This window comes from Rattus norvegicus, chromosome 9 (assembly GCF_021556685.1).
Source record: "Rattus norvegicus strain SHRSP/BbbUtx chromosome 9, alternate assembly SHRSP_T2T, whole genome shotgun sequence".
Lineage (NCBI taxonomy): Eukaryota > Metazoa > Chordata > Mammalia > Rodentia > Muridae > Rattus > Rattus norvegicus.
Genome location: NC_141542.1, coordinates 20,333,765 through 20,404,906, shown reverse-complemented (window position 1 = coordinate 20,404,906; position 71,142 = coordinate 20,333,765). Strand labels below are relative to the sequence as shown.

The following is a 71,142-nucleotide window of genomic DNA, read 5'->3' as shown; positions in this document are numbered from 1 at the left end:
ATACAACAAAGATAGAGTAATTCAGACCTATTTGATTTATGAATATTGATGCAAAAATGCTCAATAAAATTCTTGCAAACTGAATCCAAGAACACATCCAAACAATCATCCATCATGATCAAGTAGGATTCATGGCAAGGATGCAGGGATGGTTTAATATACAGAAATCCATCAACGAAATTCACCATATAAACAAACTCAAAGGAAAAAAAAACATGATCACTTCATTAGATGCTGAGAAATCATTTGACAAAATTCAACACCATTTCATTAATAAAGTCCTGGAAATATCAGGAATTCAAGGCCCATATCTAAATATAGGAAAATGCAAAATACATCAAACCAGTAGCTAACATCAAACTAAACTGAGAAAATTGAAGGAATCCCACTAAAATCAGGGACTAGACAAGGATGCCCACTCTTTCCCTACTTTTTCAATATGGTACTTAAGGTCCTAGCCATAGCAATCAAACAATGAAAGTAGGTCAAAGGGATAAAAATTAGAAGGGATGAAGTCAAAATAGTAATATTGGAAGATGATATGATAGTCTACTTAAGCAACACCAAAATTCCACCAGAGAACTACTTAACCTGATCAACAACTTCAGCAAACTGGCCGAGTATAAAATTAACTGAAACAATTCAGTAGCCTTCCTCTACTCAAAGGGTAAACAGGCTGAGAAAGAAATTTAGGAAATGACACCCTTCACAACAGTCCCAAATAATATAAAAATAACTTGCTGTTACTTGAACCAAGCAGGTAAAAAGTCTGTATGACAAGAACTTCAAATCTCTGAAGAAATTGAAGATCTCAGAAGATGGAAAGATCTCCCATGCTCATAGATTAGCAGGATGAATATGGTAAAAAATGGACATTTTGCAAAAAGCAATCTACAGATTCAATGCCATCACCATCAGTATTCCTACTCAATTCTTTATAAAGGTAGTGAGTGCAATTTGCCGTCATTTGGTATAACATGAATCCCAGGATAGCAAAAACTATACTCAACAATAAAAGAACTTCTGGGGGAATCACCATCTCTGACCTCAAGCAGTATTACAGAGCAATAGTTTGTATGGTATTGGCATACACACAGGCAGATCAGTGGAACTTAATTGAAGACACAGAAATGAACACACACCCCTATGTTCATTTGATCTTTGACAAAGGAGTTAAAACATCCAATGGAAGAAAGATAGCAGTTTTAACAAATAGTTCAACTGGAGGTCAACAGGTAGAAGCATGCAAGTTGACCCATTCTTATTACCCTGTACAAAGCTTAAGTCCAAGTGGATCAAGGGCCTCCACATCAAACCAGATACACTAAAATTAATAGAAAAAAAGTAGGGAAGAGTCTTGAAGACATGAGGACTAAGGAAAATTTCCTAAACAAAACACCAATGGCTTATGCTTTAAGATCAAGAATTGACAAATGGGACCTCATAAAACTGAAAAGCTTCTGTAAGGCAAAGGAGAGTGTCATTCAGACAAAAAGGCAACCAACAGATTGGGAAAGAATCTTTACCATTCCTGCATCTGATGGAGGGCTAATATCCAAAGTATACACAAAACACAAGAAGTTAGAGTACAGTGGGCCAAACAACCCTGTTAATAAATGGGGTACGGAGCTAAAGAAAACATTCTCAGCTGAGGAATATAGAATAGCTGAAAAGCACCTAAAGAAATGCTCAACATCCTTAGTCATCAGGGAAATGAAATCAAAACAACCCTAAGAATCCACCTCACACCAGTCAGGATGGCTAAGATCAAAAACTCAGGTGACAACAGAGGCTGGGAAGGACGTGGAGAAAGAGAAACACTCGTCCATTGTTGCTGGGATTGCAAACTGGTACAAGCACTCTGGAAATCAGTCTGAAGGTTCCTCAGAAAATTGGACATTGCACTACCTGAGCACACAGCTATACCTGTCCTGGGCATATACCCAAAAGATTCTCCAACATACAACAAACACACATGCTCCACTATGTTCATAGCAGCCTTATTCATAATAGCCAGAAGCTGGAATGAACCCAGATGCCCTTCAACAGAGGAATGGATTCGAAAATTGTGGTACATCTACACAATGGAGTACCACTCAGCTATCAAAAACAATGACTACATTCAATTCATAGGCAAATGGAAAGAACTAGAACATATCATCCACAGTGAGGCAATCCAATCACAGAAAAACACACTTGGTATGTTCTTGGGAGCGATGGCCTTGAACCCCTCCATTATTGATGTTATTATTATGGTTAGCATTAAGTATGACTGGGTTCATGGAAAATCCCCAGCCAGCTGCAGAAGACTTATACAAATATGGTGGTCAAGATGAATAATCATATGATAACGTGTGACGTTAAGATACACAATGTCATGACCTGTAACCTTTCTGAAAAACCAACATCCTGCTGACTAATAGATATGACAAACCTGTGACCTTTCTGACAACCTGTCAACATCAGCCAATTCCCTGACCACATGAATATTGTGTCCTTGGCGTGGGTAAATGTTTCTTACTTCTCTCTTCTCTCTGTTACTCATTTTATGGTACAAATTCAGCCTTGGGAAAAATAAAATTGTCGCCTTGATCAGACTCTTGTCTTGGAGTCCTTCTTCACATCTCTTGTCCCCCTTTCTCTTCCAGGTACTCAGCACCCCTCATTGACAGTATGCACTCATTGATAAGTGGATATTGACCAAAACCTCAAATTACCCAAGATGCAATCTACAGATCTCAGGAAACTCAAGAAGAAGGATGACCAAAGTGCAGATGCTCCCACTCCTTCTTAAAATGGGGAACAAAAATATCCATAGGAGGGGATATGGAGGCCAAATCTAAAGCAGAGACTGAAGGAACAGCCATTCAGAGCCTGCCCCACATGTGGCCCATATATATACATCCACCAAAACTAGGTAAGATTGATGAAGCTAAAAAGTGCTTACTGAAAGGGACCGGATAGACATCTCCCCTGAGAGACACATCCAGAGCATGTCAAATAAAGAGGTCATTGCTAGCAGTAAACTACTGAACTGAGAACAGGACGCCGTTTATGGGAATTAGTGGAAGGATTCAAAGAGCTGAAGGGCTTGCAACTCCATAAGAACAGCAATGCCAACCAAATAAACCACTAGCAAAAGACTATACATGGACTGTCCCAGGGGTCCAACTGCATATGTAGGAGAGAATAGCCTTGTTGGGGCACCTGTGGATGGGAAAGCCCTTTTTTTAACAAAGTTGGAACCTCAGTGCAGGGGAATGTCCAGGAAGGGGTTTCTAAGTGGCGTGGATTGGGGGACCATACCTATGGGAGAGGGCAAGGCAGGGTGGCTTATGGACCAAAAGCTGTGAAAGGGAATAACGTTCGAATAAAAAATATATATCTAGGAAAAAAACTAAAATTTTAAAAAATGATAATAATACTAAGAAATAATCAAAAAAGCAAATGTGAATAAGAAAGAAATTTTAGGATTTGGAAAAAGATGAATGCCAGGTATTTGAAAAACTGTATGACCGTGGTAAATACAGCAAATACAGAGGCGAATGCCAGCAGCAAACCACTGAACTGAGAATAGGACCCCCGTTGAAGGAATCAGAGAAAGAACTGGAAGAGCTTGAAGGGGCTCGAGACCCCATATGTACAACAATGCCAACCAACCAGAGTTTCCAGGGACTAAGCCACTACCTAAAACTATACATGGACTGACCGTGGACTCTGACCTCATAGGTAGCAATGAATATCCTAGTAAGAGCACCAGTGGAAGGGGAAGCCCTGGGTCCTGCTATGACTGAACCCCCAGTGAACTAGATTGTTGGGGGGAGGGGGGCCATGGGGGGAAGATGGGGAGGGGAACACTCATAAAGAAGGGGAGGGGGAGGGGATTGTTTGCCAGGAAACCGGGAAAGGGAATAACACTCGAAATGTATATAAGAAATACTCAAGTTAATAATTAAAAAAAAAAGAAATAGCCATTGTAAAAATTTACAAAAAGCAAAGCAGTGATGCAGAGTGGACGCTGTATGTCAAGTCCCTCTGCTGTCCATCTCTAGGACCAAGTATGCATCAGATCAGTGACAGGAATGGGGTGCTGAGAGCCTGGAGCAAAGGGATGCTGGCTGCATGGCCACATTTGAACAGCAGTAAAGCAGGACTAAATGCTAAGAAAAAAAGCCATATGCAAACCATGTAAATTTTAATGTCCTCCAGAAAGGCAAAACCACAATAATGTTTCTGTTTGTCAAGCTGCTTGTGTCACCAAACTTCTAATATTGGTAAGGATGTGAAAAACTCTTCTGATGCAAACCAGTTGCCAATAAGAAGAGCAACCAGTGTCCTAACCAAGGTGACCTGGATGCTGTCAAATAGGCCGAGGCAGCCTGGACAGCCATCAGAGTATGTTTAACACACAGATATCTGTCATTTCAAAAGGGGGAAAATGAAGCCTGACTTTTCCTCCCACTTTATGCAAAACCAAGAATACTCCAGCATTGAGGCTTACAAATAAAAATATACCAAGAAATTTCATAGAATATACATTTCTCTTGTGTGTGCTCCTGAGTGTGTGTGTTTGTATGTTTTGTGTATGTGTATGTGTGAGAGTGTGTGTGCTTGTGTGTGTGAGTGTGTGTATATGTGTGTGAGTGTTTGTGTGAGTGTGTGAGTGTGTGTTTTGTGTGTGTTTTCTGTGTGTGAGTGTGTGTTTTGTGTGTGTTTTCTGTGTGTGAGTGTGTTTTGTGTGTGTTTTGTGTGTGTGAGTGTGTTTTGTGTGTGTGTGTGTGTGTGTGTGTGTGTGTGTCTGTGTGTACTTATGCTTCAATTATCTGCTATGGTGAATACTGTCCCCAACTCAATTATGGAGGTTAGTAATAAGCTGTGAGTAGTAAGTGGAGAGTGGTCACAAAGAATAATTAGGAGTGCTCTTCTGTTAAGTTGTCTGAGACTCCCAAATGCTGCATGCTGTGAGTGGGCCTCACATCTCAGCACACTAACTCCATTAAGTACAATTCCCGTGTGTTTTTCTTAAACAATTTTCTATGAAAACCTTTAATAATTTTTTCTCCCATTCATTTTTAGGGGGGTCAAGGGTATTTGGGGTTTTTTTTCCTTGCTTATTTTAGGTCCACAGGATTTTCTGTAGTCTTTGAGGAAGTCCTAGTTAGGACACTGGATCTATATAGTTTCGGGAATTAACCAGTTCACTGAGCACATTTTTTGTTTGTTTGGTTTCTGTTTTTCTTTTGAGATCTCACTGTGGGAGCAGAGGAAGCCCTGAGGAAGTGCAGCCGTAAGTGGATGTGTGCTATAAACCTGATATGACTATGCCATGGACCCAAAGCCATTTATCCATGGGGAAAAGGCAAAGGCCCCCATGCCCCTTGAGGCTCAGAGACATGACAAAGCCTTCTCAGTATGGCATTGATAGTGTGTGCAGAAAAAGTCTACTCTACCTTTCTCCCTGGCCCCATCTGTATATTTACAGCCTGAAGACTGCTCCCTGCAGAGACTGCTCCTACTGAGATTAGCTAAATCTGCCCCTTGTCAGTTACATATGTGTAGTCCTCCCCTCCTTGTTTATCTGCATGTAATCCCCACCTCCTTGCTTCCCTGTGCAGAAACCCTGCTTCCTGGCCAGCTCTATATAATAAACCTGCTGAGCTTCTGGGATGCTGCATTTTCTCCAGCCCACGGACCCAGCCTTCCCCATGTATGTATGTCCAATGTCATTCTTCATTTCCTCCTCACCCAAGGTCAGGCCCAAGTCCCTGGAGCCACACAAAGGACTTGGCAATCTCAGTCTGCTCCACTTTGAAGGAAGTGCTTTCTACACTGAAATCTAAAGCACACAGTGGGTTCAGCTCCCTCTCAAGTGTCTTTGGTGAGGGTTGGGGTGGGTGTGAGACCAGTTGCATTAGGACTATTGCAGAAGAGTAAAGGATTCACAGTTTGCTTTTGGTGAAGGTGAGCTCCCCCAGAGGCTATCATTGCCAACGTTTTCCCAAGTCACCTTCTAGGAGGTCAACTGACTCCTAGGTGAGTCTTTGGTTACACTGCTTCAGTTTTCTGTGGCTACACTGTCCAAATGGCACCCACTGGTCTCACATGGCTATTTGAGATGAACAAAACTTAGAACTAAAATCTGCCTCTTTAGTCACAGCAGGCAAACCAGGAGGCAAACAGCCAGCCAGAATCCATAGCCAGAAACACAGCAGATATAGAATATTTCTATCATCTAGAAATTTCTCCTGGACAGCAGTGGTCTAGGTTCTTGGTGTCTGGTTTTTCCTTCAGGGAGAATTACTTGCCATACTAATATCCAACGGTTTATTTTTAAAGCAACTTTACCAAAATATGACTTACTCACCCCCAAATTATCCAGTTTAAGTCTACAATGTAATGGTTCCCCATAAATCTACCTGAGTTCGTCGCTAGTAAAATGTTATGCAATAGTATTGACCACTGCATAATTATACTGCATTACTTTTTAATTCTTCAAAATTCAGGCCTTTTATTGATAGTTGTAAAAAAATACATTATCCTAGAGTTGAGAAAATATTACACAGTATTTCATCTGGGCTTTATATTTCATTGAGTCTTTAATATTTTTGCCTCTTTTGCTAGTATCATTAGATTCTTTATAAGATTTTTACTTTGTGGAGTTTTTTGGTTTTTTTTTGTTTGTTTTTTTTTTTTTTTGTTTTGTTTTTTTTTTTTTTGCCAATCTGGTCAGTATTTGATGCCATTTCAATGTTCTCAGGATTTTGAGGAAAATAATACCACAATGATAAAGTGATATTCATTTTCTTGAGCCATTTACATATGTATATACACACATATGGGAAGTTATGTATACATATTTCTATGCTATACTGTTTAGAATACAATTCTATTATACGTCAACATATACAGTTTACTCAATATGATTTCTGTGAATGTTATCAGTCATGGGGAAATATTAAGAGCCTGAATAAACATGGACAATATTTGCAGAATGCACATAAAAGTGAAGATGGTATATAAGCAAAAATGTGAAGTATCACTTACAGTTTTCATATCGAATGCACTTTAAAATTTTAATAGATTAAAAAATTTAAATCATCTTTACCCAATTTCATGTTTTTTTTTCACAATGTGTCTCCTGGATGATTTGAATTATAATTATATATGCTGCTAAAGCTCCTTTTAAGAACAGTAACCTAATGCCTTAAATGTGTTTCTGATATTTCTATTCACTTGATCACTGTTCAATAATTGTACCAAGTTGATAGCTGTAATTTTTTATCATTTTAAGAATGTAAATTTCACGTGTGTGTATATACACTTTTGATCCTAACTCTCTGGAGGCATAGGCAGGTGGATCTCTTTTTGAGGTCAACTTGGTCTACATAGGAAAACCGTATCTTAAAAAATCAATCAATAGGGGGTTGGGGATTTAGCTCAGTGGTAGAGCGCTTGCCTAGGAAGCACAAAGCCCTGGGTTCAGTCCCCAGCTCTGAAAAAAAGAACCAAAAAAAAAATCAATAAATAAATAAGCAAATAAATAAAAAGAATTTAAAACACTTGAAATTAATATGAACATAATCATATCTTTAATAACAATTGATTTTTTATTGCAGATAATTCATATAATCCATTTACAAAATGTTATATAGTGTCATATGGGAACTCAATTTCATCATAAAATAAACCTGCTTTTCTCTTTTCATTGGTTGCTGTTAGTTAACATTTTCATACACATATATAATTTATTCTGATTATTCTCTCCCCCACATCGTCTCATCCCTTCCCCTATGACTTAAACTTATACAGTTTTCTTAATTTAGGCTTTCCAAATTAAGGATTTCTCTTTTATTTACTATAAATGTATATTCCTTTACTTTTCCATCTACATTTTATTATATCTTAATAAGAAACCCATTCTGTCATTCGCATTATCTCAGTGTTTGGTAGGAGACATTCACATTCTTCAGTAGCTTGTCATCAGTGCAAGAAAGGACCTCGAGCTCTCTCTCTCTCTCTCTCTCTCTCTCTCTCTCTCTCTCTCTCTCTCTCTCTCTCTCTCTCTTTCTGTCTCCGTCTCTCTCTGCCTCTGGCTCTCTGTCTCTTTCTTCCTCTCTGTCTCTCTCTGTCTCTCTGTCTCTCTGTCTCTCTCTCCATCCCCTCCCAAATTGTTCTGTTTTCTAATACAAGGTCTCACACTTTAGTCTAGCCTTGAACTCAAGGCAATCCACCTACCTCAGCCATGTGAGTGTTGGGATTCCAGGCATACACCATCTTGCCCAGTGAATTTTGTGACTCTCGTACATCCCTTTACCATTTCTGAATTATTTTTAATATTGCTGTGACCCTTTTCTAGCTTCTAGATGTAGATACATTAACTGATTAGAAGGCTTTATTTTTAAAGATTTATTTATTTATGTACATGAGCACTCTGTTTGCCAGTGTGCCTGCATGTCTGAAGAGAGCTTCAGACAGAAGAGGGCATTGGATCCCACTACAGATAGTTGTAGGTCACCATGTGGTTGCTGGGAATTGTACTTGGGAGCAATGGAGAAGCAGCGCTCTTAATCACCAAGCCATCTCTCCAGCCTGATAAAAAAGATTTTAAATTTCATTCTTTTTGTGTTTGTTTACAATCTTTCTTCTTGAGAACACTGTGATGGAATGTCCAAATGGTAATTAGTGGCGGTTGGTAGAAGGAGCCATATGTGTGATGCTGCCATATGTGTGTGGGGCTGGCAACAAGGTGCAGAGCCAAGACCATGGCCCCGTGCCCTGAGGCTCGCCTGCTGGACCTGGGCTCTGAAGCCCCATCAGGATGCCTTCAGGTGAGGAAAGGTGGTGGTGGCTTGCGCCCTGCTGAGCCAGCCTAGGAGAGTGGCAACCACAATCACAATGTCCAAGCCAGGAGCCTGGGGCAGCGAGAAGCTCCGGAGGCAATGGCCTCGGGTAGGTCACGGTGGTCCCAGGGCCCGCAGAAGCCGCCCTGGGCCACCGCAGAGCCCTGAGGGGGGACTGACGGGCCTGGGCGGAGCCCGGAGCCCCACACCACACGCCTCCCGGTGTCCTGCCTCCCGGTGTTGCCTGCACCGCGGAGTGGGCACACGTGTCCTTCCCACCCCGCCGCTCGACCGCGCCCGAGCCCGGCCTCAGGGCACGCGGAGCTCGTGGGTGAGCGCGAGGCCTGAGGGGGCGGGGCGGGCGCGTTATATTTGGCGCCGGCAGCAGCGCGTGTGCCTGGGCGAGTTTTCCTTCCGCAGGTGCCGGCAGCCGGGGCGCCGCCGCCCAAGCTGACTCCTCTCTCTCCCTCTCCGACCCCGGCAGGGCCCAGAGGTGATTCTGCCTGCACGATGTCCTCCTTGCTGGAGGCGAGCTCTTCGCAGGCGCCACAACGCGAACAAAAAGAGAAAAGAAAAAAAGAAAAGAAAAAGCAGAAGAAGCGGCCAGGGAAGGGGGCGGTAAAGGCGTTGGGGGTCACCTCGGCCACGGGAGGGCGGGCTATGACAGCGGCGGGGTTTCCAACGGAGACTGAAGCCTTGCAGTGTCCAGGAACGAAGCCCAGGCAAGCCCTGCCGGGGGACCTCGAGGCGTGGTGCTCGTGCGGACCCCTAGCCCGACCTCTGGTCTGGTCCCCAGGGACAGCAAGCAGCAAGCAGGGCCGGCTGCACCACCAGAGCAGCAGACACAAGGTAGGTAGGAGACCCGCTTCCCTCCTTAGGCTCGTTCTGCCCCCCCCCCCCCCCCCCCCCCCCCATCCCCCTGTCCTGGAAAAGCAGTGGCAGAAGGAGGCAATGCAAAGTGAGCCCATTGGGTAGGGGAAGGGAGGGTTCAGGGATGTATGGAGAGCTGAAGCAGGAATTGGAAAGCCCATGGCATTGGGAAAGAATGGAGAGGTCATCTGGAGTGTGCATGAGAGCTGTGCTCTGACATCCCCAGAGCATTTTGGGGCTGTCACCTCTCTCCAGATTGACTTAGAATTAAATGACCTGTACCTGCCAGGGCAGGACAGGCTTTTCAGAGGCAGCTTATCCTGGTGGCACACTCCCTGTAATGTTTTGTAGAACTAGAGTTTCATAAAGGTTACTCATTGTCAGAGCCCGAATGTGCAGAACTAGAGTTTCATAAAGGTTGCTCATTGTCAGAGTCCGGATGTGCAGGGTCGGACGTGCCTGAGGGAGAGCCAGAGACAGGACTTGCCAAACCAGCTATCAGCCCCAAGGACATTGACCATCCGTAGCCACCCCCTCCCCTTCCTTCACCCCCCTGAGTGAGATGAGCCACCCTACCTGCCTGCCGAGCTGCTAGATAACACATACTCCTTGCTGATGTCATTTCGAGCCGAAAGTAACCGTGCACCTTTTGAATTGACCAATCATGTGTAACCGCGCGAATGCCCCTATATAAACCCCCGAGTTTGGAAGCTCGGGGTCGATTCCTCTGTCTCCTGTGTGAGATACGTGTCGACCCAGGATCCCGCTAAGAACCGAGATCTCGTTAACAAAAGCTACCTCTTGCTGTTACATCAAGAATGGCTACTCGTGATTTCTGGGGGCACCCCACCCCGCGATTGGAGCGAGAGAGGCGGCTCCCCGTTTAGGGGTACGCTCTTTCAGTTTCAATTGTATGTTAAAGGATGGGGATCGTGGGAAAATATTTTCTAAAAACCTCAGGCAATGAATGTATTATTTAATAGATTTCTTCTGATCTACTTTGTAATTGGTTGCCCCTTGCAAGAGATTGTATTTTGAGGATGTAAAATACCCTCCTTCAATTACTCGGAGAAAGGGAACATAAACAGAGATTTCCTCTTTTTTAGCCTCCAAAGCTCTGAGAGATTACAGTTCTCCATGATTTAATTCTTTCCTGCCTGCTATGAGCAGACCTCCAGATCAGCAAGTTCCTTTGGAATGGTTTTGCTTGTTTTTGTTTATTTTCCATGGTGCTGATTAGAAAGCCATGAATTGTTTTGTGAATTTTAAATTTCAAGAGGTGACACCCAGAGTTTATGGTGGTTTCCTTCACACATTGCAGTGTAGTTGCAGCATAAAAAAATATTTGTGACAAGAACAGGAAAAAGAAAGTTGATGAGCTAAGAAAAGTAGAGCCTTGAGCCAGATCAACCATTTGGCTTCCTCAAATACGGAGCCAGCATGGAATGTGGCTTTTTCAGAATCGAGGGGGTTTTTAGGATTGGGCAGTGAATGCTGTCTGGGGCTAACCCGTCCCTTTTGTGGCTGACAACCCTTAGCAGAAGGTCAGAATGTGCCAACAGCACAGAGTGGGCACTGGTGGTGTTTGAACTCAGAAGTGCTCAGGAACTGTGAAAGTTTCTCTGTTATCACCCTGGATCCATCTAGTGAAATAGACCAAGTGATGCTGTGTAAGAGGCCATTGTGAGGGCTAGAGAGATGGTTCAGTGGGTAAGAGCACCAAGTGTTCTTCCAGAGTTCCTGAGTTCAAATGCCAGCAACCACATGTTGGCTCACAACCATCTGTAAGGAGTACCGATGCCCTCTTCTGGTGTGTCTGAAGAAAGATGCATTGTCTCACATATAAATAAATAAATCTTACAAAATATTGCCATCTACTGCAGTTTCTATGTGGACAGGGCACAGTTTAAGGGCTTTAAGATCAAATACATTGCCTGTCTTTAAAGATCAAGTGTATCACCTAACTTTTAAACCAAGAAATGTAGTGTCTTTTTTGCTGCTTCTGTACCTTTTAATGATGTATCTTTTCTCCTATAACATCATTTGTTTCCATGATAGTTCTTTTCAAGTGTATATAATCATTGATCCTATTTGCAGAGCTATTCAATATTTCTGTTTTCATTGGTTAAATATCTGTGGTGAATTTGCATTGTGATATCAGTAAAATGCTATGTGAAAATTTTAGAGAATATACCGGTTTGGGTAATTGTAATAACCTTTCCCCTCAAGTGGTGGCCTGTTTACACATTAAAAAGACTGGAATGTATTACCATCCATAGCAGGATTGATAGGGAAGCACAATGGACAGCAACAGTGTTGTTCCCTTTGACAGTTTTGAGAGCCAAGAATGAAGTGTGAGTTGCCTATTTGTGTCTTACAAAATCAAGGCTTAGTGTCATTACTGTAGGAGCCCATGGAAAAAATGATGAGTTTTTCAGAAATCACCAGTTAAAGAAATGGTGGTATTGCTTATATTTAACTCTGAGTTTCAAAATTATGTTTCATTTTTCTTTATTCCTTAATGAAGCTTTTTCTTAAAGTTTTTTATTCACCATTACACCCTTAGATGCACAGTGCTAGGATCGTAGTAGGTGCTCAATAAATCACTGACCATCGGGGAGGAGGAATGATAAGAAAGTATGTATTTTCTGTAAGTTCTGTTAGTTTCAGGAACAGGGGGTTTTAGGCTTACCAGTTATAGAAACAGAGAGAGCACTACCAAATTCCTTCTCTGAAGGCACAATTACTCTTATACCTAAACCACACAAAGATAGAGTAATTCAGACCTATTTGATTTATGAATATTGATGCAAAAATGCTCAATAAAATTCTTGCAAACTGAATCCAAGAACACATCCAAACAATCATCCATCATGATCAAGTAGGATTCATGGCAAGGATGCAGGGATGGTTTAATATACAGAAATCCGTCAACGAAATTCACCATATAAACAAACTCAAAGGAAAAAAAAACACATGATCACTTCATTACATGCTGAGAAATCATTTAACAAAATTCAATACCCTTTCATTAATAAAGTCCTGGAAATATCAGGAATTCAAGGCCCATATCTAAATATAGGAAAATGCAAAATACATCAAACCAGTAGCTAACATCAAACTAAACTGAGAAAATTGAAGGAATCCCACTAAAATCAGGGACTAAACAAGGCTGCCCACCCTTTCCCTACATTTTCAATATGGTACTTAAGGTCCTAGCCATAGCAATCAAACAATGAAAGTAGGTCAAAGGGATAAAAATTAGAAGGGATGAAGTCAAAATAGTAATATTTGAAGATGATATGATAGTCTACTTAAGCAACACCAAAATTCCACCAGAGAACTACTTAACCTGATCAACAACTTCAGCAAACTGGCCGAGTATAAAATTAACTCAAACAATTCAGTAGCCTTCCTCTACTCAAAGGGTAAACAGGCTGAGAAAGAAATTAAGGAAATGACACCCTTCACAACAGTCCCAAATAATATAAAATAACTTGCTGTTACTTGAACCAAGCAAGTAAAAAATCTGTATGCCAAGAACTTCAAATCTCTGAAGAAATTGAAGAAGATCTCAGAAGATTGAAAGATCTCCCATGCTCATAGATTGGCAGGATGAATATGGTAAAAAATGGCCATTTTGCAAAAAGCAATCTACAGATTCAATGCCATCACCATCAGTATTCCTACTCAATTCTTTATAAAGTGCAATTTGCCGTCATTTGGTATAACATGAAACCCAGGATAGCAAAAACTATACTCAGCAATAAAAGAACTTCTGGGGGAATCACCATCTCTGATCTCAAGCAGTATTACAAAGCAATAGTTTGTATGGTATTGGCATGCAGACAGGCAGATCAGTGGAACCTAATTGACACAGAAATGAACACACACCCCTATGGTCATTTGATCTTTGACAAAGGAGTTAAAGCATCCAATGGAAGAAAGATAGCAGTTTTAACAAATAGTTCAACTGGAGGTCAACAGGTAGAGAAGCATGCAAGTTGACCCATTCTTATTACCCTGTACAAAGCCTAAGTCCAAGTGGATCAAGGGCCTCCACATCAAACCAGATACACTAAAATTAATAGAAAAAAAGTAGGGAAGAGTCTCGAAGACATGAGCACTAAGGAAAATTTCCTAAACAAAATACCAATGGCTTATGCTTTAAGATCAAGAATCGACAAATGGGGGAACCTCATAAAACTGAAAAGCTTGTGTAAGGCAAAGGACAGTGTCATTCAGACAAAAAGGCAACCAACAGATTGGGAAAGAATCTTTACCAATCCTGCATCTGAAGGAGGGCTAATATCCAAAGTATACACAAAACATAAGAAGTTAGATTACAGAGAGCCAAACAACCCTGTTAATAAATGGGGTACGGAGCTAAAGAAAACATTCTCAGCTGAGGAATATCAAATAGCTGAAAAGCACCTAAAGAAATGCTCAACATCCTTAGTCATCACGGAAATGCAAATCAAAACAACCCTAAGAATCCACCTCACACCAGTCAGGATGGCTAAGATCAAAAACTCAGGTGACAACAGAGGCTGGGGAGGACGTGGAGAAAGAGGAACACTCGTCCATTGTTGCTGGGATTGCAAACTGGTACAAGCACTCTGGAAATCAGTCTGAAGGTTCCTCAGAAAATTGGACATTGCACTACCTGAGCACACAGCTATACCTGTCCTGGGCATGTACCCAAAAGATGCTCGAACATACAACAACGTACATGCTCCACTAAGTTCATAGCAGCCTTATTCATAATAGCCAGAAGCTGGAATGAACCCAGATGCCCTTCAACAGAGGAATGGATTCGAAAAATGTGGTACATCTACACAATGGAGCACCACTCAGCTATCAAAAATAATGACTACGTTCAATTCATAGGCAAATGGAAAGAACTAGAAAATATCATACACAGTGAGGTAATCCAATCACAGAAAAACACACTTGGTATGCTGTTGGGAGCAATGGCCTTGAAGCCCTCCATTATTGATGTTATTATTATGGTTAGCATTAAGTATGACGGGGTTGATGGAAAATCCCCAGCCAGCTGCAGAAGACTAATACAAATGTGGTGGTCAAGATGAATAATCATATGATAACGTGTGACGTTAAGATACCCAATGTCATGACCTGTAACCTTTCTGAAAAACAACATCCTGCTGTCTAATAGATATTACAAACCTGTGACCTTTCTGACAACCTGTCAACATCAGCCGATTCTCTGACCACATGAATATTGTGTCCTTGGCTTGCGTAAATGTTTCTTAATTCCCCCCCTCTCTGTTACCCATTTTATGGTACAAATTCAGCCTTGGGAAAAATAAAATTGTCGCCTTGATCAGACTCTTGTCTTGGAGTCCTTTGTCACGTCATTGTCCCCCATTCTCTTCCAGATTCTCAGCACCCCTCATTGACAATATGCACTCATTGATAAGTAGATATTGACCAAAACCTCGAATTACCCAAGATGCAATCTACAGATCTCAGGAAGCTCAAGAAGAAGGATGACCAAAGTGCAGATGCTCCCACTCGTTCTTAAAATGGGGAACAAAAATATCCATAGGAGGGGATATGGAGGCCAAATCTAAAGCAGAGACTGAAGGAACAGTCATTGAGAGCCTGCCCCACAAGTGGCCCATATATATACAACCACCAAAACTAGGTAAGATTGATGAAGCTAAAAAGTGCTTACTGAAAGGGACCTGATATACATCTCCCCTGAGAGACACATCCAGAGCATGTCAAATAAAGAGGTCAGTGCTGGCAGTAAACTACTGAACTGAGAACACGACGCCCTTTATGGGAATTAAAAGAAGGATTCAAAGAGCTGAAGGACTTGCAACCCCATAAGAACAGCAATGCCAACCAAATAAACCACTAGCAAAAGACTATTCATGGACTGACCCAGGGGTCCAACTGCATATGTAGGAGAGAATAGGCTTGTTGGGGCACCTGTGGAAGGGGAAGACCTTGTTCTTAACAAGGTGGGACCCTCAGTGCAGGGGAATGTCCAGGAAGGTGTTTCTAAGTGGCGTGGATTGGGGGACCATAGATATGGGAGAGGGCACGGCAGTGCAGCTTATGGACCAAAAGCTGGGAAAGGGAATAACGTATGAATAAAAAATATATATCTATTAAAAAAACTAAAATTTTAAAAAATGATAATAATACATAGATAATCAAAAAAAGAAAATGTGAATAAAAAAGAAATTTTAGGACTTGGAAAAAGATGAATGCCAGGTATTTGAAAAACTGTATGATCATGGTAAACACTTTAATATACGTGAGAAATTTTTTACATGTTAATGAACTGCATCTTTTTTTTTAATAGTGAATGGAAATACAGTCCCTTCCTGGCTGTGAGTCTAGGGATCCAGATGTAGTGGAATTCATTATTTGTTGAGTCCTGAATCTTTGAGTCTGCTTCTAACTCAGCTTATGCCAAGGAAACTAGGCCAAGGTGATATCTAAGCCATTGACCTAACTATCTGGACTAACAATCACAGGTGAAATTCCACCGTGTAAATGGGAGGAGAGGAATAAAAGATACCTTTAAGGATTTAAAAAAAATGAAATGTACCCAAAAAATCCAATAAAAAAGTTTAAAATAGGGGTTGGGGATTTAGCTCAGCGGTAGTGCGATTGCCTAGCGAGCACAAGTCCCTTGGTTCGGTCCCCAGCTCCGGAAAAAAAAGGAAAAAAACAAAGAAAAAAAAAGAAATAGAAAAAAAGTTTAAAATAAAAATAACTTAGGAAATACAAAATACTGGGGTGCCATTCCACAATCATGATGTGTTTCTTCTGTGATAGCTTACAGGTTAATTTACTTCTCTATAACTGTTTTCTTATTTCAAAGTACTTAATGGCATCATCTGTGGAGTGATGGTGAGAACAAAAGCTTTGGCTAACTTGAATAATTGATGCCTCCCAAGCCTGTGCTTAACATTCTAAGTACAGGGAAATTTCCTGAGGGGATGAAAAAACAAAATCCAAACCTAAAACAGGAACAACAACGATTTAAAAACATTCTGCACTCTGGGTATGAAGGCATGTTACAACTTTAATCAGCTTTGTAGGTATTTATAATAAACACACAAAGAAACAAAAGTCCTATCACAGTCCTAGCAGTTGCATCCAACAAAGAGAGAGCTGTGAGGTAGTGCCTGCTACTTCTTTCCCCAGATACCCCTGGGCCTCAGGCCTGCACCCAGTGAGCTGAACCAAGAGCAGCCAGGTTGAAATTCCTGCTGCCATGGCAGGATTCTGCAGGAACATTTCCCTTTGACAACAAGGAACCTGTGTGGAGGAGACCTCTTGGTGAATCCTCATGGACTCTGCATTTCCTATTCTACAGGGAGAAGCCCTGCCAGGTGTTTGAGCAAGGCCAGCCAATTGTTTGGGTAAGTCTCTGGTCCTGTGGCAGAGGGCTAGGAATGGCAGAAAGAAGGGCAGCTCCACTGAGAGCAAAGGATAACCCTTCTAGGCCTATGACCTCCTAATTAATTTATCTTTTCACCTGATGCCCTATTCACCTTTTCTTAGTATCATACAACTGTGATCTTGATGAGCAGCTGGGCTCTTGTTTTCTTAATCAGTTCTTTGTTGTCACAGACGTTTTTAACTTACTCCAGCCCATGAGACTTATTCATACCTTCTGTCTGCAGTAGGACCCTTGGTGGGCCTGTCATCTCAAAAATAGAAGGTTCGGTAATCCAAAAGATTGGACTCCAGTTTACCTCAGGCCAGGAAAGAAGTCAGCCACCATTAGTAAAAGAGCAAGGGAAAAATTACATAGGAAAAACATGTGCCTTAATTAGAAGTAAAGATCCTCAACTTCTAAGGGATGCACATCTGCACCCCTCTTTTCTGAGCTTTGTAAAGTGATGTTGTATAACTCTAGATGGTAGTAAAAGGCAGAGTTCTTCCCAGAAAGGTCAGACATGATTTTCACTCTTACATCTGTGAGGTGGGGTGGCATTATAGCACACATTCAGGTGGAATTATAACACCAAGGATAAGAAGACAGAATCTATATTATAACAATGCCAAATGGACTCCCTCCTGAACTTATGGACCCATTAAAATTGAGCTTCAACCTGAACTCAGGCCATTCCACTCCCTTCCCATCCTCCTGACTCTTATGTTTGGTAGCAGTAAAGGATCATGGTGCAGCCCCCAATATTCTCATGCCTAGACTTGCCTATTCAGGAGGAATGATATTGGAGAAGTGATGGCTATGTGGTTACAATATAGTAACACAAGCTCCAAGTTGACATTTGCTCACTGACGTCCACTTTAATTGTCTTGTTATGTTTGAGAAAGGGAGGATGCCCTACTTAATATATAAAAGGGAAAGAAATTTATTATTTTATATATGCCCTGTAGTTGGTCCCTATGTTCCCAAGAAAAAGGAGTTTTTATTGCAAAAAAAATTAGGATTATAGACCATTGATTTTGTGAAATACATGGATATGTAATTGGAAATAATGTCAGCTGTCAAGGACTGCACACTAATCAACTATTTCTCGGTTTTATATATTCAGAGGTATTGAAGAAACATATTGGCCTCCACAAAAAGGGAAAAGCTTAGGAATTGAAATGTATGTCAGATGCATTGTCTCGGGTAGTAGATTTACTTTTAAGAAAAAACTGCCCCCTCCTTGGCCCCTAGAGATTTGGGTGCTAAGAAAAATCTGTTCTCCAATTCAGGGTTGTAAGCAACTCTACCCAGCAAAAGCATTGTTGACTTCTAATGAAGCAGAGAGAAACATCTAGCTTTGAAACAGAGGTTGCCAAATGGTATTCCCAGTGACACATGAGAGACTGGAGGAAAGGGTCTCCACAGAAATTCATCACTTTGGAGAGAGTTGGTTAGTAGGTAGGCCATAGAAGTTTCCAGTGACATCATCAGTAAGCCCTTCACTGGACAATCTTTTGTATCTAAGAGATCCCTAGAATCTTCTGTGATGTCACCAGTGTTGTGGTGACACCAACTGCCTTTGGGATATTTCTTCAGTTCCCTTTGGGTTCACAAACAGGCATGTTTCGCCAGCTGCTCAGGCTATTTCAGAAGGAAAGGGGAGATCAAGGAGAGACCACACTAGGTCAGAGGGAAGCTGACCCCCTCTCTAGTGAAACAGGAAGGAGGAAATCATTCTGGGGAAGGCTTGGTGAGTCGTGGGCAGAGTTGGGGAACATCCTCAAGGAGGTAGGTTTGAGATGTGCCTTCTAAGACTAGGCCTTACAAGCAGGAGCCTTGGGATTTCTCTAAGGCAAACCAAGACTCAGGAGTTTCTAATCTTTAATTTGAGAGAAAGCCAGAAAGTGGTAAGCCTTCAGTGTCTTTTCTTGAAGCTTTTTAAATGTGAGTGTCAATGAATGGCAGGAGGAGGCACTGTGAGATTAACAATGTGACGATCCATGGTTGGGAGTTGAAGCACTTCATCCTCTAGATTACTGTAGGTTACATAAGTCTCTGATGGCGAGAACAAGGAAGGACGCACCCCTAGTCATGAATTGAGTGCTCAGACACTTTGGGCTGCAACACAGATGATTAGAGCTTGATGGTGCTAAGCATTATGAAGTCATTATGAACTCCAGGATTAACTGCACCACATCTGATATGAGATAACAACGTCCCAGATGTTCATGTATCAGTCAGGTTATACTGTTCAGGGTGAGGGGTCCTGTAATAGTGAGTGTGGCACGTGTATGGCATTAGAGGTTGGGAAGAGGGACATAGCTTAAAAATCCACCTTTAAGAAAGCTTTTCTGCTCTTTCAGGGATTCTCCCAGTATCTACTATTTCCCCTTCCTCAACCTCCTTTTGGGATTCAGAATGATCTTTTCTGCCCGTGGGCCATCAAATATGCAAATTCACTTGGGTTGAATTCTACAGATTTTGGTAGGAAGGCATCATCCCAAAATGTCATCAGTAAGCAAGAGGAGCTTCTAGAGGAACTGGAGGAACTCAAATTTGAAATCCAGAAGTGTCAATTCGAGAGGGATGAACTTTATCAAATCCTGGACCTTTATATCTATGATGATTGGGACCACAGGTAGTCATTATGCCCAGTAACCTGTTCACATTCTTGTGCTCTCTCTCTGCTAACCCGAGATTTCCTCGTAGCATGTGAGAGTTTCACCTCTCATCCTGGAATTTAAGGAGATTTGGCAGGCATTTGCTTGTGAGATAAGCTAGGTGCTGTGTGTGTTTAGGGTTAACCTTTTTTGTAGTTTAGCCTGAGGTGGTTGGAGAGGCATTGGTTCTGTCAGCAGCTAGAAGGACCTTGTCACACTTGCTGCAACTGTGGGAGTGAATGAAATGCCTGCACGTCATCACTCTTTCCTCTGGATTTGTTCATTATACACTGATTCTATGGCACCTCCATGGATGTAGTTGGCATTCTAAGTGTGTTTGGATATGGGTTGGTATGTATGTATGTGGAAGTATATGTGGTGTTTTACTCAGGATCAGGACGTCTGGGACCTTTGATGGGGTCTGAGGATTTGTTTGACCAACAGCTTGCAGGTCATGATAGTGATGAGTATGTGGAGGCCCACACTGATCAAAAGAGCACTTTGCTCCTTCTGTATACCTTGGTGGCACCCAGGACTCTCCCGAGGGGAGGAGGTGCTATAAATCCTCTTCCCTGTCAAACTTAGTTATGCCCTCTGAGAATTCATGTAACGATAGAAACCAAGGATTGAGTATACCTGCTTTCAAAACAAGAGAAATGTCATCACAGCTTTCTCTTCGGCCCAAAGCTGTGGCACAGACTGGAGGAATCTTCTTCCTGAACTAGTCAATTCCATCATGCTCACCTGGCCAGCTCTTGAAGGTCAGGTCCCTCCAGTTGGTACCGTGACTCTGTTGCCCTGTGCCCAGGATAATAAACTTAACCAGTACAACTACTTCAAAGGAGCAAGTATGTGCTATATACTGGGTTTAAGTAATTAAGAGAACCGTCTGATTTCACCTAATTTTTTTTACCTGCTTTGATCTTTAGTGTTTTATTTTTTTAACTCTCCAGTGATGGTTTATTGTGACCTAGAAATGGTCACTGTGGGAATAAATTCTTGACAGTTGTTATTCCAAACAGGCAGGTCTCAGGCTCTGCCCCCTCCTATATAGTGAGTCTTTGCAGAACCATATCTCCCCAGGCTTTTAAGGAGTCCTTATTTCAAAACAAAATTTGCTTATTTACAAGGAAATATTTTCTGTGGATTGAGTCTCACTGTTGGGTTTTGGTCTGGTTTTTGACTTTGCCACTTTCTTCCCTTCCACCATTCCTTGAATTTGAACTTTTTTATTATATATTTTTTATTTACATTTCTCCTAATTCTGAAATCGTGAGTTCAAAACATTATTTGTTCCTTTGGCCATGACCTAACCCAGGCTGGAGGTCGAATTGCCAGTCCTTCAATCTGAACATGAGATGAGAATGATGGCTATGCAAATGATGACCAACTCAATAAGTGATGCCATGGAGAGGTACAAGGAGCTCATACAAGTGAACAGTTCCTACCGGTGAGTCGCTGACAGAGATGAGAACCCAGCACTAGGCTGGGAGTGCTTCTGTCCTGTATGACTTTGAACCAAAGTCAGGGCTCTGGTTCCATGGTGTCTGACTCTTAACAAGAAGCCTGCCTCCTGGCAAGGGTCTTAGATTTGTAGCTCTTGGACTCAGTTGTCCTACATGTGAAGGGTGTAGAAGACCCTCCAATTGTTATTTTCCCCATTAAGGATCCTTTGCACCATGATGGGAATATCAATCAACTCTGAATCTCTAGGACTCTGACAGGAGATTTAAAGATCTGTGATCCATGAGAAACACATGGAAAGACTGTATAGCTATTGGGTCTTCTATCCTCCCTCAGAGGGGCTTTGACCTCTACTTGCAGATGATTTCAGCATACTATGGACATATGAGCTCCCTTATGGACCATTTATTCTACCTTGATTTATATAAACCGTCTTAGTGTCAGGATTTTCAGAAGTACTTTCATTCACAGGGAATGTGTCCTCTGGATTTGACCTCCTCTAATTGGTGCTAACTTGTATAGTGTGGCTCTAGTCTGGGGATTTCTGGGGATGAGGACCCTTGAAGGGATGATTGTACTTGCAAGAGTGACAGGCAAATAGAAGCTGGCTGGGATTTACCATTTTTTGTTTGTGGTTCAGCGTGAGGCACTCCCAGCTCCTGCGTGAACAAGCTCAATTGAAGAACAATATACAGATTTTGCTGAATGAGAAGAGAAAACTGCTGGTGGAGCAGACTGAACTGCCAGCATCCTCTGTGGAGGCAAAGAGGCTCTGTGAAGAGGCCGGAATGAACATCTGTGACCCCAGTGCCAAGCAACAGCAGGTAGGGTTAGGACTCAGGGTCAGGCTGTCCTCATGTCTTACCATAAACCTAGACAACCAATGTAACTGTCTATTGACGGATCTATGTCCTGACCTAGGTCTCATCCAAGTGTTCATTTATGTGATGGTTTACAAGGCTTTCTGTGGAGATAGCCCCTCTTCAAGGAACTGCATGTTTGGAAAGCAAATGCTCCTGCTCTTCGAGAATCTGCAGTTTATTAAGGGACATGGGTTGATCACATATCACAGCACTACATGCCATGTGTGTGGAGGGTGCTATGTGGGAGCCCCTCTTTAGACTAGAGCAGGGCTTTGAGGGATGAAGCAAAAGCCCAGAGCCCACTTTCTTTGCAGGGGTCCTGTGAGATTCCAGGAACTAAATAGTTTAGAAGGAGGAGAGCCTGGTGGAAATGCCAAAGAAATGGTTGTCATTGTCATCTTTTGGTGGATTTGTTCTTTCTCCACCATTTTCCCTGTATATCAAGACCATCTCTTCATGCTTCCTAAATCATGGGTACCTGACAGAGAATGAGTAGCAGCATATCAGCCTGTTTTGTTCGAGTGTTCCTGGAGAGTTCATATCTTCACCTCATACTCGGTAGATGCTTGGAAAAGCAGGGATGTGGAAAGGTGTTCTCAAAACCTGACAATTGGCATGAGAGATTTGAGACTTCAAGAACAGAGTTATCTACCCCCATTCTCATCAAGAAGAGTGCTATCTAGGCCTTTTTGTTCCTCTTCGGAAAAATGGCTGAGTAGTGATTCTCTCTTAAAATACTTGCTTTGAATAGTCTATATTATGTTGTTCCTCCAGTATGATCGGATCTTCATTGTTTTCTGTCGACTTGCGATTTTTGGGGTGTGTGTGTGTGTGTGTGTGTGTGTGTGTGTGTGTGTCTGTGCTTGTTTGTGTGTGTGTGTCTGTTTGTGCTTGTTTGTGTGTGTGTCTGTATGTGTGTGTGATAGAGTATGTGTGTGTTTGTGTGCGTGAGTGTGTGTTAGTGAGTGTGTGTATATGTGACTGTGTGTGTGTGTGTGCCTGTGTGTGTGTACCAGCTGTGGCTCAGCATTTTTATTCTCATGTTGTGGGTTTAATTCTGGATGATTCTTCAAGTGTTTCTAGTATGGGTTCTTTTGTGTGTGTGTGTGTGTGTGTGTGTGTGTGTGTGTGTGTGTGTGTGTGTGTGTGTGTTTGTATGTGTGTGTGCGTGTGTGTTTCCCTGTGCATAATTGCACAGGTGAGTCTCTATTGCCATGTTCCATGAGAAAAAGAATCTAAGAGTTCACTTTGCCTCCATGAATATCAAATATAGCACCACAATCACTTGGAATCTCCACCTAGCTCTGTACAGCAAAAGAACCCAACACACTTGTAAAGTTAGATTTTCAAGTGATTAGGGAAAAATGACTGGTCTGCATGGAAATCCTTTGGAGCACATCAAAGGAATGGAGTACATGGAGGTAAGGGGGGGCTGCTTTATAAAATCCATTGATTTATGGTCCTTCTCTGTTCTTTGTGAATGGTGAAAGCCCACTGGAATGTTGTGTCACTCACTGTGTCTTCTCCAAGGTTGCTTTCCACATTGCCTGCTACCATTTCTTTCCAGCTACCTTGGCACACTACAGCTTCCCCTGGGAGTTTGGCTTGGATTTTATTCATTGAGAATTTGAGTTGCTTGGAGTTGTATCGTCATCCAGAAAATGCCCCATAGCTATGCTGTGGTGCAAGAACAGGGCAGTTGCAGGAGACCCTTTAGGTGCGCAGATAATCTAAAGCACTCCCCTATGTTATCTGTGTAGCATTCTGCAAGTGCTGTCACCAACATCATTTTCTCTCACTTAATTTCAGCCTCAATGGAGTCAGGAGAAATGATGAAATTCAGACGGGTCTGTTAGTGGACCATCAGAAAGGCCTGTGAGAAGCCATGTTCTTTAAGTGGAACAGAAGTTTTAGTTGACCCAGTGATCCCAGAGAAAAGAATAGGTGTCCAACTAGAGCAACTAGAGCACATCTGGGTTGTAGTGGTCCAAGGAGGGAACCTGTAGGAGAGGTTGGAGCCCTTCAATGGACTATGACTCAGTGTGAGATAATCCATGTAAGCATTTATTTATTTACTCCAAATATCTGTGACACAATCACATTAGAGGTAGAAACATTGTTCATAGGGATCCTGGTTATGGAGATTTCCTATGATTCTGGGGGCATAGCTTTGGGCATGAAGTCACTCAGGGTATGGTAAAGAGAGCTCCTATTAGAAGAAGCTGCACTCTATTGGGAAAGTCTGAAACAGTGATCAAGAATAGGAGTCTAGTCCACCACCAACATATGATCCTTTGCTGGGAAACAAGACTTCTCTACACAGCCTTGGGAACCTGCTAAGCCAGATTGGTGATAGGGAAGGAACCCTGATTCTATGTCGGTTTATGGGAGGACAGTACATCACTGACTCAGCTGTCTATAGGCTATGGCCACTATGTTCATAACCCACTCAACATTTGTTTTTATGCCTCCAGAGTATCCTGGGGAATCATTATATTAAGCATTAAAAGGGAAAGTCAACACTGCAATGTACTATGTTTATATTTTATAAACACAAATGGCTTGTGTGTTTGCGAGTTAGTATTAGTGTGTCTGTGTGTCTGTGTGTGTGTTTGTGTGTGCACACATGCATGCATGCTTCCATTGACAGTACACTCATTTGATGACCAGAATAAGGAAGGATTAGAGGAAAGAATGCAGGACATTCTGAAACAGAAAGAACCGATCAACCAGGAAAGTGGCTTGGGAGGAACATTGTAGAAGCATTCTGATATTTTTGAGATCAGGTAGGAACACAGACTGGCAGAAGCCTATTGGATTTCCTTTCCCTATATAACTATCCTTTTTGGATGACTGACCACTGACAAGGTTTTCACCATCAGTCACCTAAAGAACTACCCAGAGTATTGTTCTGGTACAGTTTATGTGAATTTTGTCCATGACACAATATGTATAATCCTCAGGATTTCTTTGTATTTTGTACTTCATTCTTCCTGTTAACTCTCTCATAAGATCTGAGGACATTTTCTCTTCTCTCATCTCACAAATTGCATTACAATAACCATAGTCTTACAGGGGTGCTGTTATGTATCTCCATCACAATAAACTTTAATGTTCCTTGTGTATGCTGTGAGCACATTCTCAGTGATTACAGGATCTATGCAGTGAGCATAGATTTGAAGTGAGATGGCTTCTCTGTGTATTTGCAGATTCAGTGGTTACAAATTGAACCTACGCAGGTTCCTTCAGTGCTAACATAATCAGAACTTTCACCACAATTCTGAGCATATTCTCCAGATGGAAACCACATGGTATTCTAGGTTGCTCATACCATTCTTGAACTCAGATTCAGACCCAGCTACAATGTTATTATTCAATATAATAAACCTGGACCAGTGACAAAATATGCTCATTTTTTTCTAAATTCCAGCACAGTGCATAGTCCACAGTTCAAATGCTAGCAGTTTCAAAAGGTGAGATATAAATCCAAGCCCAGGTACTCTCTGACACTTGGGGATGTAGGGACTGACCTCAGCTGACAGGTCATGCTGGATTGTCCAACTGAATAGAGCTGATGTAAGAGGAAGAGCTGAATTGACAACCACTTACTAAATCTTTATTCCCTTGCTTTGCTAGGTCTGAGGTTCTCCAGCAGAAACTCAAACATGACACAGACCAGGACAAGATCTCCCTTGGAGAGAAGAGCTACAGGAGGAGAACTAATTGTGCACAGCAAATACACCACTATTGCATTTCATCTGTAATGTCCATAGCAATTGTGGACTGCATTTTCCTCCTTTAGTTTAACTTCTTTGGATTGAATAGGCCTTACTTTCACCTCAGCTCTCTCCAACAAGTGTGCACTTTTGGAGGGACCCAGCGAAGTGTTGATGCACATTATCAAGAGCTGCTGGTCATCCAGAAAGACTGTGCACGTGTAAATTTGTACTTGTCCTGATGGGTCATCTAGAAGATTTTCATGGAGATCAGTTCACAACATTGGAAAGACTATGAAACAAAGTCTGTAATATCATTTATACTCAGTATTGGTAGGCTTTTTCCTTAATACCCCACTCCAACATAACAGACCTACTTCCACTCCTCTTGAAAAGATTATTACCATCAGTAACTGCTTGTCTACTATGTCTCCAAGGCAAGCCACAGGCTGTAAGTCTATTCTGCAAAAGGAGCAGCAAAAGAATGCTTAGCGCAATTCCTCTATTTAAAGTTTGCTTCGGTTTTGGTTATTTTGGTTTTTTGGTTTTCCTTCTATTCATTTGAAGATTTGTTATTAATCTGTTGTTGTTGTTTTGTTCATTTTGTTTTCTATTTTGATAAGGATATAGACTGTATATATTGACTAACTGCATCTGGTTACTATCAAGTAAACTGGATGTATTCTGGTCAATAAAGGAGTAATCTCAAACACTTCACTCTTAAGAACCTTCTTTATTGATCACTAGTGCCAACATCTGAAGTCCCACAGGGATCAGGGAGGGATGGATCTCTGCATTCTCATGGGGACTGGGCATCAAATCACTTCCCAGTCAGACTGAGATTCAAAGGCAGTCATACAGTCACTGTTCACTGTATTTCCAACTCTGTGTATTGCAACTTCATCATGCATACATTACCCACTGTGTATGCTTGCTGTCAAATATATAGTTACCTCTAAATTATACTCTGTGGATGAGAGTGTTGAACAAATTAATGGGACAAACATTAATTTTTCTGTAATACCTCCCAGGACATATAAACATGGTATAAGGGAGTTTAAAGCAATCAGGAAGCCTGCACCCAAATCCCAGTTCAGAAATTGCTGAACACCCAGGAATGCAGATAATCCTGAGACCACAGGACAGAAAGCCACTTCTACCCAGCTCTTCCTACATCTCTGGCCCAATATTAATCTGCATGCTGCCTCTGGAAACAGGAATAGAGGAGCAGTCAGCGGCAGGAACCTGCTTGGTTCAGCCTGGGCCCAGAACCTATCTGGGCCCTGAGCATATTTGACGAAAACCAGAGGCATACAATTCTCTGTTCCTGATTGTGGTTTTTTTTTTTTTATTTGAAGCTCTAAACACCATATTGTTGTTGTTGAATTTTATTTGGATATTTTTCATTTCCAATTCAAATGTTATTCCTTCCTTGTTTTCCAGAAATAAGTCTGAATACCATCACCCTCCCCCTCTTCTATAAGGTATTCCCTTCACCATCCATCCACTGTCCCAGCCTAGGCAGGACCAAGGGCTGCTCATTCCATTTGTGCCCAAGAAGACCATCCTCTGATACACATGCAGATGGGGCCATGGCACAGTCCCTGTATAGTGATTGGGTAGTGGTTTAGTCACTGGGGACTCTGCTTGGCAGCCATGGTTGTTCTTATGGGGTTGCAAGTCCCTTCAGCTCTTTCAATCTTTCTCTAATTCCTCCAACTGAGGTCCAGTTCTCAGTTCAATGGTTTGCTGCTAGCATTCGCCACTGTATTTGACATGCTCTGGCTGTGCCTCTCAGGAGACATCTATATCCAGTTCCTATCAGCCTGCACTTCTTAGCTTCATCCACCTTATCTAGTTTGAAGGCTGTATATGTATAGGCCACATGTGGGGTAGACTCTGAATGGCCATTCCTACAGACTCTGTTGTAAACTTTGCCTCCCTATCCCTTCAATAGTGATTCTTCTTTTCCTTTATAGGAAGGAGTGAAGTATTGACACTTTGGTCATCCTTCCTGAATTTGATTTGGTCTGTGAATCTTGGGGAATTTGCGCATTTGGGCTAATATCCACTTGTCAATGAGTGCATACCATGTGTGTGTTTTTGTCATTGGGTTAACTCACTCAGGATGATATTTTCTAGTTCATTCTGTTTGCCTATGAATTTCATGAAGTCATTGTTTTTGATATCTCTGTAGTACTCCATTGTGTAGATGTACCACACTTTCTGTATCCATTCCTCTGTTGAAGGGCATCTGGGATCTTTTCATTTTATGACTATTATTAATAAGGCGGCTATGAACATACTGGAGCATGTGCCTTGTTGTATGTTGGAGCATCTTTTGGGTATATGTGCAAGAGAGGTATAGCTGGGTCCTCAGCTAGTGCAATGTCTAATTTTCTGAAGAACCTCCAGACTGATATCCAGAATGGTTGTACCAGTCTGCAATCTCACCAACAATGGAGGAGTGTTCCTCTTTCTCACATCTGCACAAGCATCTTCTGTCAACTGAGTGTTTGATCTTAGGCATTCAGACTGGTGTGAGGTGAAATCTCAGGGTTGTTTTGATTTGCATTTCCCTTATAACTAAAGATGTTGAACATTTCTTTTGGTGCTTCTCAGCCATTCCCTATTCCTCAGCTATGAATTCTTGTTCAGCTCTGAACCTCCATTTTTAATAGGATTATTAGTCTCCCTACAGTCCAACTTCATGAGTTCTTTGTATATTTTGGATATTAGCCCTCTATCAGTTGTAGGATTCGTAAAGGTCTTTTCCCAATCTGTTGATTGGTGTTTCGTCCTAACCACAGTGTCCTTTGCCTTACAGTAGATTTGTACCTTTATGAGGTCCCATTTGTCTACTCTTGATCGTAGAGCATAAGCCATTCCTGTTTTGTTCAGGAAATTTTTTCCAGTGTCCTTGTGTTCAAGATGCTTCCCCACTTTTGCTTCTATTAGTTTGAGTGTATCTGGTTTGATGTAGAGGTCCTTGATCCACCTGGACTTAAGCTTTGTCCAGGGCAATAAGAAGGGGATGATTTGTACTCCTCCATATGCTGACGTCCAGTTGAACAAGCACCATTTGCTGAAAATGCTATCTTTTTTCACGGGATGGTTATGTCTCCTTTGTCAAAAATCAAGTGCCCATAGGTGTGCTGGTTCATTTCTGGGTCGGAAGTTCTATTCCACTGGTCTATCTTCCTGTCTCTGTACCAACACCATACAGTTTTTATCACTAATGCCCTGTAAACTGCTTGAGTTCAGGGATGGTGATTCCCAGGGAAGTCCTTTTATTGTTGAGGATAGTTTTAGCTTTTTTGTTATTCCAAATTAATTTACAAATTGTTCTGTCTAACCCTATAAATAATTGAATTGGAATTTTGATGGGGATTGCATTGAATCTGTAGGTCACTTTGGGAAAAATGGCCATTATTACTCTCTTCATCCTGCCAACCCACGAGCATGGGAGATCTTTCCATTTTCTGAGATCTTCTTCAATTTCTTTCTTCATACACATGAAGTTCTTTTCACACAGATCTTTCACTTGTTTGATAAAAGTCACACTGAGGTATTTTTATGTTATTTGGGACTATTATGAAAGGTGTCATTTCCCTAATTTCTTTCTCAACTTTTTTATCTTTTGTGTAGAGGAAGGCTACTGATTTGTTTGAGTTAATTTTATACCCAGCCACATTGCCAAAGTTGTTTATAAGTCTTAGGAGTTCTCTGGTGTAACTTTTAGGGTGTCTCAATTATACTGTCCTATCGTTCTCAATAGTGATAATTTTCTTCTTCCTTTCCAATCTGTATCCCTTTGACCTCCTCTTGTTGTCTGATTGCTCTGGCTAATGCTGGGGACAACATACAATGACAGGGGCTGTCAGCAGTAGGCTGGGATGGAGACATCTCAGAAGCCTGCAGCAGCTCCTTGTAAAGTAGGGTGGCTTCTGGAACCCTGAGAAGCAGGAGACACATCTCTCCGCGGGACCCACCATCTGAAATAAGAGGCTGCCTGCAGCAGTCCGGGAGGGAGACATCTCAATAGCCCCCTGTAGCTCTTTGTAAAAACTGGTTGTTTCCATTTCCCTAACCTTATCCCTGGACAAGGGCTGTATAGATTTCATTTGTGTGTGACTGCCTATCAGTTGGCCTTGGTGTGCACAATTATTGTATTATATCTGACTTTCCTACTTCTTTCTCCTTCTGCTCTGGTGAATTCTGTGAAACTAGATGCTCCTTGAGGTTATGATTCTTAGACAATTGAAAATTGATGCATAGGGGCACAGCACAGCAGAGCCCTAGAGGCCCAGGTGCATACTGTGTGTTCTCATCTTGGAAAAATATAATAACTGCACAATTGTAGTTCCAGATTAAGGTTTGACTTGCAAAGACAGCTTGAAGAAAATAAGAGAAAATGAATTAGAGCCAACATTGGGACCCTAAGAAAGGAAAAAGTTATTGAAGTTAGTATATAAGTTTTACATAATATTTCAGACTGGTTACTAGATAAGGACGTATAGAATATATAAAATAATATACTAGTAAACTAAGTCAAACTACTGGAACTCTTATGAGAGTCATTGTGTGCAAGGAACAGAAAGCTAGTGGAATTACCATGCTAAGGGTTACCTTGATTCTTTCTGGCCACTGCCTGGCAGTTTTGCCTATGTCATTTATCATTAGAGCTTCACAGGAAAATGCAATTAGCTGACCTCAGAGCTTTGGTCTCTGAAGTATAAAAGTAAAGAGTTAAAGTTTAAATAATGATAAGTTGACAATTATCATTATATTGGCCACAGGCCTGGGTATAGGGGAAGCCTGACTTTGGGGAACAGTTGTAATTCTTAGTTCATGGTGAGATGTAGTCATTCTTTGCATTTGATTTGGCAATGATTATAAAATGTCTTTTTTCTACCTGCTTTTGGATCATGAATAAAGGTCTGGGGCAAGAGAAAGGCTACAGAACATGTGAAGAGTAAATGAGAGAGAGCATGAGGGAGTGAATGAGAGAGTACATGACAGAGCTAATGTAAGAACAAATGTGAGGGGAATGAGAGAGCATGAGAAGAGCATGTGAATAATGAGTGGAGAGAGAATGTGATAGTGAATGAGGGAGCGAATGAGAGAGCAAGTCTGAGAACAAATGTGAGGGCCAGGGAGAGAGCATGAGGAGAGCATGTGAGAATGAGTGAGGAGAGAACGTGAGGTGTGTGTGAAGACTGTCTGTGTGTGTGACAGGAGAGTGCATGTGGTGTGTGTGAGACATGTATGAGGTGTGTATGAAGACTGTGTGTGTGAGTGAAAGGAGAGAGCATGTGGTGTGTGTGAGATACGTATGAGGTGTGTGTGAAAATTGTGTGTGTGCTTGACAGGAGAGTGCATGTGGTGTGTGTGAGATATGTATGAGGTGTGTATGAAGACTGTGTGTGTGAGTGACAGGAGAGTGCATGTGGTGTGTGTGAGAGATGTATGAGGTGTGTGTGAAGACTGTGTGTGTGCATGACAGGAGAGTGCATGTGGTGTGTGTGAGATATGTATGAGGTGTGTGTGAAGAGTGTGTGTGAGAATGAAAGGGTAATGAACAGACGTGTGCATGACAGTGGGCGTTTAAGAAAAGAAAACTGCAATAAAAAAGGCAGAGTGCACAAAAGAATGCAGCGGGTGTGCAGGCACATAGTGAGAGAGAGAGAGAGAGAGAGAGAGAGAGAGAGAGAGAGAGAGAGAGAGAGAGACTATAAGCCTTGAAATTGCCGTCAGTTTGTACCCAAAGAGGAGTCTGTGGATATGTATTATGCACCTTCCAGATAACCCTGCTTCCAGGTGAGAACTCTGATCCTGTGACCGAGGGCCAGGAAAGGGTGACAGAATGGCTGCAACCCTGAGGCCAGAGGATCAAACTTTTAGGCCTATGACCTCCTAATTCGTCCTTTTACCTGAAACCTTATTATTGAAATTTTCTTACTGGGATACAACTATGGTCCTGGTGAGCGTCTTGTCTCTTGGATGCTCAATCAGTTCTTTGTTGTCACAGACTGTTTGAGCTTACTCCAGTCACTGGGACTTATTCACACCTTCCAGTTTCCTGAACTTTTCAGATTTCTAACATTTGTGGCAAACTGAGTGACAAAAGCAATGAATGTTGAGCACTTCCCTGGGGTCCAGTGCATATGGAGCTACGGGTGTATGGATATGGTAAATACCTAGGAGTTACTCTAAGAAAGTAGGACTGTGCTCTTAGGACCCCTTCGTGACCTCACTTCACTTTGCCAGCTTTGTGGGCTTCTACACTGCTGGTCTGAGAAGAACTGAAAACTAATGGAATAGATGTGTAGCCTCCCATTACCTTTGTCATTGTTAGGATATTAGTAGGAGCGGTTTGATTGAAATATACTCTCAAAAATATTAACAAAACCATTGCCTCTTGTGTACCATCTGGACGGAAGGACCAAGTTCCTAGACAGTACTTCAAAAACCTCTCAAAGCCAGCAAATTGGAGCATGAAGAAAGCCAAGTCCAACGCATTCAAAACCAGCATCCTCACCAATGCCTCCAAGAAAGGCTTTCGTAAAAGACGGGAGGTACTGAGACAGTTGGCCCTCATACACTCAGAGAAGACTGTGCCAGGAAGATTGGGGAAGGATTGTGGGAGAGAGTAATTAGGTATAAGTAGTCAATGAGCAGAACGTAAAGTGAAAAAGAAAAAAATATATAAATAGAAATAAAATAAAGGTCTTTAACAAAATGGGACACAATGTATTGCTGAACTAACTCTACTGTGTTTACACTTGCACATGCTTTAACATCTAGAGAGATTAGATGTGATAAAGTAGGATGCCCTTGTCATTTACATATACTATGTACACAGCAAAGATAAATGAAGTGGAGAACATGCAGTTCAAAGATCCATTGTTCCCTCACATGTATGTGGCCCTTCTTCCCTTTATCAGGACTGTGGAGGTGTCTGCTCATCCAGGTCTCAGGGCTCAACCAAATTGCAGTCCCCTATGATCTCTGGCCAAGTGCTATTTTATTCCCAACAGAACTCTGCCTCAGGCTGCAGAGGCACTGAAGGGCCAGCCTTCACCTTCAAGGTGCAACCACTCTTTCAGTCTTTCCAGGCTCTCTGTGACTCAACTGGAGGCTTCAGCAGAGTCCTTTCATCTCAATAACAGAAGCTTACCTGATCCAAAGCATAGGGAAGCATTCCTACACTTCTGATTGGCTAGTTACCTGAGACCAAACAACGTAGCTCTCTTCTTTATGCCTGTTTTCCTGATTTGAAAGTAAATAATGTGATCATCTGTGGTTTTGGTGGTAAGAATAAAATCCTTAACATGAATAACAGGACCATGCAGAGCATGGGCTTCACATTCTAGGTACAGAGTGAAGAGCTAGAGGGAATTACCAAAGAAAACAGTAAGAATCCTAACAACAATTACAGAAATAATGAAATGAAATAAAACAAAAACAAAAGCAAAAACAAAAATACCTTGTGGGTGCTGGTATTAAAGGCATGTATTAACTCTCACCAGCTTTTAGGTATTTCCAGTAAAAAGCAAGCAAACAAACAAACCAACAAACAAACAAACAAACAGCCTTATTACAGTTGCAACAGGTGCAGGAGAGAAAGCTGGGAGAAATCCTGTGTTGCTGCCCCCATGCTGTGATTCTGCATCAACAACTTCCTTGGGAATAGGAACCTGTATGCAGTGGGATCCCTTGCTGGGCCTGTCATCTCAAAATTAGGGGCTTCTGTAATCCAAAACCTTGGAATCCAATTAACTTCAGGCCAGGAATGAAGTCAAACATCATTAGGGAAAGAGCAAAGGAAAAATTACATAGGAAAAAATATGTGCCTTAATCAGAAAAGATCCTCAACTTCTAAGGCCTCCACAATCTCCACCCCTCTCTTCTGAGCTTTGCATAGAGATGTTGTATAACTCCAGATGATAGGAAAAGGCAGAGTTCTTCCCAGAAAAGTCATACATGATTTTCACCCCGACATATGTGAGGTCAGGTGGCATTGTTTCACAGAGTCAGCACACCCGGGATAAGAACACAGAAGCCACAGATGACAATGCCAAATGGACTCCCTCCTGAACTTATGGACCCATTAAAATTGTGGTTTAGCCTAAACTTAGGCCATTCCACTCCCTGCCCATCCACCTGATTTTTATGTTTGCTGTGAGTAAAAGATCAGATTGTAGCCCCAAATATCCTCATGATTGGACTTGGAAATTCAGGAAGAACGATATTGGAGAAGGGATGGCTTTGTGGTTACAATGTGGTAACTGGGTTCTGACCAGGAACCTCGTCCTTAGCCAATGGGGATTTTAAGGCCGGGTCTCCTGCTTGTTCCAGTGCAGGCTAAGACTTCAGGGTCAGGCCAGCTCCTGAGCCCCACACAGGGCTGCCTGCATACCCTTGTGACTGCATTAGAGCCAGAATGCTCTCTGCCCAATCCCCTTCTCTCCTCTTTGCCACAGCCATGGTCCCCAAGAACACTTGTCAAACACCTTTATACATCTATGTCAATCTCAAAGTCAGGTTCCTAGAGAATCAATCCCCATAGCTGACCATAAATGATTATTCTTTGTGTGTGTGTATATATAATGTTGTAGAACACAGAATAGGGATTCTTGGTGAAAGCTTCGTGGACATGTGTCTTTGCTAGATGTCTTTGCACTGGGATCTTTCCACATGATTTAGATATGCTTGCCATGAGGTCATTACCAGTCACCTTGCCATTTCAGTTTCGTTTTTCTTTTGGATGCTATCGCTGTTTGATGTAAGATCCAAGGCTGAACTTCCATACTGGGCTATGGTTTCAGACTTGCTTTACAGCCATATGGCCCTCGGGTTGTTTCCTTTTGATCCTAGAGGTTGATTAATATTTCCAGCAAGGCTTCCAGTACTTGATAGGATTGTGCTACCTGCTGTCAGAGCAGAGTTATACAGAATTCATATGCTGGCCTTCCTCTGATGGTGCTTACCCTTGACAAGTCCTCAAACAGGGCAGCTCTTGGAAAAAAAACACTGCAGGGAAAGAAATCATATATGTGGGTCTACCCCTGGCTCCTTGAGAAATGGAAGAGGAATATGGTCTTGGCTTACTGGAAGTCTTATCCCAAGACTAGGGAAGGAGACTCCCAGAGAGCACTAAGCCTTCTCCTCATCCATCATAGTCTGTATAGCCTGTGGCTTTCATGTGGTCAGTGTGATGACCTTAAAATGTTCTAGGCATTTCTGCCCTGTTCAATCTATACCTAGACATGACCTCAGGTGTACAGTCACATTGGAAATATAAAAAGCCTTGCATCTGAATTGTGAAATTCAACGTGTGTTATATTTAAAATACCACAATAATTGAGTGCCATTGCTACAGTAAATATTATTAGGGGGTTTCTACCCCACCGTAGATCATTTAGTTCCCAAATAAAAGACACAAAACTTTTAGATTTATAATAAGCCTTAAAGTACTAGAGCTGGGCAGACATCAACCCTCTGTGCTATTTTTTCTGCTTCCCTGTCCATAACCCCAAGGTATTGCTTGCCATGCTCTGCCTGGGCCACTCCTGTTCTGACAGGCTGCCCCTCATGGTAATACACTCACGATCCACCTACCCTATGGGGTGGTGTCTCCTTCCTTCTCCTCCATGTCCTTTCCCTCTCCTCGTGGACCTGGCCTGAGTCCCCAGGCCCAGGAAAACTTTGCTCTGTCCCCTCTCTTCTGCCCAGCCCATGTTGTAGGGATTTTATTAACCAATCAGGGATAACTTAGGAGGCAAAAAAAAAATCTGGTATACATGAGGATCTCCTTGTCTTGGAGCAACCAGACCTTAGGGTACAGAATTTAGCATTTGAATATACAGCAGCACAGGCCAAGCCATTATAGGCCGATCTACTTTGTAGTTGAACTCAAAGCTTGGCTCTCACACCCATTGGATGTTCAATCGTGGAGAAGTTATTTTACCTGTGTGTGACTCAATTCCCTTATCTGCACAGTGAGGATGATAATGTGTGTTTAATTCACAGGATTGTCTTGGGGACTGACGAGTTAATATATCTAGTATTTAAACATTTAACACCATCTACTTTGCATAATTAATAAAAGTCTGTGGAAAGGGCAAAGTAATAAAGCCAGAACATTTTATTTGGAAATGGGGCCATACAACTACATCTAATAACAAACTGAGAATCAGGGAATGGTGGAAGACTAAGGCCAGAGAATTGGGAAATCAAGGCCACCCTGGGCTGTGTAATAAGATTATATCAAAATATCAAGACAAGTTATGGTCGTAGTAATAATAAATCAAGAAATAGCCATTGAAAAGAATTTACAAAAAGCAAAGCAGTGGAGCAGAGTGGATGCTGTGTGTCAAATCCCTCTGCTGTCCATCTCTGGGACCAAGTATGCATCAGATCAGTGACAGGAATGGGGTGCTGAGAGCTCGGAGCAAAGGGATGCTGGCTGCATGGCCACATTTGAACAGCACTAAAGCAGGACTAAATGCTAAGAAAAAAAAGCCATATGCAAAACATGTAAATTTTAATGTCCTCCAGAAAGGCAAAACCACAATAATTTTACTGTTTGTCAAGCTGTTTGTGTCACCAATCTTCCAATATTGGTAAGGATGTGGAAAACTCTTGTGATGCAAACCAGTTACCAATAAGAAGAGCAACCACTGTCCTGACCAAGGTGACCTGGATGCTGTCAAATAGGCCGAGGCAGCCTGAACAGCCATCAGAGTATGTTTAACACACAGATATCTGTCATTTCAAAAGGGGGAAAATGAAGCCTGACTTTTCCCCCCACTTTATGTAAAACCAAGAATACTCCAGCATTGAGGCTTACAAATAAAAATATGCCAAGAAACTTCATAGAATATGCATTTCTCTTGTGTGTGCTACTGAGTGTGTGTGTTTTGTATGTGTTTTGTGTGTGTGTTGTGTGTGTGTATGTGTGAGTGTGTGTGTGTATGTGTGTGAGTGTGTGTGAGAGTGTGTGTCTTGTGTGCGTGTGTGTGTGTGTGAGTGTGTGTGTGTGTGTGTGTCTGTGTGCACTAATGCTTCAATTATCTGCTATGGTGAATACTGTCCCCAACTCAATTATGAAGGTTAGTATTAAGCTGGGAGTAGTATGTGGAAAGTGGTCACAAAGAATAATTAGGAGTCCTCTTCTGTTAAGTTGTCTGAGACTTCCAAATGCTGCATGCTGTGAGTGGGCCTCACATCTCAGCACACTAACTCTATTAAGTACAATTCCCGTGTGATTTTCTTAAACAATTTTCTATGAAAACCTTTAATAATTTTTTCTCCCATTCATTTTTTTGGAGGGGACAAGGGTCTTTGTTTTGTTTTTTCCTTTTTTCTTTGTTTTTTCCTTGCTTATTTTAGGTCCACTGGATTTTCTGTAGCCTTTGAGGAAGTCCTAGACTTAGGACACTGGATCCATATACGTTAGGGAATTAACCAGTTCACTGAGCACATTTTTTCTTTGGTTGGTTTCTGTTTTTCTTTTGAGATCTCACTGTGGGAACAGAGGAAGACCTGAGGAAGTGCAGCCCTAAGTGGATGTGTGTTGTAAATATGATACGACCATGCCATGGACCCAAAGCCATTTATCCTTGGGGAAAAGACAAAGGCCCCCATGCCCCTTGAGGCTCAGAGACATGACAAAGCCTTCTCAGGATGCTGTTGATAGTGTGTGCAGAAAAAGTCTACTCAACCTTTCTCCCTGGCCACATCTGGATATTTACAGCCTGAAGACTGCTCCCTGCAGAGACTGCTCCTACTGAGATTAGCTAAATCTGCCCCTTGTCAGTTACATATGCATAGTCCTCCCCTCCTTGTTTATCTGCATGTAATGCCCACCTCCTTGCTGCCCTGTGCAACAGCCCTGCTTCCTGGCCAACTCTATATAATAAACATGCTGAGCTTCTGGGATGCTGCATTTTCTCTAGCTCATGGACCCAGCCTTCCCCATGTATGTGTGTCCAATGTCATTCTTCATTTCCTCCTCACCCCTGGTCAGGCCCAAGTCCCTGGAGCCACACAAAGGACTTGGCAATCTCAGTCTGCTCCACTTTGAAGGAAGTGCTTTCTACACTGAAATCTAAAGCACACGGTGGGTTCAGCTCCCTCTCAAGTGTCTTTGGTGAGGGTTGGGGTGGGTGTGAGACCAGTTGCATTATGACTATTGCAGAAGAGTAAAGGATTCACAGTTTGATTTTGGTGAAGGTGAGCTCCCCAAGAGGCTATCATTGCCAACGTTTTCCCAAGTCACCTTCTAGGAGGTCAACTGACTCCTAGGTGAGTCTTTGGTTACACTGCTTCAGTTTTCTGCGGCTACACTGTCCAAATGGCAACCACTGGTCACACATGGCTATTTGAGATGAACTAAACTTAGAACTAAAATCTGCCTCTTTAGTCACAGCAGGCAACCCAAGAGGCAAACAGCCATCCAGAATCCATAGCCAGAAACACAGCAGATATAGAATATTTCTATCATCTAGAAATTTCTCCTGGACAGCAGTGGTCTAGGTTCTTGGTGTCTGGTTTTTCCTTCAGGGAGAATTACTTGCTGTACTAATATCCAAAGGTTTATTTTTAAAGCGACTTTAACAAAATATGACTTACTCATCCCCAAATTAATTCAGTTTAAGTCTACAGTGCAATGGTTCCCCATAAATCTACCCGAGTTTATCGCTACACCACAGAACAAAAGAACGAGAGTGTATGCAGTTATGTAAAATGGTATGCAACAGTATTGACCACTGCATAACTATACTGCACTACTTTTGAATTCTTCAAAATTCAGGTCTTTTATTGATAGTTGTACAAAAATACATTATCCTAGAGTTGAGAAAATATTATACAGTATTTCACCTGGACTTTATATTTCATTGAGACTTTAATATTTTTGCCACTTTTGCTAGTATCGTTAGATTCTTTATAAGAGTTTTACTTTGTGGAGTTGTTTTTTTTTTTTTTTTTTTTTTTTTTTTTTTGCCAATCTGGTCAGTATTTGATGCCATTTCAATGATCTCAGGATTTTGAGGAAAATAATACCACAATGATAAAGTGATATTCATTTTCTTGAGCCATTTACATATGTATATACACACATATGGGAAGTTATGTATACATATTTCTATGCTATACTGTGTAGAATACAATTCTATTATACGTCAACATATACAGTTTACTCAATATGATTTCTGTGAATGTTATCACTCATGGGGAAATATTAAGAGACTGAATAAACATGTACAATATTTGCAGAATGCACATAAAATTGAAGATGGTATATAAGCAAAAATGTGAAGTATATCACTTACAGTTTTCATATCGAATGCACTTTAAAATTTTAATAGATTAAAAAAATTTAAATCATCTTTACCCAATTTCATGTTTTTTTTTCACAATGTATCTCCTGGATGATTTGAATTATAATTATATATGCTGCTCAAGATCCTTTTAACAACAGTAACCTAATGCCTTAAATGTGTTTCTGATACTTCTATTCACTTGATCACTGTTTAATAATTGTACCAAGTTGATAGCTGTAATTTTTTATCATTTTAAGAATGTAAATTTCATGTGTGTGTATACACTTTTGATCCTAACTCTTTGGAGGCATAGGCGGGTGGATCTCTTTTTGAGGTCAACCTGGTCTACATAGGAAAACTCTATCTTAAAAAAGCAATTAATAGGGGGTTGGGGATTTAGCTCAGTGGTAGAGCACTTGCCTAGGAAGCACAAGGCCCTGGGTTCGATTCCCAGCTCCGAAAAATAGAACCAAAAAAAATTAATCAATAAATAAGCAAATAAATAAAAAGAATTTAAAACACTTGAAATTAAGATGAACATAATCACATCTTTAATAACAATTGATTTTTTATTGCAGATAATTCATATAATCCATTTACAAAATGCTATATAGTGTCATATGGGAACACAATTTCATCGTAAAATAAACCTGCTTTTCTCTTTTCATTGGTTGCTGTTAGTTAACATTTTCATACACATATATAATTTATTCTGATTATTCTCTCCCCCACATCGTCTCATCCCCTTCCCCCCCCTATGACTTAAACTTATACAGTCTTCTAAATTTAGGCTTTCCAAATTTAGGATTTCTCTTTTATTTATTATAAATGTATATTCCTTTACTTTTCCATCTACATTTTAACCCATTCTGTCATTCACATTATCTCAGTGCTTGGTAGGAGACATTCACATTCTTCAGTAGCTTGTCATCAGTACAAGAAATGACCTCGAGGTCTCTCTCTCTCTCTCTCTCTCTCTCTCTCTCTCTCTCTCTGTCTCCCTCTCTCTCTCTCTCTCTCTCTCTCTCTCTCTCTCTCTCTCTCTCTCTCTGTCTCTGTCTCCATCTCTCTCTGGCTCTGGCTCTCTGTCTCTGTCTTCCTCTCTGTCTCTCTCTGTCTCTCTCTGTCTCTCTGTCTCTCTCTCCATCCCCTCCCCAATTGTTCTGTTTTCTAGTACAAGGACTCACACTTTAGTCTAGCCTTGAACTCAAGGCAATCCACCTACCTCAGCCTTGTGAGTGTTGGGATTCCAGGCATACAACATCTTGCCCAGTGAATTTTGTGACTCTCGTACATCCCTTTACCATTTCTGAATTATTTTTAATATTGCTGTGACCCTTTTCTAGCTTCTAGATGTAGATACATTAACTGATTAGAAGGTTTTATTTTTAAAGATTTATTTATTTATGTACATGAGCACTCTGTTTGCGAGTGTGCCTGCATGTCAGAAGAGAGCTTCAGACAAAGAGGGCATTGGATCCCACTACAGATAGTTGTTGGTCACAATGTGGTTGCTGGGAATTGAACTTGGGAGCACTGGAGAAGCAGCGCTCTTAACCACCAAGCCATCTCTCCAGCCTGATAAAAAAGATTCTAAATTTCATTCTTTTAGTGTTTGTTTGCATCTTTCTTCTTGAGAACACTGTGATGGAATGTCCAAATGGTAATTAGTGGCGGTTGGTAGAAGGAGCCATATGTGTGATGCTGCCATATGTGTGAGGGGCTGGCAACAAGGTGCAGACACAAGACCATGGCCCCGTGCCCTGAGGCTCCCCTGCTGGATGTGGGCTCTCAGCCCCATCCAAGATGCCTTCAGGTGAGGAAAGGTGGTGGTGGCTTGCGCCCTGCTGAGCCAGCCAAGGAGAGTGGCAACCACAATCACAATGTCCAAGCCAGGAGCCTGGGGCAGCGCGAAGCTCCGGAGGCAATGGCCACGGGTAGGTCACGGTGGTCCTGGGGACCACAAAAGCAGCCCTGGGCCTCCGCAGAGCCCTGAGGGGGGACTGAAGAGCCTGGGCGGAGCCCGGAGCTCCACACCACACGCCTCGCCATGCCCCGCCTCCAGATGTTGCCTGAACCGCGGAGTGGGCACACGTGTCCTTCCCACCCCGCCGCTCGACCGCGCCCGAGCCCGGCCTCAGGGCACGCGCAGCTGGTGGGTGAGCGCCTGAAATGAGGGGACGGGGCGCGCACGTTATATTTGGCGCTGGCAGCAGCGCGTGTGCCTGGGCGAGTTTTCCTTCCGCAGGTGCCGGCAGCCGGGGCGCCGCCGCCCAAGCTGACTCCTCTCTCTCCCTCTCCGACCCCGGCAGGGCCCAGAGGTGATTCTGCCTGCACGATGTCCTCCTTGCTGGAGGCGAGCTCTTCGCAGGCGCCACTTTGAAAACAAAAAGAGAAAGAAAAAAAGAAAAGAAAAAGCAGAAGAAGCAGCCAGGGAAGGGGGCGGTAACGGCGTTGGGGGTCACATCGGCCACAAGAGGGCGCGCTATGACAGCGGCGGGGTTTCCAATGGAGTCTGCAGCCTGGCAGTGTCCAGGGAGGAAGCCCAGGCAAGCCCTGGCAGGGGACCTCGAGGCGTGGAGCTCGCGCGGACCCCTAGCCCGACCTCCGGTCTGGTTCCCAGGGACAGCAAGCAGCAAGCAGGGCCGGCTGCACCACCAGAGCAGCAGACACAAGGTAGGTAGGAGACCCGCGCCCCTACTTAGGCTCCTTCTGCCCCCCCCCCCCCCCCCCGTTCCCCTGTCCTGGGAAAGCAGTGGCAGAAGGAGGCAATGCAAAGTGAGCCCATTGGGTAGGGGAAGGGAGGGTTCAGGGATGTATGGAGAGCTGAAGCAGGGATTGGAAAGCTCATGGCATTGGGAAAGAATGGAGAGGTAATAGGAGTGTGCATGAGAGCTGTGCTCTGACATCCCCAGAGCAACTTGGGGCTGTCACCTCTCTCCAGATTGACTTAGAATTAAATGACCTGTACCTGCCAGGGCAGGACAGGCTTTTCAGAGGCAGCTTAGCCTGCTGGCACACTCCCTGTAATGTTTCTATTGTATGTTAATGGACAGGGATCGTGGGAATATATTTTCTTAAAACCTCAGGCAATGAATGTATCATTTAATAGATTTCTTCTGATCTACTTTGTAATTGGTTGCCCCTTGCAAGAGATTGTATTTGGAGGATGTAAAATACCCTCCTTCAATTACTCAGAGAAAGGAAACATAAACAGAGATTTCCTCTTTTTTAGCCTCCAAAGCTCTGAGAGATTACAGTTCTGCATAATTTAATTCTTTCCTACCTGCTATGAGCAGGCCTCCAGACCAGCAAGTTCCTTTGGAATGGTTTTGCTTGTTTTTGTTTATTTTCCATGGTGCTGATTAGAAACCCATGAATTGTTTTGTGAATTTTAAATTTCAAGAGGTGGCACCCAGAGTTTATGGTGGTTTCCTTCACACATTGCAGTGTAGTTGCAGCATAAAAAAATACTTCTTGTGACAAGAAGTGGAAAAAGAAAGTTGATGAGCTAAGAAAAGTAGAGCCTTGAGCCAGATCAACCATTTGGCTTCCTCAAATATGGAGCAAGCATGGATTGTCGCTTTTTCAGAATCGAGGGGGTTTTTAGGATAGGGCAGTGAATACTGTCTGGTGCTAACGTGTCCGTTTTGTGGCTGACAACCCTTAGGAGACAGGTCAGAATGTGCCAACAGCACAGAGTGGGCACTGGTGGTATTTGAACTCAGAAGTGCTCAGGAACTGTGAAAGTTTCTCTGATATCACCCTGGAGCCATCTAGTGAAATAGACCACTGTGATGCTGTGTAAGAGGCCATTGTGAGGCTGGAGAGATGGCTCAGTGGGTAAGAGCACCAAGTGTTCTATCAGAGGTCTTGAGTTCAAATGCCAGCAATCACGTGGTGGCTCACAACCATCTGTAAGGAGTACTGATGCCCTCTTCTGGTGTGTCTGAAGACAGCTGCATGGTCTCACATATAAATAAATAAATCTTACAAAAGATTGTCATTTACTGCAGTTTCTATGTAGAGAGGGCACAGTTGAAGGGCTTAAAGATCAAGTACATTGCCTGTCTTTAAAGATCAAGTGTATCACCTTACTTTTAAACCATGAAATGTAGTGTCTTTTTTGCTGCTTCTGTACCTTTTAGTGATGTATCTTTTCTCCTATTACGTCGTTTGTTTCCATGATAGTTGTTTTCAAGTGTATGTGATTATTGATCCTATTTGCAGAGCTATTCAATATTTCTGTTTTCATTGGTTAAATGTTTGTGGTGAATTTGCATTGTGGTATCAGTAAAATGTATGTGAAAATTTTAGAGAATAGACCGGTTTGGGTAATTATAATAACCTTTGCCGTCAAGTGGTGGCCTGTTTACACATTTAAAAGACTGGAATTTATTACCATCCATAGCAGTATTGATAGGGAAGCACAAAGGACAGCGACAATGTTGTTCCCTTTGACAGTTGTGGGAGCCAAGAAAGAAGTGTGAGTTGCCTATTTGTGACTTACAAAATCGAGACTGAGTATCATTACTGTAGAAGCCCATGGAAAAAATGATGAAGTTTTCAGAAATCACCAGTTAAAGAAATGGTGGTATTGCTTATATTGAATTCTGAGTTTCAAAATTATGGTTCAGTTTTCTTTATTGCTTAATTAAGCTTTTTATTGAGTTTTTGATTTGCCATTACACCCTTAGATGCACAGTGCTAGGATCGTAGTGTAGAACTAGAGTTTCATAAAGGTTACTCATTGTCAGAGCCCGAATGTGCAGAACTAGAGTTTCATAAAGGTTGCTCATTGTCAGAGTCCGGATGTGCAGGGCGGGACGTGCCTGAGGGAGAGCCAGAGATAGGACTTGCCAAACCAGATATCAGCCCCAAGGACACTGACCATTCTTCCTTCCCCAAGGACACCCTCCCCTTCCTTCACCCCCCTGAGTGAGATGAGCCACCCTACCTGCCTGCTGAGCTGCTAGATAACACATACTCCTTGCTGATGTCATTTCGCGCCAAAATTAACCGTGCACCATTTGAATTGACCAATCATGTGTAACCTCGTGAATGCCCCTAACCTCCCCTATATAAACCCCCGAGTTTGGAGGCTCGGGGTCGATTTCTCTGTCTCCTGTGTGAGATACGTGTCGACCCGGGATCCCACTAAGACCTGGGATCTCGTTAATAAAGCTACCTCTTGCTGTTACATCAAGAATGGCTTCTCGTGATTCCTGGGGGCGCCCCACCCCGCGATCGGAGCGAGAGACGCAGTTCCCCGTTTTGGGGTATGCTCTTTCATTTGGGGGCTCGTCTGGGATCGGAGCGTGACCCCCTGGAATCCCAAATGCCACTTGGAGGTACGTTGGTGTGAGTGTTGAAAGCGGCTGCTGTGTATGTGTATGTATGTGTGTGTGTGTACGTTGTGCTTCTCGTACTGTGTATTGTGCCATGGTCTAAGGTTTAAGTTGGGTGTGCTCCGGTGGAAGGGCTTCCCACCCGGAATTTGAGTGCACCCCGTTTTCAAGTACATCTGGGCAGATGGGTTTCCTGCCCCGTATTTGAGTGCACTCGGGCGGAAGGGTTTCCTGCCCGGGACAGACAGTACACTTGGGCAGATGGGTTCCCTGCCCCGTATTTGAGTGTACTTGAGTGGAAGGGTTTCCCGCTCCGGACAGGCGCCTGTGAGTAGAAGGGTTTCCTACTCCGAATAGTCTTTTTCTTTCTTTTTTTCCTTTTTAGAAAGCGCACCGGGGGACACCCCAATCGCGCAGGCTCTGGGACGCGTGAGAGACGTTCCGCGAGCCAGCCTTTGTCAGGTCCTGGATCTGGGACGCGTGAGAGACGTTCCACGAGCCGAATTTTGTCGGGAGGACCCGGCAACGGACAGTCAAAAAGATCTGACTGTGACTTGACTTCGGAGGTCGAGTTCGGCTGCCTATTTGAGTATAGGCACAGACAAGTGTGCTTAGATGTGTTAGTGTCTGTTGTCTGTATTCTATTCCTGTGTTTGGTATCCCAGAAGCAGCTAAGGTTAAGCTGCAGTTTGGGCCAGCTACTGAAGGTACCAGGCATCTGTGGAAATTGGTTATAGGATGCTTTGTCTTGGTCTTGTTTGTCTGGATTGATTTCTGTGGTATTGTAAAACAGTGTTTTATCTGTGCTTGTGCTCGCAGCCAGCGGTGATGAGTTGGGGAAGATTTAAATTTTGCCTGGGAGTAAGGAATCTTAAAGGCGGAGTTTCAGCCGGTTTGACACTTAGTGCATAGCTGCCTAAAAGATCAGAAATGCTGTCAACAGGCAATAAAAAAAAAAAAAAGGGACAGGCTGTGTTAGAAATGCTACAGGAAGAATGATGTAAAAAGGCTGAGAGCTAGGTGGGGCTATAAGGTAAACAAGAACAAGAAAGGAATTTCTGACATTTGCTCACAGAAGGAGAGCGCTCATTAAGAGAAGTTCTTTAGGGAAGCCTGCCTTATCTGCAGGCCTTATTCCAAGGGAGGAGTCAGTCTCCAGCACTAAATTAATTTTCTCGCTGGTCATCATTAACATGAAGAGTGCCTTTGGTCCTATCCCCACAGCAGCCAGTTCCTGCCCCTATGGTTAAAATGCCCCAGGTTGGGGGACAAAAAAAGAGCCCCTAAAATAGTTTCAAAGAATATTCAACAAGCTGTAAAGAACTTTGTTTTGTTTTGCCAGTCAAGATTTAGAAATCAGGCTTTGGCAGTGGCCAAGGTCAGGATTAATGTTTTCTTTTCCAAGGGCCTTTAAACCCAGTGAGACAGTTTGGTAAAGGGCTACTACTGAGGTCCTGATAGCCCCAGGTGAACTGGTTATGATTCTTTTGTCAGCCACCTGGCATCTAGCAACCAGGTTCTAACCATTTCTCCATCCTTTTGTTATTAGTTGTTACTAAAAGCCTAGTGTCATTTGGAGGCTGGTTCTCTTGAGAGGCAAAGCCACGGAGCTGACACTGAAGAGAGATAAATGCTGTTTGCCCTCTTCACAAGATTCTCTTGTTTTCTCACCATCCCATTTGAGATGCTTGATAGTAACTGTTACAGGTTTTCTTTACCACTGAGGAAAGACAGAATCCTACTGGAGGCCAGAAAAAAGGTTCCAACACGGATAGAAGGCCCTCACTTCTGCCTGCTCTCTTCAGATGCCTGAAGGTAGGGAGTGCCAGGTCTGCCGCCAGGCTCCAAGGGTGGGTCTCTGAGGGGCTGGAAAATGCCCCACCAATCTGGCTAAGATAAGGAAAGGATATGAAGAGAAAGTTACAGAAATTTGAAGGGTTAAGCTAAGTCACTGAGAGAGTTACTGTAAGTTGCAGAGAAAATAAGTTGATGCGTGGTTCAGGGTCTGTGCAGAAAAGTGGACAGCACCTAATAGCTGTAGAAGAAGATGCAGAGAGACTGAAAAAAAAGAAAGAAAGAATGAAAGAGGTAAAAAGAGCAGGAAGCTAGGGAAGAAAAGAGACAAAAAAGAAGAGGAAATTAGAGAGCTAAAGAGAGATAAAAGATGAGAGAGGAACATATACTGGCCACAGTAGTTAGGGAACCTAGGAAGATAGTACCTGGCAACAGAAGAGAATTCCTGGCTAAAGATCAGTGTGCCTAATGCAAAGAAAAAAGGACACTGGGTCAGGGACTGCCCAAGAAGAACAAGAGGGGCCACTGGAGAGCCTCTTGGTCCTAGAGTGCTGGCTATGTATAGAGAAAGAAGGGAAGTGTGGATACAGGGACCCAATGCTCTGTGCTCCTATGCCCCCCAGTGGGCCAATATCCAAAGACCTTGAGTGCAAGGGGCTACTGGCAACGAACAATACTTATGGACTGCCCGAAGAACAGTGGACCTTGGCGTGGGCCGGGTAACCCACCCACTAATTCATGGTCATCCCTGACTGCCCCTATCCCTTGCTCATGAGAAAATTGCTCTCCAAAATGGCTTGCGTGGGCTGAAATGGCTGGGTGAGGCCATGTGTATGCATATCTACAGACTGTGTATGTGGAGCTTAAGACCTGTCTCAGTGCACCAGTACCTGATGCTGGGAGATGTGTGACTTAGTCCTGTTCTGCCTGGAACACATCATTCCTGCCAGCCGGGCACTAACAATTATCACCCAATCCAGGACTTAAACTGTGATAGAGTGGCTGATGTTTTGCCTTTGAATAGAACGTCCCAAAAGATGGGACCACTGGTCAGCTGCCATGGACTAGATTCTCCACTGGTTGGGGACAATCTGGTCACCTTGCTGCCCAATCTGGACCTGGAGCCACCACAGCACGAGTGTCAAGCACTGGCAGAAGCCCATGGGTGGAGAAAAGACCTCTGCGACTGGTTGATTGACCCCTGCTGAAGGCCGAGGCTACCTTGTCTACAGACGGGAACATGAAGGTCAGAGATAAGTGGGTGCTGCCGTGGTGGACAACACGACGTCATCTGGGATGGCTGAACCTCAACCCCCCAGTACATCAGTGCCGCAGATGCCTTTACCATCTCTTGGATGCCCTGGTGAAGCCAACAACTGTGAGTACTATTCATTGCTCAGGATATCAGGAGGGAAGAGATTCAGTGGCACTGGGCAGTAACAAAGCAGATAAAGTGGCTGGGGAAATGGCTATGCAGGAGCCTATCCTGGTTGCAGGCCTGCAAGAGACAGCCACTGAGAACTAGGATCGGACTAAGGGATGGCCTCACTTAGAAAAGGCCCAAATTGCTTAAAAGATAAAGGACAATGGCACACTTGAGGGGAAAGCTATACTCCCCAGAGAACAAAGAAAAGACTCACTTTGCCAAATACAGAAATGGACTCATTTAGGAGATAAAAAGTTTATCCAAGTAGTTAAGTGTATGTAATAGACTTTAAGATTTTAGCCAGAGAGACAGTAGAAAGTATATGGTATGTCAATAAGTGAATGCTTAGCAAGCAAACAGGGCAAAGAGACCTAGAGAGTTTAGTGAAAAGTCGAAGTGAACTTCACTGAGATAAAACAGGAAAAATATAATCACAAGTATCTCCTAGTGCTTGTAGATACTTTTTCAGGAATAGATAGAAGCTTTCCTCACCAAATGAGAGATGGCCTCTGCAATCATCAAGAAGATTCTGGAAGAAATCTTCCCCGGATTTGGAATGCCCAAGGTAATCTGGTCTGACAAAGGCCCTACTTTCGTTGCCAAGGTAAGCCAGGGTGTGGACAAGTATTTAGAGGTCAATTGGAAATTACATTGTATCTACAGACCTCAAAGTTCAGGACAGGTAGAGTAAATAAATAAAATTTTAAAAGAGACCCTGACCAAATTAAATTAACCATGGAGACTGGCGCAGACTGGGTGACACTCCTTCCTCTTGCTCTCTTCAGAGCAAGAAATACCCTTTCCAGATTCAGCCTTACCCCCTTTGATATGGGGCCTCAGCCCCCCCCCCCAACTGTATTAGATGATGTTACTGAACCAACATGTCATAGTGCCATAGTAATAACGATTTTTGTGCCAGGCTAAAAGACCTACAGGTGATACAGAAAGAAATCTGCTCACAGCTGACAGCAGCCTATGCCCCGGAGACCCCTGAGACATCCCATCAGTTCTAGGTTGCAGCTACACTGAGCCCAGACACTCGAGCCTCGCTGGAAAGGACCGTACCTGGTGCTGCTGACCACCCTGAGAGCTGTCAATTCTCAGCCCTCACCAGCCGTGTACTAGCTGTTGGGGCTGAGAGCTGGGACCTAGAGGGAAATTCAGTCATGTTTGTCCTGGGTTCTATCAAGATAGGTGTGGGATAGGCTTGATTTCCATTACAAATGATGTAACATTGCCTATGTTAGTACTCTTAACACTTCTTGGGACTGTGCCTCAGGGATCACAGTCTGTATAAGCTTAGAAGTTCTAAAAGCTAGTCATGACCTTGGTGGATAGGCTTGGATAGTGTCCAGGTTAGAATCCTCATGTTAAGACAACAATACCAAGCTGTTATGCTAGATGAAGCTGAGTTCTCCATGAAGTTCTAGGATTAGAACTATTAACAAAAAAAGAAGTGGGGAATGTAGAACTAGAGTTTCATAAAGGTTACTCATTGTCAGAGCCCGAATGTGCAGAACTAGAGTTTCATAAAGGTTGCTCATTGTTAGAGTCCGGATGTGCAGGACCGGATGTGCCTGAGAGAGAGCCAGAGATAGGACTTGCCAAACCAGCTATCAGCCCCAAGGACACTGACCATCCTTCCTTCCCCAAGGACACCCTCCCCTTCTTCCTTCACCCCCCTGAGTGAGATGAGCCACCCTACCTGCCTGCTGAGCTGCTAGATAACACATACTCCTTGCTGATGTCATTTCGCGCCAAAATTAACCGTGCACCATTTGAATTGACCAATCATGTGTAACCTCGCGAATGCCCCTTACCTCCCCTATATAAACCCCCGAGTTTGGAAGCTCGGGGTTGATTCCTCTGTCTCCTGTGTGAGATACGTGTCGACCCGGGATCCCGCTAAGACCTGGGATCTCGTTAATAAAGCTACCTCTTGCTGTTACGTCAAGAATGGCTTCTCGTGATTCCTGGGGGCGCCCCACCCCGTTTTGGGGTACGCTCTTTCAGTAGTAGGTGCTCAATAAATCTCTGACCATCGGGGAAGAGGAATGATAAGAAAGTATGTATTTTCTGTAAGTTCTGTCAGTTTCGGGAACAGATGGTTTTAGGCTTAGCAGTCATAGCTTGGTATCTTGTCCCACACAAGACAACTTGACAGAATCCCCTTTCTGACCATTATGTTCATCTTATTTTTCTCTTAATCATTCTTGAATATCATGGAAGTAGTGTGGAAAATTGATTGTACCTGCAGTATAGCAAAAAAGGCAACTCTAGATAGGTAAGCAGTTATGTTTCTCCATGAGCTGATGTCCTAAAACATCTAGATTTTAGGAATTTGGTGTTGTGTTTTCCAAAGATACATCTTACAACATACAGATAACATTGTAATGGAATAAAGGAATCTTTTGATTTAGCACCAAATTCCATAAAGCTATGACTACTGCACAGCTCTCTTGGCCATATGAATTACAGAAATTATATTTCACTTTTCTAAAGAAATAACGAAAGTACTTAAGGTTGAAAAAAGCCCATTGTAAAAGGTCCCTGTGGTGTTTCTCTTTGGTTTCTTGTGCTCTTTCTAGAGAATGACTTTAAGAAGTCAGGGCGGTCAGGTGATCAGTGTGGTCAGGCAGTCATGAGCAGATGGTTAAGCAATGTGCTAGGGCCCCATAGGCCAGTGAGCCCAGCTGAAGAGGACAGGCTAGCCAGTGAGCCTGACTGAAGAGCAGAGGTTAGCCAGTGAACCTGACTGAAGAGCAGAGGCTAGCCAGTGAGCCTGACTGAAGAGCAGAGGCTAGAAAGTGAGCCTGACTGAAGAGCAGTGATTTTAACTTTTATTTCTATGTTGTTCAGTTTTCCTAAAATTTCTACAAAAGTTTGCCTCCAAAAAGTTTGGTTTAAAAGGTTCTCCTTGCTCTCTTCTTCTTATCTCCTTTCATCTTGCTCTTATGACACAATAATTTCCTTACTCTCAATGCCTTACTCTCAACGCTAGGCCTTTACTTCTAAGTTCTTCTTGAGTTCTGTTCTGTTCTGTTCAATTCTGTCTAAAAAGCTTTCTCTCTCTTTGTCCTCAGCATTTGTATATCTTTCTGAACACAGCATCACATGGTGAAAAGTTCACCACAAGTTTGCACAGGAATTCAAATCATAAGTTGGATAATCAGTTTACGACAGTCAATGTTTACATGCATATCCATGAAGAGTAATCATCAGGATAAACCGTCACCATCTGTCACTGGCTCTACACATTCATGGAGAGTTAAAAGCTGTAATTTTTATGAGAAAAGAATAAGTGAAATTACCTATAGGCAAATCCAGTCAATTATGTATGTTCCGTCCTTGCACCTATAGTAAATCATTAGTTCTCTTTTTATGACCCTTAGTTAATTGGTTTATACCCTCTTAGGATGGGCTCTAATTTGTAGATACCTGCTTGGTATTGCAGAAGCAATTAACTCATGACACTTTAAGAAAGGCAGGGTTCTCAATGCAATTTTGATTACCAGAGAAAACATGATAGCAGTCCTATTATAAAAGCTTAAAATTACTAATCTAATTTTAGGAATTCTTATAGAACCATCATTAAGAATTAAGAAATCATCTATTTGTCTACAGATCATCACTCCAAGACAATAAATCTTCGTTGCACTGTTGTGATCTGCTCAAAAGAGTGGGGTAAAGAGCATGACAAATACAGAGGCAGATGCTTGCAGCCAACTATTTAGCTGAGATCAGGGTCCCCAATGGAGGAGTAAGAGAAAGGATTGAGGGAGCTGAAGGGGTTTACAGCCCCGTAAGAACAACAGTAAGAAACAACCAGAGCTCCCAGGGCCGAAACCACCATCCACAGAGTACACATGGACAGACCCATGGCTACAGCTGCATATGTAGAGGAAGATGGCCTTCTTGGGCACAAATGGGAGATGAAGCCCTTTGTCTTGTCAAGGCTTGATGCCCCAGCGTAGGGGAAACCAGAACAGGGAGGCAGGTAGGCCTGGGTGTTTGGTTGGATGTGGTAACACCCTCATAGTAGAAGGGGGAGCTGTGCTATAAGGGATTTTGTGGATGGGAAACCAGGAAAAGGGATAACATTTGGCATGTAACAAAAGCCCTCTCTGGGGATGGACAGTGGCTAAGCTGCTCTGAGCCCCTACTTCCCTGCTGCCTCCCTTTGATCGTGACTGTGGTGCATGGTGTCAGCCTGGGACACTCCATGGGCTGCTGCTGGCACTGATCCTGGCGTTCAGGGCCAAGAGCATGATGAGCAAGGAGCACATGGTTTGTCCCGATTCAGAGCTGGGCGAGTGGCCACCAGAGAACAAGCACAGCTCCCTGTACGATCATGAGGTCTTCCTGGGCAAGGAGGACTCCAAGACTTTGATAGCTAAGCCTGGACGAGAGCAGGAGAGGCTGGGGAAAATTGTTGATCCAATTGACAGTGATGGAGGCGGCCTTGTTACTACTGAAGACCTGAAAGTTTGGATCAAACAGGTACAGAAAATATCCATCAACCATAATGTGGCTAAACTCTGGAAGGATTATGATAGGGACATAGATGAAAATATCTCCTGGGAAGAATACAAGCAGGCCACCTATGGCTACTACCTGGGAAACCTTGCTGAATTCCAAGATAGCTCTGTTCTTCACAACTTTAAAAAGTTGCCTCCTCGAGATGAGAGGAGGTTTAAGGCCTTGACGGTGACCTGACAGCTACTCAGGATGGGTTCATTTCTTTTCTGCACTAAGAGGATTTAGAACATATGAAGGAGATTGTAGTTCTGGAACCCTGGAGGATATCGACAAGAACGGGAATGGTTTTGTGGACCAGGATGAGTACATTGTGGCCATCTTTTTCCCATGAGGACAATTGCCCTAAGACAGACTGGGTTTTGTCTGGGGAGCAGTTCAATGATTTCCCAGATCTGAACAAGGATGGGAAGCTGGACTAGAATGAGATTCACCACTGGATCCTCCCTCAGGACTATGACCATGCACAGGCTGAGGCCCGGCATCTGGTGTATGAGTCAGACAAAAACAAGCATGAGATGCTGTCCAAGGAGTAGATTGTAGACAACTGGAACATGTTTGTGGGAAGCCAAGCCACCAATTACGCGGAAGATCTTACCAAAAATCATGATGAACTTTGAAAGACAATCATCCTCATGTGGCCAACGGTCACAGGCTTCCTGCGGATGTTCTGGGTTATTGCTATATTTGTCAAGTATATAGCAGTTGTGTCCCTAAACAATGAGAAACCTTTCTAAAGCTCAAAAAAATCATACATTGCACCAAACAATAATAGTAGGAGATTTAAACACGCCACTTTCATCAATGGACAGATCAGGGAAACAGAAATTAAACAGAGACATAGAAAGACTACCAGAAGTTATGAAACAAATGGATTTAACATATATTTATAGAAAATTCCACCCTAAAACCAAAGGATATACCTTCTTCTCAGCATCCCATTGTACCTTCTCCAAAATTGACCATATAATCGGTCACAAAACAGGCCTCAACAGATACAGGAAGATAGAAATAATCCCATGCATCCTATCAAAAAACCACGGACTAAGGCTGCTGATCAATAACAAAAAAAAGTACAGAAAGTCCACATATACATGGAGGTTGAAGTCAATGACAACTTGGTCATTGGAGACATAAGAAAGAAATTAAAGACTTCTTAGAATTTAATGAAAATGAAGATACAACATACCCGAACTTATAGGACACAATAAAAGCAACGCTAAGAGGAAAACACACAGCTGAGTGCCTGCAAAAAGAAACAGGAGAGAGCATATTTCAGCAGCTTGACAGCACACCTATAAGCTCTAGAAAAAAAATTAAATAAACCCTAGAGGAGTAGAAGGCAGGAAATAATCAAACTCAGGGCTGAAATCAAACAAGAAGAAACAAAATCGAGTATCAAAAGAATCAGCAAACCCAGGAGCCGGTTCTTTGAAAAAATCAACAAGATAAATAAACACTTAGCCATACTAACCAGAGATCACGGAGAGTGTATACAAATTAATAAAATCAGAAATAAAAGGGAGACATAACAACAAAATCTGAAGAAATTAAAAAGATCATCAGATCCTACTACAAAAACATATATTCAACAAAACTGTAAAATGTGAAAGAAATGGACAATTTTCTATACAGATACCAGGTACCACAGTTAAATCAGGAACAAATGAACCGTCTAAACAACCCCATAACTCATAAAGAAATAGAAACTGTTATTAAACATCTCCCTTCCAAAAAGAGCCCAGGACCAGATGGATTTAGTGCAGAATTCTATCAGATCTTCATAGAAGACTTCATACCAATACTGCCCAAACTATTCCGCAAAATAGAAACAGACATAGCACTACCAAATTCCTTCCATGAAGCCACAATTACTCTTATACCTAAGCCACACAAAGATACAACAAAGATAGAGAAATTCAGACCAATTTCCTTTATTAATATTGATGCAAAAATGCTCAATAAAATTCTTGCAAACTGAATCCAAGAACACATCCAAACAATCATCCATCATGATCAAGTAGGCCTCATGGCAAGGATGCAGGGATGGTTTAATATACGGAAGTCCATCAACGAAATTCACCATATAAAAAAACTCAAAGAAAAAAAACCACATGATCATTTCATTAGATGCTGAGAAATCATTTGACAAAATTCAACACCCTCTCATTAATAAAGTCCTGGAAAGATCAGGAATTCAAGGCCTGAATCTAAATATAGGAAAATGCAAAATACATCAAACCCTAGGTAACATCAAATTAAACTGAGAAAATTGAAGGAATCCCATTAAATCAAGACAAGGCTGCCCACTCTTTCCCTACTTTTTCAATATGGTACTGAAAGTCCTAGACATAGCAATCAAACAATGAAAGTAGGTCAAAGGGATAAAAATTAGAAGGGATGAAATCAAACACTAATATTTGAAGATGATATGATAGTCTACTTAAGCAACACCAAAATGCCACCAGAGAACTACTTAATCTGATCAACAACTTCAGCAAACTGTCCGAGTATAAAATTAACTCAAAAAATTCAGTAGCCTTCCTCCACTCAAAGGGTAAACAGGCTGAGAAAGAAATTAGGGAAATGACACCCTTCACAATAGTCCCAAATAACATAAAATAACATGCTGTTACTTGAACCAAGCAAGTAAAAAATCTGTATGACAAGAACTTCAAATCTCTGAAGAAATTGAAGAAGATCTTAGATGTCCAGATCTCCCATGCTCATAGATTGGCAGGATGAATATGGTAAAAAATGGCCATTTTGCAAAAAGCAATCTACAGATTCAATGCCATCACCAACAATATTCCTACTCAATTCTTTAAAAAGGTAAAAAGTGCAATTTGCCGACATTTGGTATAATATAAAACCCAGGATAGCAAAAACTATACTCAACAATAAAAGAACTTCTGGGGGAAATCACCATCTCTGACCTCAAGCAGTATTACAGAGCAATAGTTTGTATGGTATTGGCATACAGACAGTCAGATCAGGGGAACATAATTGAAGACACAGAAATCAACCCACACACCTATGGTCATTTGATCTTTGACAAAGGAGTTAAAGCATCCAATGGAAGAAACATAGCATTTTTAACAAATGGTGCTGGATCAACTGGAGGTCAGCATGTAGAAGCATGCAAGTTGACCCATTCTTATTACCCTGTACAAAGCTTAAATCCAAGTGGATCAAGGACCTCCACATCAAACCAGATACACTAAAAGTAATAGTTAAAAAGTAGGGAAGTGTCTCAAAGACATGAGCACTAAGGAAAATTTCCTGAACAGAATACCAATGGCTTATGTGTTAAGATCAAGAATCGACAAATGGCGGGACCTCATAAAACTGAAAAGCTTCTGTAAGGCAAAGGACAGTGTCATTAGGACAAAAAGGCAACCAACAGATTGGGAAAGAATCTTTACCAATCCTGCATCTGATAGAGGGCTAATATCCAAAGTATACACAAAACACAAGAAGTTAGATTGCAGAGAGCCAAACACCCCTGTTAATAAATGGGGTTCTGACTAAAGAAAACATTCTCTGCTGAGGAATATCAAATACGTGAAAAGCACCTAAAGAAATGCTCAACATCCTTAGTCATCACGGAAATGCAAATCAAAACAACCCTAAGAATCCACCTCACACCAGTCAGGATGGCTAAGATCAAAAACTCAGGTGACAACAGATGCTGGCGAGGATGTGGAGAAAGAGGAACACTCCTCCATTGTTGCTGGGATGGCAAACTGGTACAAGCACTCTGGAAATCAGTCTGAAGGTTCCTCAGAAAATTGAATATTCCACTACCTGAGGACCAAGCTATACCTTTCCTGGGCATATACCCAAAGGATACTCCAACATACAACAACACACATGCTCCACTAAGTTCATAGCAGCCTTATTCATAATAGCCAGAAGCTGGAATGAACTCAGATGCCCTTCAACAGAGGAATGGATTCGAAAAATGTGGTACATCTACACAATGGAGTACCACTAAGCTATCAAAAACAATGACTACGTTCAATGCATAGGCAAATGGAAAGAACTAGAAAATATCATCCACAGTGAGGTAATCCAATCACAGAAAAACACACTTGGTATGCTGTTGGGAGCGATGGCCTTGAAGCCCTCCATTATTGATGTTATTATTATGGTTAGCATTAAGTATGACTGGGTTCATGGAAAATCCCCAGCCAGCTGCAGAAGACTAATACAAATGTGGTGGTCAAGATGAATAATCATATGATAACGTGTGACATTAAGATACCCAATGTCATGACCTGTAACCTTTCTGAAAAACCAACATCCTGCTGACTAATAGATATGACAAACCTGTGACCTTTCTGACAACCTGTCAACATCAGCCGATTCCCTGACCACATGAATATTGTGTCCTTGGAGTGGGTAAATGTTTCTTACTTCCCCCCCTCTCTCTGTTACCCTTTTTATGGTACAAATTCAGCCTTGGGGAAAAATAAAATTGTCGCCTTGATCAGACTCTTGTCTTGGAGTCCTTCTTCACATCTCTTCTCCCTCATTCTATTCCAGATTCTCAGCACCCCTCACTGACAGTATGCATTCATGATAAGTGGATATTGACCAAAACCTAGAATTACCCAAGATGCAATCTACAGATCTCAGGAAACTCAAGAAGAAGGATAACCAAAGTGCAGATGCTCTCACTCCTTCTTAAAATGGGGAACAAAAATATCCATAGGAGGGGATATGGAGGCCAAATCTAAACAGAGACCGAAGGAACAGCCATTCAGAGCCTGCCCCACATGTGGCCAATATATATACATCCACCAAAACTAGGTAAGATTGATGAAGCTAAAAAGTGCTTACTGAAAGGGACCAGATATACATCTCCCCTGAGAGACACATCCAGAGCATGTCAAATAAAGAGGTTAGTGCTAGCAGTAAACTACTGAACTGAGAACAGGACGCCATTTATGGGAATTAGAGGAAGGATTCAAAGAGCTGAAGCGCTTGCAACCCCATAAGAACAGCAATGCCAACCAAATAAACCACTAGCTAAAGACTATACATGGACTGATCCAGGGGTCCAACTGCATATGTAGGAGAGAATAGCCTTGTTGGGGCACCTGTGGAAGTGGAAGCCCTTGTTCTTAACAAGGTTGGACCCTCAGTGCAGGGGATTGTCCGGGAAGGGGTTTCTAAGTGGCATGGATTGGGGGACCATACATATGGGAGAGGGCAAGGCAGGGGGGTTATGGACCAAAAGCTGGGAAACGGAATAACGTTTGAATAAAAAGTATACATCTATTAAAAAAACTAAAATTTTAAAAAATGATAATAATACTAAGAAATAATCAAAAAAAGAAAATGTGAATAAGAAAGAAATTTAGGATTTGGAAAAAGATGAATGCCAGGTATTTGAAAACTGTATGACCATGGTAAACACTTTAATATACGTGAGAAATTTTTTTACATGTTAATGAACTGCATTTTTTTTAAATAGTGAATGGAAATCCAGTCCCTTCCTGGCTGTGAGGCTAGGTATCCAGATGTAGTGGAATTCATTATTTGTTGGTCCTGAATCTTTGAGTCTGCTTCTAACTCAGCTTATGCCAAGGAAACTAGGCCAAGGTGATATCTAAGCCATTGACCAAACCATCTGGACTAACAATCACAGGTGAAATTCCACCTTGTAAATGGGACGAGAGGAATAAAAATATACATTTAAGGATTTAAAAAAAATGAAATGTACCCAAAAAACCCAATAAAAAATTTTAAAATTGGGGTTGGGGATTTAGCTCAGCCGTAGAGCGCAAGGCCCTGGGTTCGGTCCCCAGCTCTGGAAAAAAAAGAAAAAAAAAAAAAAAACAGGTAAAGGGGCAGACCTGGTTTACCACAGGGCAGGGATTTTAGCAAAGGGCTATGACAGAACAATGATCTTTCCTGGACTCTCATCTCTTCTTTTCTCTGTATACATCTGTGTCTCTCACTACATATACACCATACACAGGACAGTGTTAGAAATACACACCTTCTGTATAGAACTCAGGATCTCCAGGACATTTCTTTGGAACAGTGCATGACCATGCATCACTGTTTTTGCTGTGAGGATGAAGTTTACAGCAACATGATGGTACTTGCTCTGAGAAATGGAGGACATGAACCTCCTTCTGCCAGGCTCTTTCAAGCGCTTCTGCTTGAAAGCATGCTGGTGGCAAAAGAAGCTTCCAAACTAATTCTAGATTGTATTATTATCAAGACTGGTCTGCCCATTACTATGACTTCTCATATTCCAAAATGACAGTAGGATCTCTTTCTACAGGAAGGTCTCACAGAATGCAATGGTAGTTGTAGACTATTACAGAATTCCATTGTGTTACCTCACTGCTTTAAATCTTCTTAAAAAATAAACAAACCTATGATGAGGAAAAAAAAAGAAAAAGAAAAAAGAAGTTTAAAATAAAAATAACTTAGGAAATACAAAATACTGGGGTGCCATTCCACAATCGTGATGTGTTTCTTCTGTGATAGCTTACAGGTTAATTTACTTCTCTATGACTGTTTTCTTATTTGAAAGTAAGAAATGGCATCATCTGTGGAGTGTATACTGAGAACAAAAACTTTGGCTAACTTGAATAATCAATCCCTCCCGAGCACGTGCTTAACATTCTAAGCACAGGGAAATTTCCTGAGGGGATGAAAAAACAAAATCCAAACATACAACAGGAACAACAATGATTTAAAAACATTCTGCACGCTGGGTATGAAGGCATGTTGCAACTTTAATCAGCTTTGTAGGTATTTCTAATAAACACACAAAGAAAAAAAATCCCATCACAATCCTAGCGGTTGCATCCAACAAAGAGAGAGCTGTGAGGTAGTGCCTGCTACTTCTTTCCCCAGATACCCCTGGGCCTCAGGCCTGCACCCAGTGAGCTGAACCAAGAGCAGCCAGGTTGAAATTCCTGCTGCCATGGCAGGATTCTGCAGGAACATTTCCCTTTGACAACAAGGAACCTGTGTGGAGGAGACCTCTTGGTGAGTCCTCATGGACTCTGCATTTCCTATTCTACAGGGAGAAGCCCTGCCAGGTCTTTGGCAAGGCCAGCCAGTTTTTTGGGGAAGTCTCTGGTCCTGTGGCAGAGGGCGAGGAATGGCAGAAAGAATGGCAGCTCCACTGAGAGCAAAGGTTAACCCTTCTAGGCCTATGACCTCCTAATTAATTTATCTTTTCACCCGATGCCCTATTCACATTTTCTTACTATCATACAACTGTGATCTTGATGAGCAGCTGGTCTCTTGTTTTCTTAATCAGTTCTTTGTTGTCACAGACGTTTTTAACTTACTCCAGCCCATGAGACTTATTCATACCTTCTGTATGCAGTAGGACACTTGGTGGGCTGGTCATCTCAAAAATAGAAGGTTCAGTAATCCAAAAGATTGGACTCCAGTTTACCTCAGGCCAGGAAAGAAGTCAGCCACCATTAGTAAAAGAGGAAGGGAAAAATTACATAGGAAAAACAAGTGCCTTAATTAGAAGAAAAGATCCTCAACTTCTAAGGGGTGCACATCTGCACCCCTCTCTTCTGAGCTTTGTAAAGTGATATTGTATAACTCTAGATGGTAGTAAAAGGCAGAGCTCTTCCCAGAAAGGTCAGACATGATTTTCACTCTTACATCTGTGAGGTGGAGTGGCATTATAGCACACATTCAGGTGGAATTATAACACCAAGGATAAGAAGACAGAATCCATATATCACAATGCCAAATGGACTCCCTCCTGAACTTATGGACCCATTAAAATTGAGGTTCAACCTGAACTGAGGCCATTCCACTCCCTTCCCATCCTCCTGATTCTTATGTTTGGTAGGAGTAAATGATCATGGTGCAGCCCCCAATATTCTCATGCCTAGACTTGCCTATTCAGGAAGAATGATATTGGAGAAGTGATGGCTATATAGTTACAATGTAGTAACACAAGCTCCAAGTTGACATTTGCTCACTGACGTCCAATTTAATTTTCTTGTTATGTTTGAGAAAGGGAGGATGCCCTACTTAATATATAAAAGGGAAAGAAATTTATTATTTTATATATGCCCTGTAGTTGGTCCCTATGTTCCCAAGAAAAAGGAGTTTTTATTGCAAAAAAATAGGATTATAGACCATTGATTTTGTGAAATACATGGATATGTAATTGGAAACAATGTCAGCTGTCAAGGACTGCACACTAATCAACTATTTCTCGGTTTTATACACTCAGAGGTATAGAAGAAACATATTGGCCTCCACAAAAAGGGAAAAGCTTAAGAATCGAAATGTATGTCACATGCATTGTCTCGGGTAGTAGATTTACTTTTAAGAAAAAACTGCCCCCTCCTTGGCCCCTAGAGATTTGGGTGCTAAGAAAAATCTGTTCTCCAAATCAGGGTTGTAAGCAACCCTCCCCAGCAAAAGCATTGTTGCCTTCTAATGAAGCAGAGAGACATATCTAGCTTTGAAATAGAGGTTGCCAAATGGTATTCCCAGTGACACATGGGAGACAGGAGGAAAGGTTCCCCACAGAAATTCATCAGTGTGGGGAAAGCTGGTTAGTAGGTAGGCCATAGAATTTTCCAGTGACATCATCAGTAAGATGTTCACTGGACAGTCTATTGTATCTAAGAGATCCCTAGAATCTTTTGTGATGTCACCAGTGTTGTGGTGACACCAACTGCCTTTGGGATATTACTTCAGTTCCCTTTGGGTTCACAAGCAGGCATGTTTCGCCAGCTGCTCAGGCTATTTCGGAAGGAAAGTGTTGATCAAGGAGAGACCGCACCAGGTCAGAGGGAAGCTGACCCCGTCTCTAGTGAAACAAGAAGGAGGAAATCATTCTGGGGAAGGCTTGGTGAGTCGTGGGCAGAGTTGGGGAACATCCTCAAGGAGGTAGGTTTGAGATGTGCCTTCTAAGACTAGGCCTTACAAACAGGAGCCTTGGGATTTTCAAAGGCAAACCAAGAGTCAGGAGTTCCTGATCTTTAATTTGAGAGAAAGCCATAAAGTTGTAAGACTTCAGTGTCTTTTCTTGAAGCTTTTTAACTGTGAGTGTCAATGATTGGCAGGAGTAGGCACTGTGAGATTAACAATGTGACCATCCATGGTTGGGAGTTGAAGCACTTTATCCTCTAGATTACTGTATGTTACAGAAGTCTCTGATGGCGAGAACAAGGAAGGATGCACCCCTAGTCATGAATTGAGTTCTCAGACACTTTGGGCTGGACCACACTTGGTTAGAGCTTGATGGTGCTAAGCATTATGAAGTCATTATGAACTCCAGGATTATCTGCACCACATCTGATATGAGATAACAATGTCGCAGATGTTTATGTCTCAGTCAGATTATAACTTTCAGTGCCGGGAGTTGTGTAATAGTGAGTGTGGCACGTGTATGGCATTAGAGGTTGGGAAGAGGGACATAGCTTAAGAATCAACCTTTAAGAAAGCTTTTCTGCTCTTTCAGGGATTCACCCAGTCTCTACCATTTCCCCTTCCTCAACCTCCTTTTCGGATTCAGAATGATCTATTCTGCCCATGGTCCATCAAATATGCAAATTCACTTGGGTTTATCTGTCTACAGGTTTTGGTAGGAAGGCATCATCCCAAAATGTCATCAGTAAGCAAGAGGAGTGTCTAAAGGAACTGGAGGAACTCAAATTTGAAATCCAGAAGTGTCAATTCGAGAGGGATGAACTTTATCAAATCCTGGATCTTTATATCTATGATGAGTGGGACCACAGGTAGTCATTATGCCCAGTAACCTGTTCACTGTCTTGCGCTTTCTCTCTGCTACCTCAAGATTTACTCATAGCACGAGAAAGTTTCACCTCTCATTCTGGATTTTAAGGAGCTTTGGCAGGCATTTGCTTGTGAGATAAGCTAGGTGCTGTGTGTTTAGGGTCAACCTCTTTTGTACTTGACCCTGAGCCTCTTGGATTAGCATTGGTTCTGTCAACAGCTAGAAGGACCTTTTCACACTTGCTGCAACTGTGTGTGTGAATGAAATGCCTGCACGTCATCACTCTTTCCTCTGAATTTGTTCATTATACACTGATTCTATGGCACCTCCATGCATGTAGTTGGCATTCTAAATGTGTTTGGATATGGGTTGCTATGTGTGTATGTGGAAGTATATGTGGTGTTTTACTCAGGATCAGGACGTCTGGGACCTTTGATGGGGTCTGAGGATTTGTTTGATCAACACTTTGCAGGTCATGATCGTGATGAGTACGTGGAGGCCCACAGTGATCAAAAGAGCACTTTGCTCCTTCTGTATACCTTGGTGGCACCCAGGACTCTCCCGAGGGGAGGAGGTGCTATAAATCCTCTTCCCGGTCAAACTTAGTTATGCCCTCTGGGAATTCATGTAACGATAGAAACCAAGGATTGAGTATACCTGCTTTCAAAACAAGAGAAATGTCATCACAGCTTTCTCTTGGGCCCAAAGCTGTGGCACAGACTGGAGGAATCTTCTTCCTGAACTAGTCAATTCCATCATGCTCACCTGGCCAGCTCGTGAAGGTCAGGTCCCTCCAACTGGTACCGTGGCTCTGTTGTCCTGTGCCCGGGATAATAAACTTAACCAGTACAAATACTTTGAAGGAGCAAGTATGTGGTACATACTGAGTTTAAGTAATCGAGAGAACAGTCTGATTTCACCTAATTTGTTTCACCTGCTTTGATCTTTAGTTTTTTTATTTTTTTAACTATCCAGGGATTGTTTATTGTGACTTAGAAATGGTCACTGTGGTCTTGACAGTTGTTATTCCCAAACAGGCAGCTCTCAGGCTCTGCCCCCTCCTATATAGTGAGTCTTTGCAGAACCATATCTCTCAGGATTCCAAGGAGTCCTTATTTCAAAACAAATGTTTGCTTATTTACACAGAAATATTTTCTGTGGATTGAGTCTCACTGTTGGGTTTTGGTCTGGTTTTTGAGTTTGCCATTTTCTTCCCTTCCACCATTCCTTGAATTTTAAATTTTTTATTATATATTTTTGTTTACATTTCACCTAATTCTGAAATCGTGAGTTCAAAACATTATTTGTTCCTTTGGCCATGACCTAACCCAGGCTGCATGTCGAATTGCCAGTCCTTCAATCTGAACATGAGATGAGAATGATGGCTATGCAAATGATGACCAACTCAATAAGTGATGCCATGGAGAGGTACAAGGAGCTCATACAAGTGAACAGTTCCTACCGGTGAGTCGCAGACAGAGATGAGAACCCAGCACTAGGCAGGGAATGCTTCTGTCCTGTATGACTTTGAACCAAAGTCAGGGCTCTGGTTCTGTAGTGTCTGACTCTTAACAAGAAGCCTGCCTCCTGGCAAGGGTCTCGGATTTGTAGCTCTTGGACTCAGTTGTCCTACATGAGAAGGGTGTAGAAGACCCTCCAATTGTTATTTTCCCCGTTAAAGTTCCTCTAGATAGAAAAGGTTTGCACCATGATGGGAATATCAATCAACTCTGAATCTCTAGGACTCTGACAGGAGATTTAAAGATCTGTGATCCATGAGAAACACATGGAAAGAATCTATAGCTATTGGGTCTTCAACTCCCCCTCAGACGGGCTTTCCCCACAACGTGAAGATGGTTTCACCATACCATGGACATACGAGCTCGCTTATGGACCATCTCTTCTACCTTGATTTATATAAACCGTCTTAGTGTCAGGATTTTCAGAAGTACTTTGATTCATGTTTAATGTGTGCTCTGGATTTGACCTCCTCTAATTGGTGCTAACTTGTATAGTGTGGCTCTATTCTGGGGATTTCTGAGGATGAGGACCCTTGAAGGGATGATTGGACTTGCAGGAGTGACAGGCAAATAGAAGCTAGCTGGGATTACCATTTTTTGTTTGTGGTTCAGCATCAGGCAATACCACCTCCTGCGTGAACAAGCTCAATTGAAGAACAATATACAGATTTTGCTGAATGAGAAGAGAGAACTGCTGGTGGAGCAGACTGCACTGCCAGCATCCTCTGTGGAGGCAAAGAGGCTCTGTGAAGAGGCCGGAATGAACATCTGTGACCCCAGAGCCAAGCCACAGCAGGTAGGGTTAGGGCTCAGGGTCGGGTTGTCCTCAGGTCTTACCATAACCATAGACAAACCAATGTAACTGTCTATTGACTGATCCATGTCCTGACCTAGGTCTCATCCAAGTGTTCATTCATGTGATGGTTTACAAAGCTTTCTGTGGAGATAGCCCCTTTTCAAGAAACTGCATGTTTGGAAAGCAAATGCTCCTGCTCTTCGAGAATCTGCACTTCATTAAGGGAAATAGGTTGATCACACAGCAGAGAACTACATGTCATTATGTATGGAGGGTGTTATGTGGGAGCCCCTCTTTAGACTAGAGCAGGGCTTTGAGGGATGAAGCAAAAGCCCAGAGCCCATTTTCTTTACAGGGATCGTGTAAGACTCAGGAAGTAAGTAGTTTTCAAGGAGGAGAGCCTGGTGGAAATGCCAAAGAAATGGTTCTCATTGTCATTTGTGGTGGCTTTTGTTCTTCCTCCCCTCATGTCCCTGTATATGAAGATGGTGACTTCATGCTTCTTAGATCTTGGGTAACTACAGAGCCTGTGTATCAGCATGTCAGTCCTGTCTTATTTGAGTGCTCCTGGAGAGTTCATAACTGGGCCTTACAACCTGAAGCTGGTTAGAAGAGCAAGGATGTGGAAAAGGTTTCTCAAAGGCTGAGGGCTGGCATGAGAGATTTGAGACTTCAAGAACAAAGTTATCCATATGTACCCCCAATTCTCACCAAGAAAGGTGCATTGCTGTGCTGACCTGCATCTTAGGGAGCATGCGGGGAGGCCAGTTCATGACATGCAGTTTTGTCCAGTCATTATCTAACTTAGTCCTTTAAGCCTAGGTCTCTCAACAAACATGAAGCTTCCTGTTTTGTGCTGGCCAGCAGTCTTTGCATCATTCGTCCAGTTCCAAGATGAGCCCCCTCTCTTATTTGTCTCAACACATTCTTAAACCATTCACCTATTTTAAAAATAAGGATTAGATTTCTTCACTTTACCTGAACAGAGTTATCCCCCGGGAAGGTTCTGGATTGTCTTATTGGCTTCCCCATGATATTGCATGGAATCCTAGAGTGCAACCCTCTGCTGACATTGCTTTGCTGACTATATCATGGGCACTGCATTCTTTCAGGATAGATTCCCTCTCAATATTGTACACAGTGCTGCATTTCAGAAAATTCACTGTATGTTATTTATTTAGCCTTTTTCTGACTGACATTGAGGTTGTTTTAATATTACAGGAACTCTAATGTGGTCAAATGTTCCTGGTAACTGACCGTGAGTCACTGTCTTCTCTGATGCTTCCAAAGTCTTCTATGAAGGAAACAGGGTAGCTTTAGTGAGGGGCCTATGATGAGTCAGCATAGAGCTTGATGGAGTCTTTTCCTAGAAATCTCTCTCTCGGGGATTTGATGTTGTGTTGTTTAGGCTATCTGTGCAGAACATGTAACTTACTTGTCGCACCAGCAAGTATCTGCATAGAAAGGTTTCCTGAAGTGGAAATGAGTACAGGCCAGGGCAGCACATCTTGCTTGTGTCTAAGAGACTTGTACACAGCATTGTTCCCACTAATTCCTCACTCAACAGGAAATGTGCTGCATAAGAGCAAAGTTTTCATTTGTGCATGCAAGTGTGTATCTCTGTGTCTGTGTTTGTGTGTGTGTTTGTGTGTGTGTGTGTGTGTGTGTGTGGTGTGTGTGTGGGTATATATGTGTGTGTGTGTGTGTGTGTGTGTGTGTGTGTGTTTGCAGTAGTGAACGTGTGTTTCCCTCTATTTCCAAGTTTCATGAGAAAAGTACTCTAAGCGTTCACTTTACATCCATGGAACATGAAATAGAGCTGCCCAGTCATTTGGCATCTCCATCTAGCTCTGTACAGCAAAAGGACACTTAAATTACTAATTTATTCTATTTCCAAAAATTTCAGAACAGAATTATCTTGTGAAGTCTGGGGGAGGAGTGGAAATATGTTCAAGTGAGTCGTGTTTAACAGGGGTAACAAATGGTACAGGCCTAGAGCTTGCAGGTCCCTTTTTGTTATGGTGTAGAAGCAGGACAATACAATCCTTTAGAAATGCAACCCCCAAAAAGAGGACACAAAAACACCTGTAAAGTTAGATTTTCAAGTGATTAGGGGCAAAACTACTGATCTGCATTGAAATCCTTTGGAGCACATCAAAGGAATGGAGTACTGGGAGGTAAAGGCAAGGCTTCTCTATAAAATCCATGAGTTTATGTTGCTTCTCTGTTCTTTGTGAATTGTGAAAGCCCACTGGAAGGTTATGTCACTCACTGTGTCTTCTCCAAGGTTGCTTTCCACATTGCCTGCTACCATTTCTTTCGAGCTACCTTGGCACACTACAACTTCCCCTGGGAGTTTGGCTTGGATTTTATTCATTGAGAATTTGAGTTGCTTGGAATTGTATCGTCATCCAGAAACAGTCCCATAGCTATGCTGTGGTGCAAGAACAGGGCAGTTTCAGGAACCCCTTCAGGTGCACAGATAATCCAAAGCGCTCCTCTATGTTATCTGTGTAGCATTCTGCAAGTGCTGTCGATCAACATCATTTTCTCTCAGTTAATTTCAGCCTCAATGGGTTAGGAGAAATGATGAGCTTCAAATGGGTCTGACAGTGTAAGAACAGGTAGCCCTATGAGAAGCCATGTTCAGAAAGTGGAACAGAAGTTTTAGTTAACCCAGTGATTCCACAACAAGGAGTAGGTATTGCCATTGCAACTAGGGAGCATCAGTGTTGTAGTGGTCCCAGAGTAACCTTGAAGGAGAATCTATCCAGACGTCCATCAGCCAAGAGGTAAAAGTGTACCATACGATGGAGCCCTTCCATAGATTCTGATTCAGTGTGAGATAATCCATGCAAGCTTTTACTTACTTATTCAAATTATCTGTGGAACAATCACATTACGGGGAGAAAATTTGTTGATTTGGATCCTGGTTATGGAGATTTCCTATGATTCTAGCTTTGGGCATGAAGTCACTCAGGCTATGGTAAAGACAGCTCCGATTAGAAGAAGTTGCACACTTTGGGGAAAGTCTGAAAGAGTGAACAAGAACAAGAGTCTAGTCCACCACCAACATATGATCCTTTGCTGAGCAACAAGACAGCTCTACACGGCCTTTGGAACTTGCTAAGCCAGATTGTTAATGGGGAAAGAACCCTGAGTCTATGACGGTTTATGGGAGGACAGCACATCACTGACTGAGCTGTCTATAGGTCTGGCCACTATGTACATATCCCACTCAACATTTGTTTTTATGCCTCCAGCGAATCCTGGGGAATCTTTACATTAAGCATTAATGTTCAGGTAGGAACATAGGCTGGAAGAAGCCATTTGAATATCCTTTCCCTATATAAATACCCTTTTTGGGTGGATGACCACCCCACCTGGATTTCAGCCTCAGGCAGCTAAGGAGCTACTCAGAGTATTGTTCTGGTACAGTTCATGTGAATTTTGCCCATGAAACAATATATATGATCCTCTGCATTTCTTGCTATGTTCTACTCCTTTCTTCCTGTGATCTCTCCGGAAAGATCTGAGGACATTTTCTCTTCTGTCCTCTAACAAATTGCCTTACACTAGCCATAGACTTGCAGGGGTGCTGTTCTGTTTCTACATGACAATCACCTCTAATGTCCACGTGTACGCTGGGAAGATTTGCATGGAGCACATTCTCAGTGATTACAGGATCTGTGCGGTGAGCATGAATTTGAAGTGAGATGGCTTCTCTGTGTATTTGCAGATACAGTGGTTACAAATGGAAACTAGACGGGTTCCTTCAGTGCTAACATAATCAGAAATTTCACCTCAATTCTGGGCATGTTCTCCAGAAGGAATCCACATGGTATTCTAGTTTGCTCATACCTCTCTTGAACTCAGATTCAGACATAGCTACAATGTTATTATTCAATGTCATATACCTGGACCAGTGGGGAAAAATGCTCATTTTTCTCTTAATCCCAGCACAGTGCATAGTCCACAGTTCAAATTCTAGCAGTGTTAAAAGCTGAGATATAAATCCAAGCGCAGGTACTCTATGTCACTTGGGGATGCAGGGACTGACCTCAGCTGACAGGTCATGCTGGATTGTCCAACTGAATAGAGCTGATGTAAGAGGGAGAGCTGAATTGACAACCACTCAATAAATCTTTATTCCCTTGCTCTGCTAGGTCTGAAATTCTCCAGCAGAAACTCGAACATGACACGGACCAGGACAAGATCTCCCTTGGAGAGAAGAGCTACAGGAGGAGAACTAAGTGTGCACAGCAAATACACCACTATTGCGTCTCATCTGTAGTGTCCATAGCAATTGTGGACTGCATTTTCCTCCTTTGGTTTAACTTCTTTGGATTGAATAGGCTGTACTTTCACCTCAGCCTCTCCAACAAGTGTGTACTTTTTGAGGGACTCAGAGAAGTGCTGATGCACATCAATCAAGAGCTGCAGGTCATCCAGAAAGACTGTGCATGGGTAAATTTGTACTTGTCCTGATGGGTCATCCAGAAGAGTTTCATGGAGATCAGTTCACAACATTGGAAAGACTTTGTGACAAAGTCTGTAATATCATTTATACTCAGTATTGGTAGGCTTTTTCCTTAATACCCCCACTCCAACAAAACAGACCTACTTCCACTCCTCTCGAAAAGATTGTTACCATCACTAACTGCTTGTCTACTATGTCTCCAAGGCAAGCCACAGGCTATAAGTCTATTCTGCAAAAGGAGCAGCAAAAGAATACTTAGCGCAATTCTTCTATTTAAAGTTTGGTTAATTTTTAATTGTTTTGGTTATTTGGTTTTCCTTCTATTCATTTGAAGATTTATTATTTATCTGTTGTTGTTTTGTTCATTTGCTTTTCTATTTTGATAAGGATATAGACTGTATATATTGACTACCTGCATCTGGTTACTATCAAGTAAATTGGATGTATTCCGGTCAATAAAGTAGTAATCTCAAACTCTTCACTCTTAAGAACCTTCTTTATTGATCATTAGTGTCAACATCTGAAGTCCCACAGCTATCAGGGAGGGATGGATCTCTGCTTTCTCATGGGGACTGGGCATCAAATCACTTCCCAGTCAGACTGAGATTCACAGGCATTTATACAGTCACTGTTCACTGTGTTTCCAACTCTGAATTTCAACTTCATCATGCATACATTACCCACTGTGTATGCTTGCTGTCAAATATATAGTTACCTCTAAATTATACTCTGTCGATGAGAGTTTTGACCAAATTAATAGGATAAACATTAATATTTCTGTAATACCTCCCAGGACATATAAATATGGTATAAGGGAGTTTAAAGCCATCGGGAATCCTGCACCCAAATCCTGGGGCAGAAAATGCTGAACACCCAGGAATGCAGATAATCCTGAGACCACAGGAAAGGAAGCTACTTCTGACCAGCTCTTCCCACATCTCTGGCCCAATATTAATCTGCATGGTGCCTCTGGAAACAGGAATAGAGGAGCAGTCAGTGGCAGGAACCTGCTTGGTTCAGCCTAGGCCCAGAACCTACCTGGGCCCCGAGCATATTTGAAGAAAACCATAGGCATACAATTCTCTGTTTCCTGACTGTGGCTTTTTTTGATTCGAAGCTCAAAATACCATTTTGCTGTTGTTGATTTTTAGTTGGATATTTCTCATTTCGAATTCAAATGTTATTCCTTCCTTGTTTTCCAGAAATAAGTCCGAATACCATCACCCTCCACCTCTGCTATAAAAGTATTCCCTTCACCAGCCATCCACTTTCCCAGCCTAGGCAGGACCAAGGGCTGCTCATTCCATTTGTGCCCAAGAAGACCATCCTCTGATACACATGCAGATGAGGCCATGGCACAGTCCCTGTATAGTGGTTGGGTACTGGTTTAGTCTCTGGGAACTCTGCTTGGCAGCCATGGTTGTTCTTATGGGGTTGCAAGTCCCTTCAGCTCTTTCAATCTTTCTGTAATTCCTCCAAATGAGGTCCAGTTCTCAGTTCAATGGTTTGCTGCTAGCATTCACCGCTGTATTTGACATGATCTGGCTGTGCCTCTCAGGAGACATCTATATCCAGTTCCTATCAGCCTGCACTTCTTAGCTTCATCCACCTTATCTAGTTTGAAGGCTGTATATGTATAGGCCACATGTGGGGTAGACTCTGAATGGACATTCCTCTAGGCTCTGTTTTAAACTTTGCATCCCTATCCCTTCAATAGGGATTCTTCTTCTCCTTTAAAGGAAGGAGTGAAGAATCAGTATTTTGGTCATCCTTCCTGAGTTTCATTTGGTCTGTGAATCTTGGAGAATTTGAGCATTTGGGCTAATATCCACTTATCAATGAGTGCATACCATGTGTGTGTTTCTGTGATTGGATTAACTCATTCAGGATGATATGTTTTAGTTCATTCTCTTTGCCTATGAATTTCATGAAGTCATTGTTTTTGATACCTCTGTAGTACTCCATTGTGTAGATGTATCACACTTTCTGTTTCCATTCCTCTGTTGAAGGGCATCTGGGGTCTTTTCATTTTCTGACTATTATAAATAAGGCTGCTATGAACATGGTGGAACATGTGCCCTGTTGTATGTTGGAGCATCTTTTGGGTATATGTGCAAGAGAGGTATAGCTGGGTCCTCCGCTAGTGCAATGTCTAATTTTCTGAGGAACCTCTAGACTGATATCCAGAATGGTTGTACCAGTCTGCAATCTCACCAACAATGGAGGATTGTTCCTCTTTCTCACATCCATGCAAGCGTCTTCTATAGCCTGAGTGTTTGATCTTAGCCATTCAGAGTGGTGTGAGGTGGAATCTC

At 42.4% G+C, this 71,142-nt stretch overlaps 3 protein-coding genes and 1 pseudogene across 8 annotated transcripts; all 4 read left to right on the top strand.

The window, feature by feature from the left end:
- Window positions 1–9,273: 9,273 nt before the first annotated feature.
- LOC148003439 (uncharacterized) lies at window positions 9,274–26,556 on the top strand. 2 transcript variants are annotated; one of them, XM_087568832.1, is made up of 5 exons: window positions 9,274–9,689; window positions 16,902–17,119; window positions 21,118–21,249; window positions 21,904–22,087; window positions 25,763–26,556. In XM_087568832.1, the coding sequence occupies exons 1-2, from the start codon at window positions 9,351–9,353 to the stop codon at window positions 16,956–16,958; spliced, it is 396 nt and encodes a 131-aa protein (XP_087424958.1). In that variant the 5' UTR covers window positions 9,274–9,350; the 3' UTR covers window positions 16,959–17,119; window positions 21,118–21,249; window positions 21,904–22,087; window positions 25,763–26,556. The 2 variants fall into 2 exon arrangements, with proteins under 2 accessions (XP_087424958.1, XP_087424960.1); XM_087568834.1 differs by having other exon boundaries at window positions 17,074–17,119; window positions 25,763–26,554.
- On the top strand, window positions 16,980–26,554 carry LOC148003440 (disks large homolog 5-like). 2 transcript variants are annotated; one of them, XM_087568847.1, is made up of 5 exons: window positions 18,696–18,889; window positions 19,618–19,777; window positions 21,118–21,249; window positions 21,904–22,087; window positions 25,763–26,554. In XM_087568847.1, the coding sequence occupies exons 1-5, from the start codon at window positions 18,760–18,762 to the stop codon at window positions 25,766–25,768; spliced, it is 612 nt and encodes a 203-aa protein (XP_087424973.1). In that variant the 5' UTR covers window positions 18,696–18,759; the 3' UTR covers window positions 25,769–26,554. The 2 variants fall into 2 exon arrangements, with proteins under 2 accessions (XP_087424972.1, XP_087424973.1); XM_087568846.1 differs by lacking the exons at window positions 18,696–18,889; window positions 19,618–19,777 and adding an exon at window positions 16,980–17,119.
- A 14,878-nt stretch (window positions 26,557–41,434) lies between the features above and the next one.
- LOC148003437 (uncharacterized) lies at window positions 41,435–69,301 on the top strand. 4 transcript variants are annotated; one of them, XM_087568774.1, is made up of 6 exons: window positions 41,435–41,849; window positions 56,826–57,092; window positions 61,873–62,032; window positions 63,364–63,495; window positions 64,164–64,347; window positions 68,514–69,301. In XM_087568774.1, exons 2-6 carry the CDS (start codon window positions 57,059–57,061, stop codon window positions 68,517–68,519), a joined length of 516 nt encoding a protein of 171 aa, XP_087424900.1. In that variant the 5' UTR covers window positions 41,435–41,849; window positions 56,826–57,058; the 3' UTR covers window positions 68,520–69,301. The 4 variants fall into 4 exon arrangements, with proteins under 4 accessions (XP_087424900.1, XP_087424902.1, XP_087424903.1 ...); XM_087568776.1 differs by lacking the exon at window positions 56,826–57,092; XM_087568773.1 differs by lacking the exons at window positions 41,435–41,849; window positions 56,826–57,092 and adding an exon at window positions 60,929–61,143.
- LOC148003438 (reticulocalbin-1 pseudogene) lies at window positions 52,008–52,457 on the top strand (annotated as a pseudogene).
- Window positions 69,302–71,142: the final 1,841 nt, after the last annotated feature.

Coding starts and splice junctions, on each gene's coding strand:
- LOC148003439 (XM_087568832.1), top strand. CDS start 9,351: ATGTCCTCCTTGCTGGAGGCGAGCTCTTCGCAGGCGCCACAACGCGAA. Junction 9,690..16,901: donor ACCAGAGCAGCAGACACAAG/GTAGGTAGGAGA, acceptor TTCTTTCCCCAG/ATACCCCTGGGCCTCAGGCC.
- LOC148003440 (XM_087568847.1), top strand. CDS start 18,760: ATGTTTCGCCAGCTGCTCAGGCTATTTCAGAAGGAAAGGGGAGATCAA. Junction 18,890..19,617: donor ATCATTCTGGGGAAGGCTTG/GTGAGTCGTGGG, acceptor TGAATTCTACAG/ATTTTGGTAGGAAGGCATCA. Junction 21,250..21,903: donor CAAGTGAACAGTTCCTACCG/GTGAGTCGCTGA, acceptor TTTGTGGTTCAG/CGTGAGGCACTCCCAGCTCC.
- LOC148003437 (XM_087568773.1), top strand. CDS start 61,014: ATGTTTCGCCAGCTGCTCAGGCTATTTCGGAAGGAAAGTGTTGATCAA. Junction 61,144..61,872: donor ATCATTCTGGGGAAGGCTTG/GTGAGTCGTGGG, acceptor ATCTGTCTACAG/GTTTTGGTAGGAAGGCATCA. Junction 63,496..64,163: donor CAAGTGAACAGTTCCTACCG/GTGAGTCGCAGA, acceptor TTTGTGGTTCAG/CATCAGGCAATACCACCTCC.